A 72,089-nucleotide genomic window follows, 5' to 3' on the forward strand; every position below is an offset into this window, starting at 1 on the left:
GAGTCACGTTACACGACCGCTGTTTATAGTTCACACAGACGTTTGTGGTCCAGTCACTCCTTCTACGATTAATGATAAAAAATATTTCATTACATTCATAGACGAATATACGCATTATTGCGTAACATATTTGCTTGAGCATAAATCAGGTGTTTTCTTTGTTTTTAAAGATTTCGTTGCAAAAAGTGAGGCGCGGTTTAACTTAAAAATTGTTCATTTATACTGTGATAATGGTAGGGAATACCTATCTAATGAAATGAAAGATTATTGTGTACAAAGAGGGATTAGCTATCATTTTACGGTCCCGCGTACTCCTCAATTAAATGGCGTTGCAGAACGCATGAATAGGACAATAACTGAAAAAGCACGTGCTATGATAAACGGTGCAGGTTTAGGAAAAGAGTTTTGGGGAGAAGCAGTTTTAACTGCTACATATTTAATTAATTTAACCCCATCGAAAGCTCTTGTGGTTGATAAAACCCCATTTGAATTGTGGCATAATAAAAAGCCCAAATTAAAATATCTGAAGGTTTTTGGTTCCACAGTATACGTTCATAATAAAGTAAGAAAGTCAAAATTTGATGAAAAATCTTACAAGTGTATATTGGTAGGATTTGTACCAAACGGATATAAAGTGTGGAATGTAGAAAATGGGAAATTTGAGATAGTAAGGGATGTAATTGTTGATGAGGTTAATTACTTAGAATCTCGGCCTGTAATTAAGGGAATACATTCAAAAAGTGATTTATGTGAAACTGATGCATCTCAAGTGGTGCCGAAATCAGTAGAAATACAAAGTGAATTTAATAAATCTGATAATGAAAAATCAGATGTGTTAAAAAGAAATAAATCTGATAACGATGAATCAGATATGGTAGAGCCGAGAATAAAAGTAATAGTTGATAATGTAAGACATAAATCTGTAACTGAAACAGATGTAATAGGAGTGTTAGGACTGGAGAAAAATCGAATAGGAGAATTAAATGATAATTTAGAACCTAAAAGGAGTGACAGGATTAAACAACGAGCTCCTATTTCGTATAATGAAATAGATGTTGACAATGATTATCTTTTGTGCGCTCAGTCAGTGCTTTATAAAATTCCTACTTCATTTGAGGAAATAAAAACTAGTGAAGATAGAGTTAAATGGGAGCAAGCTATTGCTGATGAGATAAATTCACTTGAAATTAATAGAACTTGGGATTTGGTATTGAAGCCAAAGGATAAAAACATTGTTGATTATAAATGGGTATTCGTGATCAAAAATGATGAATTCGGAAATCCATTGAAATACAAAGCTCGACTAGTGGCCCGTGGTTTTAGTCAGAAATATATGGAAGATTATAATGAGACATTTGCACCTGTTGCTAGAATCTCAAGCTTTAGATTCCTTATAGCTTTTGCAAATCAGCATAATTTATTAGTTCACCACATGGATGTGAAAACAGCGTTTTTTAAATGGTATTTTGAGGGAAGAAATTTATATGCGAATTCCTGAGGGCGTTAAATGTAATAATAATAATCAGGTGTGCAAATTAAACAAAGCTTTGGATGGTCTCAAACAATCTGCTCGATGTTGGTTTGAAATGTTTGAGAAAGCTCTTGTAGAGAAAGATTTCCGAAATTCATCAGCAGATCGCTGTATTTATATATTGGATAGAGGAAATATATTAAAAAATATATATGTGGTACTATATGTGGACGATCTGGTGATAATAACTGCTGAAATTGAAACAATGAAAAATTTCAAAAATTATTTAAAAAATAAATTTTGTATGACGGATTTAAATGAAATTAAATTATTTCTTGGAATTAAAGTGGAAAGAACTAATGAGCAAATAACATTAGATCAGAGTACATATATTAAGACTGTACTTAAAAAATTTAATATGCTAGACTGTAAACCTGTTAGTACACCTCTTCCAAGTGTAATTGATTATATAGCTTTAAACTCGGATGAAGAATATAATGCACCTTGTCGTAATCTAATTGGATGTTTAATATATATAATGATTTGTACTAGACCTGATTTGAGTATTGCTGTGAATATTTTGAGTCGATACTCAAATAAAAGTAGTAGAGAACTTTGGCAAAATCTTAAAAGGGTTCTTAGATATCTAAAAGGGTCTGCTGATATTAAATTAACTTATGTTAAAAATGATTATAAAAATTTATTGTCTGGTTATGTGGATTCAGATTGGGGTGGTAGTGATCAAACAGATCGAAAGAGCACAACGGGTTATTTGTTTAAGTTGTATGAACGATGCACAATTTGTTGGAATACTAAAAGACAAGCATCGGTAGCTGCCTCGTCTACAGAAGCTGAGTATATGGCTCTTTTTGAAGCTGTGAGAGAGGCACTATGGTTAAAATCATTAGCAATTAGTATTAATATCAATGTCTCTGATCCAATAATAATATATGAAGATAACATGGGTTGCATTAATATCGCGAATAATCCGAGCAGTCACAAACGATCGAAGCATATAGACATAAAGTACCATTTTTCAAGAGAACAAGTTGAGAAAAATGTAATAAAATTTGAATTTATTTCTACAGGTAGCCAACTAGCAGACACAATGACAAAGCCATTGAATGGAATTAAATTCCTGGAATTTAGGACAGGAATGGGCCTTATATAATTAGAATGATTGATTAATTAGAATTATTTTGTTTTTGTGTGTTATATGATATATATTGTTAGTACGGTCTGGATGGGTTTTTCTGGGTTTCCCCATTCCTAAGCAACGAATGTTGGACCATTTGTATTTTGTTCCCAGAAGTAGAGTCATAATAGAACATAAGTAAGATGATCTGTACGGTAATTTTTGTTTTATGGTTATTAAATTTTTGATAGATTAAATTAGTGTTAAGAATACCGACTTATTTTTGAGGGGGCCTGTTGGATTATCTGAAATAATCTTGGCGCAAAAATAAGCCGAGTGTTGAAAGACATTGAACGTTGACTTTAACGGTTCTTAAGTTGGGACCGATAGCCTGTAGAGTTTCGCCCGGAAAAGGCCTGAGCAATAAACTCCAGGTACATCTATTTTTAGCTTTTCTTAAGTGGACCCAACAAGGGCTTTTCGGCCATGATTTTCTTTTTGGCTTTTACTTCTTCGTTAGCTCTCTAAGCGTGCTGTTCGCGTTTCGCGACTTTTTTTCTTTTATTGGATTGAGCGTTAGGCTTTGAATTTGGCGCCCCGAGAAGAAGAGCAAGCGTGTCAGCGTCACGCTGCAATACGCAGGCGCGTGCAGTGTGGGGGTGTAAAGGACGGTCCGGGACTGGGCCTGATTCATTCTGACGAGGGTCAGGGACTTCTGCGCATTGAATTGTTGCTTTTTGTGTTTGAGCTATTTGGTGTGTTTTGTTTTGATTTAACTGTATCGGTGGCGATCGGTTGACGTGCGCAAGTTGAGTCGGGCGTGTGTCCTTAGTTTGGGAAGCACTGAGTGCGATTTGGGACCGTGTGATCACGGTCATTTTTTGTTCCCACTTGGGGAACGTGTCCTGTGATCAGGAAATGCACTAGTTGCAATTTGAACTTCGTGTGATCACGATTATTTGTTCCCACTTGGGGAACGCCTCCTGTGACCAGGAATTTGTTTGTAACGAGGACCACGACGATTGGCTGCGGCGTCGGCGAGGTGTCATCCGAGTGCGGTTTGTACAGAGCTCTGGCGCGCGATAGTATAAGTTTTTGAATGATCATTCAAGTAATAGTTAATCTCTAGATCATAAGTTTGCTTTTTTTTTATATTACAATTATTTTATTTGGTATTTTCTTTTTATTTTGTGGTAATTTATTTTGTTCAAGGAACCAGGCTTTTTCCTCACTTGAAACTGGGGTTTTTTACGGCCGGTATCCTCTAAAGATTAAAATCATTATTTTCATTTATTTAATAAATTCATTTATTTTGATTCATTCTTTAAAATCTAATACTACGTGTTTTATTTACCCTCGGCGACAACAATCACACCCCGTTTCCTCTCCCTTTGTTATTGTTTTCTAATATTCGGAACACCTGCAGACGTCTTTCGTGTGTTATTAGCAAATAATAAAGTGAAAGAATATAAGTCTATTTTTATGTGTTTTATTTATATTTAACCCATTTCCAATAAACTATTTTTTAATATTTTTTGTTGTTTACGATTTATAAGCACGTATATAGAAAGGGCGGTTCGGATAAAAGGGTTGATATGTCCCTTGTATAAAGTGAAAAACGGGCACCAACGAATTACAGTTATCTTCATAAACAGGTCTAATAAATATTTATGCAAAGTTTCATCACAATCGGAGTGTATCAGTCCCCGATGTTCCCTTGTAAGTGTGACAGAATTATATTAAAATTCATTATTATATTTCAGATGAAAAACTTAATCAAGAAAATGCTATACGGTACGAGGCGGCGCGGCGGTGGCGGACTGCCTATTATTGTTAACATATACTAAAAATATATATATGTATAAATGAACATTATAAATCATTACATTTCGTTATTTCTTATTCCCTTTGTAACGACCCGCTAAGAAGACGCAGCACCTTTTTCGTTTCATTTTTATTATTATAATCAGTTTTTATGTTTAAGTTTTGTACAAAAATGTTTTATTTAATTTTTATATTCAGTATTTAGTTTGATTTGTATTATATAATTTTTGTAATAAATAATTTTCATTTATCGATAACTCAGTCTATTAAACGAGTCGATAAGCGTAGAGTCAGTAAGTGGGCCGATAAAACAAAAATAATTTTTAACAAAAAAAACATCCGACTTCGAAATACACTAAAAAGTGTAAAATAATTTCTATTTCATTTATACTAATATTCCATAGCTATTAATAATATCTACTTAATCGTTAAATAGGATACCAAATACATTTCAAAGTTTTCGGAGGCGGCGCAAAATTAAAAACTTTTCCTCTACTAGGAAGATCCTAACTCCGGCGTCGGCAACCTATGATAAATCACCCATTTGATAATTTCAAGTAAACAATATTCAACGGGAATCAACAAACTCATTCCGAATTAACTATACTGCAGTTCACGAGTGACCGCACTTAACTCGCGCAGCTAGTGACCTACTGAGGTCTAGGGAGATTTTTAATAGTGCGTGTGATTCCCCTTCACAGCTTGCTTCTTACTTTGCGTTCACATCATTTTTTTTTTGCGACAAATAATAGGAATTTCATTGTATCGTGAAACTTTACAATATCATCACCGGTTATCAGTTATCGTACGTCATATATTTCTGCCCACCATTTATATGTTCGCAAAGTATAATAAGAAGCAAGCTGTAGAGGGGAATAACACACGTTATTCAAAATCTTTCTAGACCTAGTGAGCGGCGCGAGTTAAGTATGATCTCTTGTGAACTGCAGTATAGTGCATGTACATCAGGAGTGCTGCCAATTTCTCATACAATCGTTACAATTACAAATGTTTTCAGCCAGACCTATAATTTTTCTCTTACGACTTATTAATTACCAAGTTTGCCATACCGCAATCAAATCGTTATTGGCAGCATCGTTTGTTCGGGTATTTTTAATTTTGCGCCGCCTCCGAAAACTTTGAAATGTATTTGGTATCCTATTTAACGATTAAGTAGATATTATTAATAGCTATGGAATATTGGTATAAATGAAATAGAAATTATTTTACACTTTTTAGTGCATTTCGAAGTCGGATGTTTTTTTTGTTAAAAATTTTTTTATTTCACACTTTTTAGTGGAACCAGTAGTATTTGTAGCTATTAGGTTTGTTTGGTCAATAAAAATAACATTACTTTTAAGGATAAATCAAGATATATATATTAAACGTGAAAAACTAACTTAACATTATTAACTACAAAATACAAAAAGAGAAACGTAAGCGCAGGTGCCGATCATGGCGTAAAACCCAAAGAGAACTAAAAACGAAAACTATATAGAACAGAAACTGCACACATCGATCCATACTGATCGACACGCCACCAACATGTCGCAATATCGATCTAGCTAACAGTAGCATAGTGTAAGGTGATTTTAGATTTCTGTTGCTTAGCTAATAACCATAAAACGAAAAAAAATTGACCGAATTTAAGTTGTTAATAAACAACAAATTTCATAAATTTTTGCAAGTGGGGTCATCGCGGATATACCTCCTACTAAATGTGAAAGGTTTCATCGCTATCGGTACATTCCCTGCAGCATAAACGCCGAAAGATATAAATGAAGTATTACGTATTTTGCGATAAAAGTCGTTAGGAATGCAAAAATACAAAAATTTTTTTCAAAGACCAATTAGAAGATATACTCTACAAGATGCAAAATTTTCAATCCGACTGGTCCATCCGTCTCGCGGTAATCGGTGAAAAATGTAAATCAAGCATTACGTTCTAGTAAAAAAATCGTTAGCAATGAAAAAATGCAAAATGCCTTTCTGACGGGACCAAGTGTGAGATATACTCTACAAGATGCAAGAAGTTTCGTTCCGATTGGTCTATCCGTCTCGGAGTAATCGGCGAACGTACGGCGCACGTACATGAAATAGTACGTTTTTTTGCAATAAAAAGCGTTCGGAATGAAAAAATATAAAAGGTTTTTTTAACAGGACCAATCTGGGCACATACTTTAGAAGATCCAAAAGGTTTCGTTCCGATTAGTTCATCCGTTTCGGAATAATCGGAGAACATACATTTAGAAAAAAAAGTCGTTAGGAATGAAAAAATGCAAAATGTTTTTTCAGCGGGACCAATCGGGAGACATACTCTACCAGACGCAAAAGGTTTCGTTTCGATTGGTCCATCCGTCTCAGAGTTATCGGCGAACATACATTTAGAAGAAAAAATCATTAGGAACGTAAAAACGCAAAATATTTTTTTTACAGGACCAATGGGGAGTTATACTCTATAAAACGCAAAAAGTTTCGTTCCGATTGGTCTAACCGTCTCACAGAAATCGGCGACCGTACACCGCACGTACATGAAATAGTACGTTTTTTTGCAATAAAAAGCGTTTGGAGTGAAAAAATATAAAATGTTTATATAACGGGACCAATCGGGAGACATACTCTACCAGATGCAAAAGGTTTCGTTTCGATTGGTCCATCCGTCTCGGCGTAATCGGTGAACATACATAAAAAAAAAAGAAAAAACAAAAAAAAAATATACACATCGAATTGAGTATCCTTCTCCTTTTCGAAGTCGGATAAAAATATCGATAAATTATCGACGAGCGACCACATGTGCGCCAGCGCAACCCCGAGGATCTCGCGGTGGGGTGAGAACCTAGAGTAGGGAGGCCGCGTAGATTAAGGAGTAGGGGTACTCGGCCGTCAGGTGATGGGGAATTCCAGAAATCTAGAGGAACCCTATAATGAAAAAAAGCGCCAAGTCAGCAGAATCTGACTATAAATAGAGGCGTTCCACACGGTATCAAAGCAGATCTTCTCTGACTTCGGTCAAGAGCAGGCAACAATCTGGAAGTAGAGGAAAGCTTGTGCTGAATTGCTTAGGCAACCATAGAGCGCGAGAATAGCTTTAACCTTCTCTTCCGGTGGTGACGTACGAGACTTCGGATCTGTGTACACCCTACTCACGGTACGCAACGTGTTATTCAGGTGTTTCTACTAAGCCATACTTAAGTACAAAGAACTAGCGAGGAGCGGAGCTCCTTGAAACGGCCTATATTTAACACAGCTCTGGCCAGTCCAGAAACCGATTGCGACCTGTAGGAAAAGTCCGCTCGTGTCTGAGGGTACCGTAATTGGCAAATTGTACAGAGTGTTGGCTGTATTCGAAGATTAAGCCGCGTTATTATTACTAATTAATAATTTCATATACTATTTACTAATCATATTATTTTTATTGTATTTTCCAATCTAGGGCGTATTCATTATAATTTCTTATTGTATTCCTATTCTAGCCGCACCTATTGTAATATCAACGATACTATTTTATATTATACTCAGAACTATCATATTCAATTAATATTCACTTACCTTTTTGAATAAACAAACTACTATTAGTTCTAGCACATTAATGTTTGGATTTTACTCTTTAACCGCGTATCACACGAACCTATAATCCCTAATACTTAATACGAGTCGCCTTCTAAGGGAACCGCTCTCCCTACACGTCGCGTCGGTGCAGTGACGTACCTATCATTGGGTCGTTACACCTTTTTGAAATTATTATATCATGTAGTTTTCATTCCTATAAGTTTTATGGTCGCGTACTTACGTTATGTGTATTATTTCATTGCGGAGTGGATCGACAATATGTAGTTACATTTATCGAGTTTTCACTGTATATGGTGCAAGTTTTATAATTCATTTTTCTGGCATACCATTTCAAGTATTCTATCTGTAATTTCATTGATAAAAAAATATGATTATAAATATGAATAAAAAAGTTTTATGGTTGCACACATTAGTAAGTATATGTATTGTTTCATTCTCGGACCTCTTTCTCTCTCGAGCGCACTATTCTTTTCTATGTCTGGCAGGAATCAAAATTGGCTCGAGCCGATTCATTATGCTGATGATTACAATTGTAACAGATGTGGCAACAGCGTGACAGTAGTCTTAACCCAGTAAACACGCAGGGGTCATTTCCTTAACAAATACATAATGTTCTATGTGTATATATTACAGATCATTAAAATGAAACTGTAACGTATCAGTTATATCAATAACGTATTGATTCTCTAATTGTTGCATAGAATTGTTATGTCATTTTGTCTTTACTTTGTTATGCAACATTTATGCAATTTTGTGAACGTAAATAAATGTTTCGTAAATGCTACGTAACTTTAACAACATTACTGAAACGTTATAATAAATACGTAACATTTATGAATTTTGATGAATGTAAATATGTATACTGTGAAAATTTCATAAATGCTATATAACTCTTATAACCTAATTGAAACGTTATATTAAATACGTAACATTTACGAATTTTGATGAATGTAAATAGTATACTATAAAAGTTTCACAAATGCGACATAACTCTAATAATATAATTAAACCGTTAGGTTAAATACATACCAATTATGTATTTTGGTAAATTGTAAATGTACACTCTAAAAACTTCATAAATGTTATGTAACATTAACGACATAATTGTAGCATTATTTTAAACAAGTAACATTAATATTATTTTGATGTTGTATTGATGTCAATGTATACATTTTTGTTAAAACCTTACAAAAAGAATTCGTAAGGGAAGAAAATCATACAGAAACAAGAAAATAGAAGATTTTGAGAGAGAAAAGTTGCGACATATTTGTTTATACTTTATAAGCGATAAATATTTCGACCATGACTCTTTTTATGATCTTCTTTAAAAAAGACATGATCGACATATTTATCGTTTTTAAATTATAAATAAATTGTATATCGCAACTTTTCTCTCTCAAAATCTTTTATTTTCTTGTTTCTCCATGATTTTCTTCCTTTACGAATTCTCTTTGTAAGGTTTTAACAAAAATGTATACATTGACATCAATATAGTAACTTCAAAATAATATTAATATTACACGTGTTACGAGCCGGAGGGGGCGGCTGCGTAGCCGGGGCTTAATTTAGGTAAATGGTAATTGTTAATGGCTTGACCAGTGTTGTTATTAACACTGGGAGCCTAAGGAAGTAGACGTGGAGACGAACCTACGTATGGCTAACGTAGGGAGCTCCAGGAGGTTGGCTATGGTGGACGAACCTACGTATGGCTAACGTAGGGAGCCACAGGAAAGGTGTAGAGTGGAGGACGAACCTACGTATGGCTAACGTAGGGAGCCTCAGGAGAGTGATATGCGGACGAACCTACGTATGGCTAACGTAGGGAGCCGCAGGAAGCGTTAGTATTAGGTCTCGTAACTTGATTGATGTACCTCGAGCGGTAAAGGTACACCTTAGTGGGTTTCTGGACAGTAAATATAATTGTACAATAGTATGTAAATTAAACTAGTATGAGTTTATTCTCTATTCCGGACCTTACAATTGTTGTGTGTAATTGTCGCGGTATTCAATGAATTGAACTCTAGGTTGCACGTTTGAAATGAGTTGAATAAATAAAGTTTAGTTTCGATTCCGCGAAGCAAGAATCTAATCCTTCTCGGTTTTCACGAACACGAGCAAACGGGGGCGGATTACAACGATTATAATAATGCTTAACAGCCGACAACGTACTGTATAGTTACTGTGAGTGCTTGAAAGGGACTTGAATACCCGATCTCGCAGAGTTTCCTCGTTGCAGAGATTATCCGAAAAGAACGTACTGACGTGTATCGAACTGATTCTAGACTTCAACTAGACCCGAGGTGCCCTTGTCGCCACCCTTTTTATACTCAAAAACTAGAGTAAAAAGGGTGGTGGGGACTGACTCTACGTGACCCGTAGGACCGCGCCCTTGCTTTGCGTTGGTCTCGAATTTTCTAGAAGACGGTTGGTGTCGGGTGCACACATCCGATTCCATATAAGGAAATTTCTTGAGAAGGGTTTGTAACACCATATAAGGAAATTTCCAAGACGGATACGTAACACACGTTTAAAATAATGTTACAATTATGTCGTTAATGTTACATAACATTTAAGAAGTTTTTGGAGTGTACACATTTACAATTTACCAAAATACATAATTGGTACGTATTTAACCTAACAGTTTAATTATGTTATTAGAGTTATGTCGCATTTATGAAACTTTTATAGTATACACATTTACATTCATCAAAATTCATAAATGTTACGTATTTATTATAACGTTTCAATTATGTTGTTAAAGGTATGTAGCATTTACGAAACTTTTAGAGTATGCACATTTACGTTCACCAAATTACATAAATGTTACATAACAAAGTAACAACCAAATTACATAACATTTCTATGTAACAATTACAGATTCATTACGTTATTGACATAATTGATACGTCATAACTTTGTTTTGTTCAATTATAACTGTAATTATTAAGTAAATAACGTTTACTAAAATTACTAATGTTCTTTGTGCAAAACGCGTAATTAGTAAATTTTTGTCTACATTATGCATCTGTGTACGTTATGTAAATATGCCCTTATAGGATAAGTCTGTGATTGGCTTAACCGTATTAAACACAATACGTGCAAGTGCGCAATCATTGTACAATCCCGTGCTTCTGTGCGCTAGTCTTTTATTTCCAATATGGCCAAATCTACGAAAACGGTAGTTGTGCCTGCTAAAAAATTGTGTTAAGGCGATGCGAGCGTCGAGGCCGAACTCCGAATTCCGCGTCGGTAAAACAGTCAACGTTTCATCGAAAATTAGGCTGAACAGAAACTGATTTCAGCGCTACCTCAGTTATTGCATCCAACTAACAGCATGCTATTCTACGTCACTCTTCGCATACACCTAAATGACACACGGATGCTACGATAGCTATATGTATTATGTACGATGAATCAGACCAATTTTTGCGTGTCGCCGGAGAAACCACAGTTTCTCGAGCGAGTTCGGCTCGCCTTTGATGTCGTGACAGCCGAGAATCGAAGCAGCGTCCAGGGAAAAAAGCAAGTTTAAATACCCGTGTACGTGTGAGACAATACTAACGCAATCAAAATTTAAGATTAAAACCTTCTTATTTTTGAATTTTTTAAAATGAAAATGTTACTAACGTATTTGTGAGATTTTTCTGATTAAAACAAGATCAAACATGACATAATTTGAATTATAATTATTTATTTACTTATTTATACCTAAATAAGTAAAAATAATGCAAATTATATGGTGTTTGGTCTTATTTTAATCAGACGAACCTTACAATTACATTGGTAAAAGTTTCATTTAGCAAAAATGAAAAATAAAAAAGTTATTGTTGAATTAATATTGTATTACTCAAATGTTTTTTCTTAGGCCCTTTAATTCTCGGACCTCTTTCTCTTTCGCTATTTGTCCTTTTCTACGTTCGCCAGCATTGAAGAACTCGCTCCAGCCGTGTTGTTCTTCCAACATCACATTTTCGTTACCTATTCATCTAATATTTGGGCGTAACGCAAAATCAGGAGAGTCCAGCATAATATCACATTCTATGCTGAAAAAACATACTAACTTATCTGTCTAAAAAAATTTTAATAACTCTGGCAACAGATTTATTTTCGGGGTGCTTTTCATAAGTAATCAGTATTTCACCAAATTGTTCAGAATATCAATTTTTATAACATATCAAAAAATCATTGAAATCGGGAAGGACGTATTTGTTCTTCAGTTTCACTAAAAAAAAGAATAATAATAGCAATAAAAAATAATGATAGTACGTCTTGTGACACATGGGTTGAAAATCGCTATCCTAGTCGATAGAACGATGCGTGAAAAAAAAATTTACGCGTCGGAGTTCATCGCCTCTTCGAGACTCGAACTTCCCATTCTCCACGATACATTGTATCGTCGTCGACGGTTCGGTCGACGCATACATATTCACGAATAAGCGAGCTGCGAATAAGCGCGCGGTCTAGCGCAGGAAACGAACGAACTGTGCCCTACCGAAACAACGAGGAACTAAATTTGTGGTCTGTTTTACCTTCTTGACGTCTTTCGCGAGTGAAAAATCAACGAAATCGTAGTTTTCGGTTTTTGTCTAAACGAAAGGTTGTACACCATCCCCTGAGTGCTCGTTTTGCTCTATCCGACCCAAAGAATGGCGCTCTGGTCTCTATTTGGACATTCGTTTCGCAAAAATGTTTATATTACAAATAAATTAATGCAGGTGAGTCCGATCCGCCATTTTCTTGACTGTGGACAGACACAAATTTCAATATTTTATAACTTTTTGACGATTTGGATAAAATAAGGACCAGAGCGCCATTCTGTAGGGCCTCCTGGACACGTCCCTCAAATTTTTTTGCATTCTGTTTAGAAATGACGACGAAAACCGAAAACTCGCGTCTGGGGATTTTTCTAGGGACTGTCGGCAAAGTTTTCGATGCTTGCATCGCCTTAAAAGTGTGAACAGTATCGAGATATTGGTAAGTATGAAATAAAAATTCAGTTAATAATTAATGCTAACAAGTGATAATTATTGTCTTGTGGTAAAAAATCTATGCTAAACATTGAATTCCTCTTGTGCAGTGAACAAAAGATACAGCGTACCACGTGAAACCCGCGTGCGCCTATACTAACAAAAGACAAAGGACCTAGTGTCGGCGAAAGATACACCTAGTATTGCCTCATTATTTTTATATTTTGGCATTTTTATAGTGAGTACGATTTATTTTATGTAACATTATTTTCATCATGCTTTTTTAATGTTTTTAATGTTGTTCAGAATCACCCAGCAACCCCCCGTTTCCGGGAGTTACACGAGTTACGGGACACCCTGTATAATATAATTTAAATTATTATTATAATTGTAATTTAAAACAAAAATTAGTTTTATTGTTAGAGTGCCGGACAATTGCTTCCAATCGAGTCGCCTCTCTATGTTACCATGATGTAGTTCTCGATACAGAACGCGCGGCGCTGAGGAGAGAAACTACCCATTCATTATAAGCAGTGACTATAGATAGTAGAAGACTGGACATGTCTTTGTTCTCAAAGGCTCGTGAATTTGTGCCTCGAGAACGAGCGCCATCTGCTCTATCCTAATATAAAAATGTGAAACACTTTGCACTACAACAGTCTAATACGCGTTGACGGTAACAGAAGATTGCTTCGGTACCCAGGATTGTACCCCTTTGCTTACAGCCTTCAGCTCAGCGTTGCCATATCTCAGTAAACAAAGAAAGAGAATACACGCAACGAGATAAAATGAGATAGATACATGTCAAAGGTATGCCGCAAGATATCTTACTTTGTCGAGCTATGCTCGAGTTAATTCCTAGAAAAAAAACGTTATCCTGCAAACGAGAATTCAACTGCTGGCTCCTAATAAAGCATTACGATTGAGCATGTGCTATCGTGTGTTCACTTGCCAATACTGAAATATTACGGCATACATAGTAATGAATTAAAGTGAAACACCATATATGTCATATAAAAAAATAAAAAAATGTTATAATGTGATCATCTGATATACTATCATCAAATGGTTTCAACAATTTTTTAATATGTTCTGAATCACTTTTTCCTTATACATGAGTTACGGACAGTTTTAGAAATTGAATAAAAATATTATCAATGTAAAAAAATTAATGTCTACAGAGGGATTTGAACGTGGTACAAAATCGTTAGACTGCCTTAGCACTCTGACACATTGCCTCAGGACTACTAACACTATCGAAAATATGTACTTACTTTAATTTCCTTAATTTCTATGCTCGTTTGTTGCATTTACAAATATTAAAGATTGCATAAAACACTTATTTGATAAAGAATGAAATTTCTGTATATATGTATGTATTCTTATATCTTTTCTTAAAGACGTACGGATATAATATAAAATTTACATATTAAAAAAGAAAAATTCTCCTCCCTTTTGTTTAAATACTTCATAAATTAATAATTGTCAAGCTTTCATTTTTTTAAGAGGTTACACACTAATTAAAAATAAAATTGTCTCCGTGGGATTCGAACTCGACCTTCTGGTTGTGACTTCTGCATTCATCGTCAGATTGCTCGGGACTCGCGTGAATTGATGGTGGAGAGCACCAAAGCGATAGCGCACACGGCTGGAAGCAGATATATGCTTGTGTGTGAAGTGCGAATACTAGTTGCAATACATATGGAAACAGATGTGGCAACATTGTAGTCATACTATATGTGCGTGCGTCTCTTCACCTTACCGTAATCGATAAGGTAGTTGTACCAGTGAGGTATGGTAACAGAAAAACTGCCAAAACAGGCACGACTGTTATACCGACTGTGGAAACCTCTCTTCATACTGGGGCGTGCTCGCCCCAGAAATGGCCACCCTTCGGTAACAAAGGCATGTCCAGTCTTCTACTATCTATAGTCACTGTTATGAGTCTTGTCTTAGCTAGAGAAACACGTGTGAAGAAAGAGAAATATATATATAGATACATACAGAAAATCAAACAACGTTTTATTATTTACAAAGCCTGCCAGATCATAAATACCAACATTTATAAATATTAATAATATTTGATAAAAGATTTATTCATAAATTTGTTACAAGATTTATTTATATAATAATTTAGCATATGTGGAAATAAAAAGTTCTTCTATCAAGTTTTTATTGTTATTTATATCCATATATTTATATGTGCACGATTTTTTAAACATAAATAATATAAGTTAATTCTCTTAATTACAATAAAGAAACAATCATTAGTAATTAACTCTTAAGAATTTGATCCATTCAACTGTTATTAAGAAATGAGAAATCACATTACTCTCAACGGGCCCACTCGCGTAATGATACACGACGTGCCTCGTTACTATATGCTTGCGAGAAGGTTTTACCTATACTAGGCGCGAGACGCTACCGTGTCTCTTGATAAGTAAAATTTAGACATAAAGTTATGCAACTATAGCAGAATAATTTCTTGCACTGTCACTATCACTTTTCACATTCAGGTTGCACTGTCACTATCACTTTTTACATTGAAATGTCAATGTACTGCACTTGTTATTCGTAGATTTTAACACCCTCCTCTATGACTTGAGTAAGCTCTGTTAGCCAACTGACGCGGTGCCTACGCACTTGCTCGCGACCATACTGAGGACCCGTGCGTACCCATCACTACCGTGGCCAGTGTTCTTCGTTAATAATTTGAAAACGGAGCCTTAACCAACATTTTGACAAAGGAAAAAGTTGTTTAGAATCACCTTAACAATCATCCCTCTTCGGCTCTTGACCCAACGGGGGACACACTGTATAAATATTACAGAACAGTGTGTACTAAATCCTACTACAATTACGTAATTTTATATCTCAATTTTATGTATCTATTACGTATTATATACAGGCATAATGTTGCTGAAATTTCCTTCTAAACATCACTTAAAAGTTGACATAACGGCTACAATATCTGTTATGTAAATGATACAGAACAGTGTTAACTACGTTCTGTTGTAGCTACGTAATTTCGTATATAAATTTTATGTATCTATTACGTTTTAAAAGTTGATATACTGTTACCAAATTTGTTCTGTTAATGTTATGTAAATGATACAGAACAGTGTTAACTACGTTCTGTTGTAGCTACGTAATTTCGTATATAAATTTTATGTATTTATTACATTTTAATTTTACGTATCTATTATGCATCTTATACAAGAATAACGTTACTGACATTTCCATCTAAACGTTATTTAATTGTGGATATAACGGCTACCATAACAGCGAACAGATGTTTTGCAAATGTACTGTAAAAGTTACAAAACAGTGTTTATTGGGAATACGTTGCGGCAACTATGCCTTATTTGTGGCTATATTCGCGTAGCCGTTGGTGGTGTCAAATTAGAATTTACATTTATCGACTGATTTGTGTTTTTATCGACCTTGATGACAACATGGTCAAATATACCATAAATGCCTCTGACGGAGAATCATTGAACTATTCTTATGTCTATTTTACGTCTGATGCGTGCAAATCGTAGAATCGATTTTACATCTTCCAGAAGTGATAAATTGTGAAAAATCAAATTTCAGTGATATTGTGCTAGTTCAAGGAAGGTCGGTCTGGTGTGCTATCGGTGAAAAAACCATTAAATCGTCCAATATTTGCTAAAATGCAGCTGAACGCAGCATTCGGCAACCATGTTGTTTACTTACAACAGCGTCTGTTTCAATCTTACAATTTTGAAAATACGATTTTTCTCAACGTATGGTGTTTATTAGCGTTCAAGCGGACCAGACCGACCTGTACCGAAGTCTACCCGTGTGTGCTGTACTCGCGAAAATTTTATTTATGCAATTATCAAGACGAAAAATCGATTCTACGAAATTGAATGTCTCTCTCACGCATGGCGTATATGTGCATGCTTTCCGTTGATTGTGTGAGTGCACGTATACAGGTCATGGCACAAGGAGTCGGTGCCCTTAACACTAAACCTACCAGAGCGGTCAATTGACCGCTTTTGAGAATTTAATCAAAATTGTTAAATTCCAGGTTTTCATTTTTCTTAAACTTACTGCATGAGTTTTTCTATAATATATAGCTACTTAATTTTTCAATATCTATCTCTCTTCTTCTTTCGTTTTTCCTGATATTCATATGTACTATACCGTTATCTACTGTGAGCGGTCTTTTGACCGCTGGAAAATATATTAAATTTTATAAAGTTATCTGTATTGAAATCTCAAAGTTACTACTAATTTTAAGTTTTCCAAGAAAATGCAATCCGATTGAGTTTTAGGAACACGCCATATGCTTATGTACAGTTTGTTTTATGCTGGGTACAGAGCGCTGGGTGGTGGTAACCTACGAGGCAAAATAACGAACTTTCTAATTCGGTCACTGGCTCTGTACGCGGCATTACATGTATTTGCGACGTAATTAGTTCTATTTGTAATAATAATAGGCTACAAACTTTGGGTAATAAATAAATAAATAAAAATTATTAGTAGTAATTTTTATATTTTATTATTAGTGTGGATTATTTAAACTCAAACTAAAAAATTTATCTCTAAAATGTCAAGACAAAGGAAGTTCTTGGAAGAAATAAATAATATAAGCGAGCTGTTGTCTGAAATCGATGAAGAAGATAAGTCTGAGAATGAAGACGGTATATTTGAGAATGATAATGATCTATCGGACACTGACTTTGAGCTATCCGACACGGATAATCAGGAAGAGAACATTGTGAATACGCGTAGGCGACAAAAAAGAATGAGATTCTTATCTAGCTCCGAAGACGAATGTGAAGAGAACGATCAGAATAGTGAAACTTCAATTGATGGAACTGTTTGGCGAAAAATTCAAGAAGGTTCTAAACCTGGAAGATCTCCGCCTCATACTATTTTCAGAGAAATATCAGGGCCAACGGGATATGCGAAACGCAATGTTATGAAGGGCAAAGTAAGGAGTGCATTTTCGTTGATACTTGAATATCGTATTATGAATCATATAAAAATGTGCACTGAATCAGAAGCACGGCGAGTTTTAGGATCCGAATGGAGTCTGACTTCAGCGGATTTAGATAATTTTATTGCACTTTTATATGCACGTGGAACATATGAAACTGTTACGTCGCGAGCGAGTTTTCGGCGCGCGACGTACAAAATATAAAAAGTTGACGTGAAGGCTTATTGGTTAATTCAGTTAATGATTCCAATACGCGGATGAGAACGGTATTAGCGCTGCCCCAATCGTGCTCGACGATGTTAGATCGGTAACGATTGGAACAATTTAAAAAGAATCGATAAATTTAAAGTAAGATTCTGGATTTATTTATTGAGTCCGTCAATGCTCTGTTCCCATACGGGCCCCTCATGTGAATTCGTGCAAGAAGGTAGGCGTGTTAGTAAAGGAAATGTAAAGGGTGTTTGAACGCAAATTATTAGAAGTTGAGTATAGGTAACATGTGTATAATTCCGAGTAAGATAATTACAACAAAATGGTTTGATTAACAAAATGTGCGAGCTGTATGAAATATATGGATAAAGAAAATTATAATATGTTAGAACGGATATTAAATCAGAACGAAAATGTATAATATAAATGTGATGAACTTCTAACAGAAACTGACAGGAAAACGATATTATTATTATTAGAAATCGTGATTCGAACTTCGGTGTTTTATCTTATTTTATTTTGATTAATTAACGATCAGAGAAGAAGACGGTCCCAGTGGGATACTTCCAAGACTAACAGTCTCGTGGGCCGTCTTCGCGCGCGTGTAATTGGAAATTTTTAATAATTCTTTCGATACCTTGAACTTTGTGCTGAAAACGGAACGATATAGTGGGATACTTCCACGACTAGCAGTCTCGTAGATCGCCGTTTTGCCCTCACTCGACACCAGATTTGCTGTGTTAACAAAGATATAGAATGAGCCACTCACCAATTGTATGTGAAATATTTATGTATATAGATATATTAGCTTTCTGATAGTCGCTGGTGATAGTCTGGAATTTGGAAAACCGAAGAAAGGATGAGAACTAAATCCACACGCACTACGCGTTCGCGTTTGAGCCTTCGTTACGGCGTTACGGATACGAATTACGAAACAATATTCAAGAACAACGCGGTGCGGAAAAAGGAAATATAATTAATTAGCGGTCGATTTAAAAATGAAAGAGAAAAAGATAGGAATTGAAAAGTATGAAAAGATTTTACGTATTCGTTTGAGTGCTTGACACAAGAACCGCGAATCGAAACACTCTCGACACTCTGCCTCGTTACACGGAGGAACTTTGCCGAGCAATCTAATTACACGATCCCGTAGACAACTATGTCGCTTCGCGAACACGGGCTCTCCGTCACGTACCTTACGATTATTCGACGAAGAGTGATTTGCCTCAGTCAAGCGATCGTGTCTCAGGGTTCGACCCGCGATCATGGGCCCAAAGTGGGGACATCATTTGGCAAATCAGGGTACGTGTCGAAGGGTAAGGCCCGCACGCATTGGTTTTATCTAGGCGCGTTTCCCGAGTTCTCATCCCTCCTTGACCTTCCTTCCGACTCTGTCTATCGTTGACTATCTTTCTTTTTACCCCTACAGCGCTTCATGAATTTCGTGCGTCGCAATTTCTATACCTTCTAGAATCTTCGAAATAGCTTCTATTTGATTTTATTCGTTTCTCAATTAATTAATGAAGCTTTTATGAACGAAACCCTGGTGTCGATTAACGTTTTATTTATGTTATTTGTTATAATATTCGTATAGATAATAGTATTTGGTCTTTTTAATTCATTCGACGTATTTCATAATCGATGTTCGATTTATTACACGCATTTTCCGGCTTCCGTGACGAGGAAAACAATCGATGTTTTACCTTTAATTAATTAATTACGAGAGTATTCCATTCGCATTTTAACGCAAGTTCACGCATATTGAATATGGTAATTATTGAGATTAGGTTACACCTCACCGATTTTGATGAAATTTAAATATATTATAAAATTTAACATTTTGAACAACTTTTTCCTATACATATAACCGCCGCTCGGTCTTACAAGTAAAGGTCTCAAATGAATTAATGCAGTTGCAGACTGAGACATATACCATCCGAAAGCAGTGAGTGTAACTAAGATTTGAGCAAAATTTTAGGTGAAATGGGCGAAGGGTTTAGGAATGATGGGCCTTTGAAGTTAACATGGGCTTCTATAGCAAATGTCACAAAACGTTTATTTTACCTGTTTTTTCATGCTCAACGATTTAAAAACACGGCAGACGAGTCAAAAATCTTCAAGTTGCAATGCAAATTGTTATTTTGAAACTGGTGCACTACTTAATACAATCAATGTGTAATTCAGAGAACAGGCAGTGTTTCATACAGATACTCATGTCACAATGAGCGCACCTGACGAAAGCAATAGAATTGCAATCAGCTTTGAAGCACTTGTCGTTTACAATGCCATCGAAACAGAAGTCGTACGGCGCGATCCATGTTCCGGGTTCCTCATCCAGGTATCCTGATTTGTGGAATGCAAATCGAATCATGTTCCTGAAGCGAGGAGCGCTGAACTGGTAAATCGTGAATGCCTGCAGCTGCAAGAAGCGGTCACGATGCCAAATGTTTACGTCAGTTGAAGTGATTGCCGTGTCTGTTATGAATCGCACAAAGGCTTTGTATGGACGGAAGAAGTGCACATCCAAAGGCTGGATCATGCCTGTGCATCCACCAGGAATCAGTCGCTTAACCAGTTCAACACCTTCTGGTACAAGCTGTGACGACAGATTGTCACAACTCGGATGGATGTCACAAACTCGTCAGCTTGCTGCTCTAAACGTGCATCTTTCTCTTTCCAGTTCTTTGACACGCGGTGAGTGATGGCTCTGCTCAGAATACGATTACGCTTTTTGAACCTTTTGAGCCAGCCGACTGATGCTTTAAACTCAAATGTGTTTTCCGGATCGAGTTCGCTCTTCACTTCACAGACGAAGTGTCTGATCATGGATAATGGCACAATGCTCTGCCATTTCTTTAAATTTGTCCAGAACGATCGCATTGATCTTCTTCATAGAAGGCTTTGCAAGACTCTACTCAAAGTTGTACAGGACACTTGCAGTCTTTATCTGCCGGAACTGATTCATGATCGTCGACATCGATCTCCTTTTTTCGAAGATCTCTCCACCTTCGCCTGTAATCCAGAACTGAAAAGCATGCATCTTGTCCAGAGTCTTTTGCTTTTTTGCAGGTGAAGGCATGAACTCTGATGCTGACGATGAACCAGCAGTCGATGCCTCTGATTGGAGAGACGTCTGCGAAGAGAAAGGGACATCGCCGCTCTCCTCCTCCTCTTCCTCATCCCCAAAATCCATCTCAACATCAGGATTGTCATCGCCAGCGAATCCTAATGTCGTTTTCTCTTCGACTATTTCCATGTCCTGTTCCAGAATGCGAGAGACATGCATGAAAAGCGTCCGCTCCTCACAGTTCATTTTTCGCGACGTCACTCCGAACTTGGCAATGAGCGCAGTCACGACCACTGCAGCATCCATCTCTGAACTCAAGTAAGAAAAAGGAGAAAAAAATATTGTGAATATAACGTTAAATTAAATTTCGGGAAACGTGATCAACACGAAGCACAAACAAAAAGCCCAACATAAAACAAAAAGCCACCTATCCTGTTCCTATCCTTATGCCAAACATAGAAACAAACGAGTCAGGCTTTTCTTGTGTATGGCTAGACGGAATGAGAGAATCCCAACGGACCATGGACTTTTTTTTTGGTTAGACAGCGAGAAAATACATTTGCGTACGCGAGGGACCTGTCAGGTTAGGAGGGGTCTCAGGAAGTGTGAGACTCGAAGGTACATACCAACCCAAGTTTCCTCAAGTTGGATCGTTACAGTACCCTAATACCCACTAAAAACGCGCTCCGCATCGGCCACAGACACCTCCGGCAACCCCAGAGGTCTTTAATGGAGAGCATCTGTGTAGCCACGATGTTGTTTACACATCGACCGACCCCAGCGTACCTCCGTTTAAGCGCAGGCTATTTTCTGACCGACAGTGATTTGATTTAGCCACAACAGGTCTAGAATGCGTTGGTGGACATTCTATAGCCATTGTGCGTACACACTGCCGGAATTGTGCCTTATCCTAGCAGAATCCTTGGTTTTTCCCTACTCGTATATTTCGCAGGAGATGAGTGGAATTGGACTGAGCCGCTTGGTCACCAGAGGCCGCAACACACATTTGGGCGAGCTAAGCCTCTCGATGGGCGGATTTCAAGCCTAGGAGAGGTCGCGAGAACGGAGGAGTACTCTCATGATTGCGAGCGAAAGGAAGGCTTGGGTTGCCTGGACATCAACGGCCGCTTCACACATTTGGGTGAGCTAAGCCTCTTGATGGGCAAGTACCAGGCATAGGAGAGGACGCGGAAGAGCATTACCGACGTATAGCAATGCCCATGAATACGCGTACCGAACCGGCCTGGATCGCCTGGTCATCTGCAGCCGCAACACAGTTTTTAGGTCGATGGGCGAATTCCAGGTTAGGGAGAGTCCGCGTTGGGTAACCCGTATTCGAAGGAAGGCTCATATGAGCTCGCGTCAGGTAAGGCCGGGTCGCCTGGACATCAGAGGCAGCAGCACAGGGTCGAGTGAGCTGTCCTCTTGATGGGCGAGTTCCAGATTAAGGAGAGGATGCGAAGTGTAACGCGTAAACGGAGAAGTGCTCGTGCGAGCCCGCGCAGGGGTTTGCCCGGATCGCCTGGACACCATCGACCGCAACACATATTTGGGTGAGCTAAGTCTCTCGATGAGCGAGTCCGGGCATGGGAGAGGACGCGAGAACTACTGCGAGCGAAGGGATGCTCGTGCGAGAGCACGCGGCAGCGCTGAAATCCGGTCGTCCGGAACCGTTCGCCTGACCACCCCCTTGTACCCTAGTCCCGTCAGTAGGGGTAGAGCGGCGAGTACCCGTGAAGGTAGGGATGGTCGACTTGGGATTTTTCATTCCGACAAATTCAGGGTTACCCCCAAATCGGCCGAAACTATTATCCCCATGATCTAAACGGACCATGGACTAGTTTGAACCAGCAGTAAGCCATGAGAAGGAAGGTATCTCTCTCGTTTCGCTTCAACAAGCCTATACTAGTTAAGTCTCGACATGGGTGGCCTCAAGCAGATAGATGAGAAGGAAAACACAAAACACATAAGAGAGGAAGAGAGAGAAAGAGCATCGCATAACTAACCTTTTGGTCACAGAAGTCAGAGAAGAGAGGAGAGAGAGAGGAAAAAGATGAGAAGTGATCAGGAGAAGAGGAAAGAGAGAAGTGACAGCAAAATGAGGATGCAGAGCGGGCGCAGGCATCAGCAGGCAGGTCTGCACTCATATCGGTAGCTACGATCAAACCCGTCCTGCTCGTCTCCCTCTCACCCATTGCACCTGGGATTTCACCAGGATCCTTCTCTCTCTCCCCTCTTTCCAAAATGGTGCTACATGACCTGCTTCTACATTAGTCCATTTGAGACCTTTACTTGTTAGTTTTCGAGATATTTTCGAAAAACTGTCGAAACTAACACATTGAATTCTGGCCATCCGTGAGCGTCCGTGACAACGTACGCATTAGTATGGGATCGCCACTTTTCTACTGTTTCTGCAGGCAACAGCACGGCGACCAATGACCAATATATACCCTGTGTACTTCTGCATTCATGATTTCAACCTAACCCAATCTACTCTACCTAATCAGTGAATTAAGTTAGGTTAGGGTAAAGTGATTTTCTGGTCGCCGTTGGGCGACCAGACACACGCGCTGCGATTCAAAATCATGAAAATTAGTTAAATTTAATTTTTAAGCCCACCCGGAATATATGTATACATGATGTTCTGCTGCTGCGATGCTGCTGCCTGCAAAAACAGTAGAAAAGCGGCGATCCCATACTAATGCGTACGTTGCCACGGACTCACACGGATGGCCAGGATTCAATGTGCTAATTTCAACAGTTTTTCGAAAATGTCTCGAAAACTAAGGCTGAGCGGCGGTTATATGTATAGGGAAAAGTTGTTTAAAATATATAATTTTACAACATATTTAAATTTCATTAAAATCGGTGAGGTGTAACCTAATCTCAATAATTACCTTGAATATATATATATATATACGTTAACATATTCTAGGAATTTATTCCAGAATATTTCTTGTAAACGCTTGGCAGTTTTTGTTGCCTATTCGTGGCAATACGCGTTTATGATCCCTGTCGATCGTTGTCTCGAACGTTCCTGAACGTTCGTCGACGTTTTCGAATTCCCAGTGGTTGTCACGCAAGCCTCGCTTTCCATTCTTATTCAGATCGTTTCATATCATTCAAACAAATCACTTTCATTCTTTATTGCACTCATTCTCCCGTGGAAGGACCGGCTGACGCATGCTGCACAGGTATGAGAGATTTTCTTTATTCTGCGCAGTTAAGCTGGGATACCTCCAAGTGCGTCGCACTGCTTAACCGCGCGGCGAAGGATGTTATGATACCTCTCCTTGACCTTGTAAAGTCGCGAAGTTCTCCCTCTCACTGAGTTCTCCGCGTACCTTTTGTATGATTGAATCTAAGTTGTTAGTTAGGTATAGGTTCTTACTTACCTTTCGTTGGGCGAGGATACCTGTAGAGATGGGTCGTCCTGGTGATTGGAGACAGTAGGGTAGATGTTCGAGAGAAGATCACACACTTCCGAGCACAACAAATGTTTATTGGTTTTACGTACAATTCTTAACTTGCGCGCGTTTTACAAATGACGATTTGCTCTGTCGGGTCTCTGAGTCCCGTAGCAGAGTCGTATTTTGCGGATTTCTGTACGTGTGTTAGAACTAAATCCGGATTCGCGTTAACGGACTGGCCGATTCTGAACGAATTTTACGGAAGTGATCTGGTCACGATGACTTTTGAGTCTGCACTAACTTATACTGGTTCTGCGCGATAATTTATCTGATCTGTGTCTACACTATAATTGATTGTGAACTGTTCCTGAACAAAATTTGATCTCGTCTGTTTATGCACTATAATTGACCTGATCGCGGGCGGCTTGGTCGCGTTATTATATATTGATTAATGAGGTTGACTTTTGATTTGGCAATTCGGGTGAACCACCTCGTCCGGATCGTCAGCGTTCTCGCTGTACGACGACCCGGCTGAGTTGCTCACTCAGAATTTTTGCGAAGCGATGAATTTGAATGGTGCAATAGAAGTTCAAAGAATTTGTATAGCGAAATATAAGTTTAAAGAATTTGTATAGCGAAATATAAGTTTAAAGAATTTGGGTGGCGAAATAGAAGTTTTAAAGAATGCGTCACAGGACGTGACAACCTTAACGGTTACAAATTTCTATACATTTCCAAACATAGTTCCAACGGCAATCGTCCCAAGGAAGATTAGTTTGTATTATTTGAAAGAGCCAAATATAGCCTTCTTTGTGTTCCTCGCCTGGGATACTTCCAAGTGCGTCGCACCGACGAGGCACACAAATTAGGTACATTAGCTGGTAAACTATTGAAAATAAAATAAAAGAAAAAGGAAAATGGATCTTAGCCACGGTCGGATTATTAAAAATAATCTGGACGTAACAAAACAAGAAACTTGAGCGTTTCATATTTATGGAATAAGAAATGGGGTCTTGCATTTTTTTCACAAACAGTGAGCAAAAATCGTTTCACAGAAATTATGTGATTTATTCGTTTTGATAGAAGAAGCGAGCGGAGCCAGCGTTTGCAGACTCACAAATTTGCTCTCATCTCGAAGGTATGGGATACATTTATAGAAAATAGTCAAAACTGCTACCAACCAGGTGCAAATATTACTGTTGATGAACAGCTATTTCAGACAAAAGCAAAATGCAGATTTACACAGTATATGCCCAACAAACCCGATAAGTTCGGAATCAAATTCTGGTTGGCATCGGACGTTGAGAGTACATAAATATGTTGTGAATGGATTTTCATATTTGGGAAAAGATGAGATGAGACCATCAGCAATACCATTTAGTGAATTTGTTTATGTCAAACTCACTGAACCATTTACAGGGTGCGGAAGAAATATAACCACCGATAATTTTTTTACGAGTACATCTTTAACAACAAAACTTCTATCAAAAAGAACTACCTTAGTAGGAACTATTCGAGCAAACAAGAGGGAATTACCCAAACCTGCGAAACAGAAGAAAGACAATATGGCACGTTTTTCAACGCATCTTTACAAATCAAATAATTGTACGCTGACAATTTATAAAAGCAAACCCAAAAAAAACGTTCTCTTACTAATTGTAAGTTCGAAACATAAATTTGTAAAAATTGAAAAAACAGGTAAATATATAACTGAAACTACTGCTTTTTATAATAACACTAAATTTGGCGTGGATATGACGGATCAAATGGCTAGAAAGTACAGTACAAAATCTAAATCTCGTAGATGGCCTGTCCAAGTATTTTTTAACATTCTTGATTTAGCTGCGATAAATGCTTGGATTTTATATAAGCAATCAACCGGAGAAAGGATATCGCGACAAGAATTTTTATTTCAGTTGGCAGAGGAACTTGCCACCGAATACCGAGATCTACAGGAACAAGAAACAAAATGTATGGAGAGAACTTCAGCAGATTCCACTACAATTTCTGAAAGACGAAAGACATGTCAAATTGGATTTTGCAAAAAAAATAAAACTATAAACATCTGTTTTATATGTAAAAAATATATTTGTGGAAAATGTTCACGGGAGAGACCTTCCATCTGTAAAAGGTGCAACGAGGAATAAATCTCATTTTAATTTCAATAACGATATCTATGTAAATTACTGAAGTAAAATATAAACTACTAGATCTACCTGAATCTGGCACCCGACATTGAAAAAATCAATTTTTTCCAATTGCATTATATTTTCCTTCGTTTGTACCCGTTTGTACCACTTTCCTTTCCGTTTGTACCCTAAGGGGTGAAAAGATATAACGGGGTGAAAATAGCCTAGCACTCCACTTTAACATTTCTTATTTCTTTCAACGCCAATTAAAAAAGAAACGTTTGTACCCGTTTGTACCACCTTCTCTTTCGTTTGTACCCCAAGGGGTTCGTTTATACCGCTTTTTGAAAAAACCCCCAAGTGGTAACTTCGCCATTTTTGAAGATTTTTCAAATCTTTTTACGGGTGCTGTTTCCTAATCGTTTGTACTCGTTTGTACCACCTTCACTTTCGTTTGTACCCCAAGGGGTTTGTTTGTACCGCTTTTTGAAAAAACCCCCAAGTGGTAACTTCGCCATTTTTATATATTTTTTATATTAATAACATAAAGACTATAAATATTGCGTAACTAGTATTACTAACTTCAAATCTACGATCTACAGTATTTCATCGTCTATGCGTTGGTCGGAAATTCTATAGTAGCTCGTTGAAAGAAAGGAACTATTTGTGATGATTGAGATCTCTTATGTGCTGAGTAACAGAAAACAACGCAAACCCGTTTTCACCCCCATAATATGAACGATGGCAGATAAAAAAAAACACGTGTTGAATATTTTTATAAAACCTATATTTCCCCAAAGTTTCATAAAAACAGGCGTGTTACATTTCGATATGTTCCATTGTATGTGCTGTTGAGTCGCGAAAATAATTCTTTGTTGGAAACAGTAATGTTTTTCTCGGTAATTATTTAGATTATGGACGGCAACTCCGAGTTCGATGATTTTTAAATATGTTGTAGAAATCAACATTTTAAACAACTTTTTCCTATACATATAACCGCCGCTCGGCCTTAGTGTCACGTCTGGAAAATTTTACAAATTTGCCCACCTCACGTTCCCTTATCAAGCCTTCGGGTTGTGGGAGTCTCCTCATGTAAGGGGCGTCAGGGAAACAAATCACTTCTACATCATTTTAATTTTCTCCTCGACTCTGTGCTTTCCCATCAAGCCTTCGGGTTGTGAGAGACTTCTTCATGTGGGAAATGCACAGGGAAGAGTTTGAGCTTATAATTATTCTATTTTGTCTTTTCTATCCTTTATTCTTTTTTTACATTTCTAAATTCTTTTCTTTAGTTATTACCCCTCCTTGAAACTATCGTCATGCTCAACTGCGTAGTAACAGATTTCGAAATAGACAAAAACTCGGGTTCGACCGAGGAGAGGTATCATAAACAGCGTTCGCTGCACAGTTAGCCAGTGCTTCGCATTGTAGGAGTTTCCTCAGGTTAACTGCGCAAAAGCGTAAAGATCAAATTATCTCTTAGATTTCAATCGATATCCTCCTCTTTTTCACGCGTGGGCGCCAGTCGGTCCCAAATCCGATCGTATGCATGAAATGAGTGCTGGAATGGAAACGCGAAATGAACTATCAATTTGAATATTTGGTTGAAAGATAGAATGAGGAATGAGAACCCTCGCAAGCATGCGTTAGCAAGCGTTCGAAGACTGTTTAGGGGCTGTAACCATATATTATGTTACATACATATACATATAGTCGGGTCAGTAGGGGCATACCCCTTAAACGACAACGATTCCCACTCGCCCGAGATGCGTGCGCATCGATCCCCACGCGGTATCGATCCTAGGATCGATCGAAGGAGGTCGATGCAGGATCGATGATCTGGCACTCTACGTTCGATAGCGCTAGCGTTAAGACGCGAAATACGAGGGTCCGTTGGGCGAGAAACGGTACACGAAGACGAGTCAAACCGACTTACAAGGAGACCTCACAGCAGTTGGGTCATCGATTTTGATATAACTTTTTCTGATGAATCTTGATGAAAAATAAGTTGACCCGTGTTCGGCCGTTTTCGTCAATACTCAATATTTAAAGAGATATTTAATATTTTAATTCTCTGATATCCTTAAATATTAAATTGGTAAAGCGGTTATCAACAGCTGTCTTAGGGAAACGGGTAAAGTAACCAGCACACACCTTCCTGGATATTTGTCTAGCTGACTCCCGGCTAACTCACACGAATCGCCACGGACTCACAAATAAAGCGATTACGCTCCCATATGATAGCGACCACGCTGCAATCTCTATCTCCTTTGAAATTGGGAATGATTCTATCCTTCTTGGATGTACTAATCCGCTACCCCAGCGATTCAATTATAAAGCCACCGATTGGGAAGCCTTCACTGAGAGGTTGGGCTCTAACTATTCCGCTTCAATCCCGGACAATCGTAACCTGTCAATTCCTGAAATTGACAGTGAACTGCTCGCCATTAATAACTGCATTATTAACACCATTCAGGAGACAGTTCCTTGTTTCCCAACCAGCCGTGCCCCTAATTTAATTAAATATATGAATAGTAAAGTCTCTAAATTACAGCGTAAGAAGAAGAAAATTGTTTCGTCTCTCCACAAATTGCACATCTCTGACCCTACATCGCGCAATCCACTAACTAGGTTCCTTAAATCCCTGCTAGCCTCAATTAAGAGAGAGATTCATCTCGAGCTTCAGAAAAACTCAGAAAGATACTGGAGCAAAATTCTCAAGGCCATTGACCACAGGAGCTCGGACTCGTTCTTTCCGAAGATTAACTCATTATTCCGACCCAAGCAACCGTTGACTGTTGGTGACCTACATGTTGACAAAGATAACTTGCGACTTATAGAGCGAAGCAGTTGTTGCACAAATAGTGTCCCGGAGACTGACAATAAACATATTTTCTCATCATCCCAGGACAAATTAAATATACTCGGGGCTCACTTTGAGGCTGTAAATTCGCCCAGGTACCTTAATCTCAACACCCCTCTCAAGGAAATCGTAGATTCGGTTGCTAGTACTTTCAAATCCGAAGCTGCTACTCATAAGTTGCAAGAAGCCACCTACACCTCCTTCTCTGATACTAATAGTGCCTGCTCTCCCCTCTTGGACGATGAGGGGCCGCACCCCTTCTGTAACCCGTTCTCCCTTGGTGATATTTTAAAAAAGCTTCCAAACAAAACTTCACATGGGTTGGACAACATTCCGCCTATCGTTCTTAAACATTTACCTGGTAACCTCATTTTGGCCCTTACTATCATTTTCAATAACTGCCTCAACCACAATTACTTTCCCTCCGCCTGGAAATGTGCAAAAGTTGTTCCTATCCTCAAAAAAGGCAAGGACTCTAGTGACCCTGCCAGTTATCGCCCTATCAGCCTCACGCCGGCTATTAGTAAAGTTTACGAAGCACATATCAACTCATTAATAGCCTCTTACTGCAAAGTGCTCAACATCATACCGGATTGTCAGTTCGGATTCAGACACCAGCACTCCACGACGCATGCTATCCATAAATTAGTCTCGGACCTTAACACTAAGGTCGGTAATAGCAGCTTCGTGGGGGCCGCTCTTCTTGATCTTGAAAAGGCATTCGATTCTGTATGGATCGATGGCTTGATCTTTAAACTTATTAGGAAGGGTTTTCCTCGATGGCTCGTCCATATTATCTGGGACATGATTACAAACAAGTCTTTCCGTACTACGGACGGTATTCTGCTATCATCTGCAGCTTACTTCATTCACGAAGGACTTCAGCAAGGAACTGTCAATTCTCCTATACTCTTCTCCATCTTTATTAGCGACCTTCCCAAGCTTTTCGATCTTAATCAGCCCGGCTTCCCGTATCTTCTTCTTTTTGCGGATGATGCGATCGTTTATTTTGCATCAAATAAGGCTTCCGCGGTTCAGACTACCCTCGAACTTATGGTCAATAAAATTAATTCGTATTTCGCTACCTGGAACTTGCGTCTGAACCCAAGTAAATGTGAGACCATTCTGTTTAGGAAGCCTGTTGATCGCCTCTCATCCAACAATAAAAGAGGGCTTAATTGTTTCTGTATAAAAACTACTGTTCCGGACTCCGACGCGCCTATTTCCGTTCCTCACAGAAGCTCGGTTAAGTATCTGGGCTACCATCTAGACTATCTCCTACGGGGCAACACGCACGTCGAGCATCAACTAATTAAAGCTCGTGCTGCTTTCCGAGCAAATGGAAGGATATTCCATAATGCGCATCTTTCCAGCAAAATTAAAATTATCTTATACCAATTGTTAGTACGCCCAATCATCTCCTACGCAGCCCCCATCTGGTGGAACTGCAATCATACGACCATGGAAAAGGTCCGTGCATTCGAACGTAGGTGTCTAAGAGCCTGTCTAAGACTATATCGGTCACAGCGCTCTAATTTCCAGCGCTTCATAAGCAACGCGTATATATATAATAAGGCAGATATCCCTAGAATTGATAATTTTATTTTAAAACTTACTAGAAACTATTTTAGTAAACTTCCTGAGATTCAGAACCCGATAGTTCAACAGCTGGCTGAAATTGAGCCTCCTTACGCTCTCCGGCAATTATCCACAGGCTACGTCACACCGCAAGCTTTCACCTATTGCGATAACAATGGTCTAATCCAAAACGCGGATAACGTGCCTATTCTCTATCACTGGCGGCGTAATAGAGCCGACAAGCGGATCGCGCTCGAAGTAACCGATATCAGACCTGGTGGTACCAATTTTAAATTCTCAGCGGCCGTCCCCCACCGAGACAAGATGGATTTCTCCCGAGCGAATTTCAAAAAATACTGGTGGCTATCAGTAAATAGTGCACATTTACCTGTTCTTATCTCGCGTATGAACCGCGCGCGAGGAGTTAGCTGATCCTGATAGGTGCTGTGCCCCTTGTATATACCCCCCCCCTTTTTTCTCTCTCCTCTCTTTTCTTCTTTCCCTAGTCTTTAAGCACCCCATGTACATATTCATCCCCCCTTTATTTCGTTTTAAGTTAGGCTAAGTACGCTAGACTGATCCGTGGGGTTTTTTCCCCTTCTGTAATTTTTTTTCCCTTTCGCGTTAAGCGGTTCCTCGCAGTTATTCCTTTGGAGTATATCGTCATATACTCGGGCAATACATTAGTTTATAAGTTGACATGTGATCGCTATTACTTAATGTTAGCCTCCGAGTCCCGTCTTGTAACGGGCAAGCAGGCTGTTACTCACCAAAGATCGTATTGAATTTTTTTTTCGTTTAGTTTTTGTATTCGTGTAGCCTTAGGACAGATATATGTACAATTGTTAACAAAAACAATAAAACGATTTAAAAAAAAACGGGTAAAGTAAGTAATAGGCTCGTTGAACTATGCCGTCGCGAGTTCAAATCCCGGTAGGGGGTAGTTCATTTTTTCTCTCCATTTTTTTTGTTTTTTTTGTTCTGTTTTCTTGTTTTTTGTTTTTAATTTATTATAATTTTGTCATATGTATTATTTACAATTTATGGGATGATACATATCGTAGAAACACGAAAAACATAAGTGTTTTCGACAATATGAACATTTAATAAAAGCTGATGCATTGCAAGAGCACTTTGCTTTTCTTACACTATCCGGAAAACATACTTGGTTAACATTAAAAAAAAACCGATTTATCGGATATTAAAGTTACAAAATTTGACTGAAGTTTTACGATGTGTACCACCCCGTAAATTGTAAATAATACATATGACAAAATTATAATAAATTAAAAACAAAAAACAAGGAAACAGGACAAAAAAAGCAGAAACTAAAAAAATGTAGAAAAAAAATGAGTTAGCCTCAAAGGATTTGAACTCATGACGGCGTAGTTCAACAAGCCTACTACTTTATCCGTTTCCCTAACACCGCTCTCGATAAACGTCTTATCAATTTAAAACTTAATAATATCAGAGAATTAAAATATTAAATATCTCTTTAAATATTGAGTATTGACGAAAACGTCCAAACACGGGTCAACTTATTCTTCATTAAGATTCACCAGAAAAAGTTATATCAAAATCGATGACCCAACCGCTGTGTGGTCTCCTTGTTAGTACAATCGTCAAACTGCCGATCTACTGTCTTCGTGTATGCGCCTCAAACCGAGGAGTCGCGTGCACAAGCTGAGCCGCGGCACTGCTTCAAGGGATGCCCGTTCGCGAATAACGAAAGTTTCGTCGTAGTAGTCAATTTAAAGAATGAATTACATCTAAATTCTTAAGTACACCTTTTTCGGTTCACATCAACACCAGTGAAATAGTTATTCAGTGAAGCGGTGCTGCGACTCAGTTTGTGACTCCTGGGTTTGTGGCACATATGATTCGTGCTTCGCGTTTTATATATTCAATAAAATCCTTTTAAATATTCACATAATAAATTCAATATCAACGTCAAGTCACTGTTCGTTAGTAACGGAGAAATCGTCAAGGTCACGTACTCGTTCCCTGCCGAGACCTCTTAGTTGTTCTAAACAATAGTGCCCAGACACTTCAAACAAACATAGTCTCGCCCAACGTAACAAATAACATCATTAATTGCGTTCAAATTGATAATTTCGATTCTTGTCAGTCAAATCTCAAGGGTTACCATATATTGTATGTGAGGAAAGCACGGTACTGAACGAACCACTGAATCTGGAAAAATCCAAGAGACCACGGAAGTGCCTCTGGACAATTCCTAGATAACACGGAACGTAAATACTTTGTGCCCATCAGCGACGTGAGACTCTATCCCGCAAGGGCAAGACCTCCCGTCGTTCTGATAACTTCATATATATATATATATCAATTGATTGAATTCCATCTATTCTCACAAGAACTGAGATTATTTCAATAGATCGTTCGGCAAAGCATTATACCACGAGCCAGGAGTGGCGTCCGCGTTTTGTAAAGTTACCAACATTCGGGTATAAGCGTTATACCACGAGCCAGGAGTGGCGTCCGCGTTTTGTAAAGTTATCAACATTCGGGTATAAGCGTTATACCACGAGCCAGGAGTGGCGTCCGCGTTTTGTAAAGTTATCTACATTCGGGTGTAAGCGTTATACTACGAGCCAGGAGTGGCGTCCGCGTTTTCTAAATCAAAAACACAAATACCGATCGCTAACGTTCCTCGATGTAAAAAAAAAAATCATCTCGAAAATACATAAGCAGACTTTTACCAGATATCTCTCACTGTTTCTTATCAGACAACCTAAAAATTCCCCGTTACCAAACGAGTAGAAAGTAAGAAAAAGTAGACAAAAAGTACGGTTACAGGGCGAAGGGTCGAACGGGGCAATAATAGTCTTTGTATCGAATTCCGAGAATTTGCCTGAAACCAAGACCCAACGGTAATTTTCAAATAGCAAGAACGTTCTCGAACTAACAACGTTGCTAATGTAATAACGAATATTCGACTTAATAATCAAAGACGATGAATATATTGAATAATTGAAGATTGCATTCAAACACCGAATGTTTTACAACGTGCGTACCAGCGAAATTCGTGTTGCGAGTCCATTACCTACGAACAAATAATTACGAAAACGCCGATTGTTAATCAGGGAATCTCGTGATCGCCGATCGATTATTTAAACATAACAGCATAATGGATATAACTCATATTCATAACTATTCGCATTTTTATTGTCTAACAGTTCTGATTTAACTATTAGTTAAACTATTAGTTGTTAATCGATTAGTTTATATCTGATATTGGAATTGTAAGCGAGAATGGAATATTCCAGAAATTCTACGGCGTAGAAACACCGAAAAGCCGTTAGACAGAGATGGAACACCAAGAGAGAGAGAGAAAGAACATAGTCTAGAGGAATTTAGCTAGCACGCGTCTTCAACCAATAGCGACGCGCGCGATGCTGTCGTCACGCGCTATGATTTGCTGGAATGTCCCCACGCAGGACATCGTCCTCGCGACGGGCCTTTCCGGCCAGGATCGCGATCGATTTTGATCACTCTTCGTCGAACAATCGAGTAAGTCGTGACGGGAGCCCGTGCGTCTAGAGATAGAGTTGTAATAGTACTTCGCGTAATTTAGCTGCGTGGCAAGTCCTACGTATTAGGCAGAGTGTCGCGAGGGTGAAATTCGGAATACTTTGCAAAGACTCACAATCAGTGACGCGCACGTAAAGCCTTTTCATACTATTAAAATCCTATCTTTTCTCTTTCTTTTTTTTTAATCCGTTTGATCGCGTATTTTTCCGTATTAAATTCATTCGCGTTTAATAATTCTATTTTTCCGAAAACTCGTAATCATCTTGTCTATTGTCTCATGTAATCTCTTATTCGCAATAAAAGGACAATCGGGTGCGCGACAAGTGTTAGTGCGACATCAGCCTCATCATCTCTCTCTTCGTGTTCCAGATTAACAGCGATTTTTCAACGATCATCCAGCGATTTCAAAGTGAATTATATCGTATGTTATACTCTACATTTTCACGGTAAGCCTGTCAAATTTTAATTCTTCGAGCACGGCATTTGAAACACAGTTTCAACAAGGCAAAACGGGCGATATATTAAGCCTACGGGTTATGAGAGTCTCCCCATTTTAGATCGTCTCGATTTTCGCGTTCAGATACCGATTTATAATTAATACGTTATATTAATATTCCGAATTTTGATTTATTGCAACTTTGTGAATATTTTATCAGGAGCGACCTGTAAAGCCCTTTCGGGGGTTGTGAGAGCCTCTCCATTTAGGTCGTTACCTTGCGGCCAGTTATAGTGTATATATTTTATAGTTATATAGTTATAGTATAATTCATTAAAGTTAAGGTATAAGCTATAATAAAGTAAAGTTAAAGTATAATTAATAGTTTACAATGCCGCGAAAACCAAAAGTGGACCATAGTGAAATTTTTGAGGCTGTAAAAGACTTAAACTTTTTTAGTGATGACGGCAAATTGCATTGTTTATCAGACAAAGTGTGGGATGTTGCGTGTTGCCGTTTCAATGGTGTATTATCCAAAAAATATTCATACCTATTTATATCCCAAAATAGATCTGGAATTCTAAATAAACTACAAGTTCTGTGTAACGTGAATATTGATACGTACAATAATGCAAACAATAGTTTAGAAAATGAAAGTGACATTTTAAATTTTTCAAATTGGTCCAGTGACAATTTGGATAATGTTATGCCTGAATTGCGGACTAATATTACAATTAATAAAGATGAATGGACAAAAATTGCTCCAGAATGTACTTTCTATAAAAATCGTGAATATCTTGTTCTAAAAGACGGTTGGACAGATATTATAAGCCGACAAATATGGTCAGATTTAAAACTGCCATGTTGTTTTAGTTTTAAATCTGCTAAATGTAATGAAAATAACAACAGTTTATTTTTAAAAATACAAAGCAGATGCACGGAGTGCAATAACAATTTAAATCTGTACAATGTAAACGGACCAGATGAAGTCGGACTCTTATTGCACGTTTCTACGTACGATTCGAGAGACATTGTACATAATAAGAGAAGGTAATTACGGGGGTCTCGACGTAGAAGTGTGGTAAAAGAACTGCAAGGAAAAAGTGCCTACGCGTGGATCAGAGAAGAAGCGGACAAGGAGATGGAATTTGGAGACGTGATGTCTTCGCATATTTACAAGCCACAAGTTTTATGGAAAGCCAAGTACCTAGAGGCAGATAAAGAATTAGGAAATAATAAACTTTGTGATCCACTTTACAATTTCTTAAAAATGAAAGAAGAGAACTTAGAAGTAATACGTACAGTAAAACAAATTGGTATTAATGATATATTTATAATCTATTGGAGCCCAGAACAGGTTTATTTGTACAAACAAATTGTTAAGCAAAAACGTTATATATGTAGTCCTGTATGTATAGATGCTACAGGGTCAATCGTTAGAAAAATAAAAAAAACAGATGGTTCCAGTTAAACAATATTTTTATATCAAGCAGTTATTCCATTCGAAAATCAAGTTCTTCCCTTATTTCAAATGATTTCCGAAAGACATGATACTAATATTATAACGTTTCCAGTTCCGTCCAATATTATAATAGATTATTCTCTTGCGTTACTCAATGACGTAGTTTTAGCGTTTAATAATTTAGATTTAACAACATACGTGGATAATTGCCTTAATTATTTACAAACTGATAATATCGCATTCAAGTCAAAAAGCGTAATTAAAATAGATATTGCTCATTTTATTAAAATGATGTGTCGATGGAAATGTTTCTATCATAAACCGAAACGAGTAAATGATTTTTATGTGCGTTGTATTGGCTTATTAACATCATGTGAAAATATAAATTCGTTTCGGTCTATTTCTGAAGATATAGTTACAGTAGCCATCTCCCAAATAGAACATAACACAATCTCAATTTCACAGCAGAGATTAATTAATTTAATTAAAACGCATAAAACATACGTCAACTATGACAATATAGACGATAACGATAACAGTAAATGTAATATAACGATAGATTCTGATACGAGTTACAGTAATAATCTAAATAATTTTTTGAAATTCCTTGAGGTGGAAAATGAATCTTCATTTATTAACGATTCTATCTCTGATAGACTAAACCCGTACTGGTGTCCTGATATTCTTCCAAACTTTCGTCAAATCTGCAAGCATTTTCCTCTTTGGACATCATTGATATCGATTCCAAATGTTGCATCAACCTCAGCGTATGTAGAGAAGTATTTCAGGGAATTAAAACAATTAACACTAAAAGACACAAAAAATATTCGTGTAGACAAATTTATATTACATCATATTCAATCAATAGCAGGACACATGAAAATTTTAAATGCCATACAATTAAATAAAACTAAAACTAAGCAACATAGTAAAATACCCTTCACTAGTAGCCTAAACAAAATTGAAGAAACTGATAAAATCCTCGAAAATTGTTCATTACTTTCTTTCAATTCTCAGCAGACAAATAATAGTTCGACAGATATTTTAATACCTTTAGATAATAATAATTTAAATCAAAATACAACAGCCGATAAACTAACAATAAGTAATATAAAAGAGCTAAATAATGCAACAGACGATAGTAATAAAGAAAATATAGATTTTACTAATTGTGATAATACGTACGAGACACAACAAAGCAAAATTTTAAATGAAATTGAAAACTGGAAAGGAAAAGTAAATGAACCAGCCAAAAAACGAGGAAAGTATTTATCTATTTGTCCAGATATTAAAGATATACATACAAAACCTAAATTAAGTAAGCATTTATCTATGCTGCAGAATGGTATTTTACTAGGGCCACAATTAATTGAATTTAAACATTGTATATCAATCAAAAATACGTGTGCATTTGATTCTTTTGCACAAGCACTGTTAGTAGCATATCGAGATTGGTGTTCGTATAATACATATATTAACAAGTCGAAAAATACTATGTTTATATCTATAAAAAATTTATCTGTACTTAGTATTTGTAACAAAATGTATAAAGAACGAGCCATAATACATAGTAGCATATTTAAATCGGAATTAAATTATATGGACTGTGCGTGTAACATTAGTAGTTTAATCAGCAAACATTTACAGTAAAACCTGGATATATGCAACAAAAGTTTGTCTGGATATATGCAACATCGCTATCCCCTCCACTTGGGAGGATCCCCCTAAGCCGAACCGAGCCGCTCGGCGAGGAAACCGTGTAATATGATCCGACCGTAATATCGGTGTGACTAATACTAATTGAACGATAAAACTTTTTTATTTTTAACTTTTTCTTAATGAAACTTTTACTAACGCATTTGTGAGATTTTTCTTATTAAAATGGCACCAAACACGATATGATTTGGCTACATATGTATAAGGCAGGCCGTACACCAAAGATACATCAAACACGCAACATGCAACATGCAACACGTCGCATGTTGTGTACGAACGTAGAATAGGTAACGCGGCACGGTACAAACGATTTGTACGGACGCAGAATCGACACCAAGACTGGATATATGCAACGTTTAAATGCCCAGAATCGACACCGCGCTTGGATATATGCAACGTTTAAATGCCCAGAATCGACACCTCGCTTGGATATATGCAACGTTTGAAACCCGAGTCGACGCCGCAACCGGTTTTCATTTCCAATCCTCCTTTGCTTTTCGCCAACTTTTAACATCAATTTTAGCAAGTAATTATAATTCAAACTATATCGTGTTTGGTATCATTTTATTCAGAAAAATTTCACCAATGCGTTAGTAATAGTTTCAGTAAAAAAAAGTCAAAAATAAAAAAGTTTTATAGTTGAATTAGTATTAGTCACACCGATACGTTTCGGCTCTTTCCTTTGATCATCGGACCTCTCTCTTTCCACCACTGTCTGTCCTTTTCTACGTTCACGCTTGGCTGCTCGTCGCGTGTAACCCGAGATTCGACACCTCGACTGGATATATGCAACGCCTGGGTCCCAATGTTTGTTGCATATATCCAAGTTTTACTGTACCGTAACATGATCTGGGATCAGATATCGGTGAGGCAACACTAATGCAAGTACCTAACTTTGTTATTTTTCATTTTTTTTTTATAAAACATTTTCCATGATATTTCTGAGATTTTTCTAATTGCAATGATACCAAACACGATATAATTCGAACCATATTTACCGTGTAGACTCGTTATAAGCAAAACGTTCGAGATCGGACTTTTGCTTATAACGTGTAGTTCCACTATTGTTTGATGTTTACCGACTGCTTCGAACGTCTGACATATTGTCCGTTCACGACAAGTTGGCGAGTCAAGGTCATGCTCTCACTCTATTCCACCTCTCTAGCTACCACACGCATGTTCCTTATTGGCTGAGGCCGGTGACAAAGGTTGACGACGAACATGTTGGGACAGAGTGAAATAGAATAATTTCACAGCATTGGCGTAACCACCCAATTAAAGTGTCAGCTATAAAAAGATACACTTTCTATCTATTGCCGCTAGAGATCGGCAATTGGGAGGCTACGTCAATGCTGCAAAGTTATCATTCTATTTCACTTTGTCCAGATATGCTCGTCGTCGTCCTTTGTCACTGGCCGCAGCCAATAACGACATAGCGCACGGGAGCAGGAGAGGTGGAACAGAGTGAGAAAGTAAACAATCTACCTCGCCAACTTGTCGTGAACGGACAATAGAACGGTTTGTTTTCGCTACGTCCTCTTTTTCACTCAAGGTCCTTTTCTACGTTCGAAGCAGTCGGCAAATATCAAACAATGGTGGAACTACACGTTATAAGCAAAAGCCCGGTCCCGAGCGTTTTGCTTATAACGAGTCTATACTGTATCATTAAGCAAAATCCTGAGAGCACTAGTAATAAGTACTTAAAGTCAAAGTATATTTACGTAATATTACAGAAAAATAGATTTGGCATTTAGGATAAAATTTTAAAGTTTTTTAATTTTGAGATTAATTCAACAATTATCGAATCAGATCAAGATATTAGTTTCAATAAAACTAATAATGATCTTATCACTTTCAACTTAAATTTATCTTACAAACTTTGGTTAAAAATAGCTCCTGAAGAAGTATTCTATGCGGATAATGTTTTAAAAGAAAAAAGGTATAATGTTTTATTACGTAAGGTATGGACTGATGAGTTATATGTAGAAATATATGCCTTAACGAAACTGCCATGTCCTTTAACTTTTAAACGTTGCAAAATATCTGGAACTGGTATTTTTTTAACTGTACATATCAGGTCAATGTCCAGAATGTGATTGCATTTTCAAAGGTTGTGTTATTAACAAACCTTTAACGCAAACTGATATAACAATGTGTAATTGAAAATTTCGATGATTCAATTACACATACGAAAAAACGACAATTGAAAGGTGAAAGGAGAATTAAAGTTTCCAAAGAAATGGTCGACGCAAATATTTTGTCATGTAGTAGAAAGGAAGCCGACAAACTTATGAGTTTTGGTGACGACGAGCCAGCTCATCTACCAAATCTTAACGTTTTACGTAAAGCTAAAGAACAAAAGCGCAATATAGATTTAGGAATATCTGTTACCGATCCAATAGAAAATATAAAGCAAATGAAGTATGGTATTCATGCGGGACATATTCATTCAATTGGATTAGATCCATTCTTTGTCCACTACTGGACACAAGAACAAATGGCAATATATCTTCAACATTCAAATTTTATTTGTGTTGATGCGACGGGATCGTTAGTCAAAAAATTAAAGTTACCAACAAATGATTTATCTTCGCACATATATTTATACCAAATAATGGTAGAAACAACAGCAGCAAAATGCCCGTATTTCAAATGTTAAGTACAATCCAAAATACGAATGCAATCATGTATTGGTTTAACGAAGTCATTAGAATAGGATGTACTCATAAACCAAATTTTCCGTATCCAAATCAGATAGTTTGCGACTTTGACAAAGCACTAATGGGTGCTGTAGCAAAATCGTTTGGAAGATGTACGAGTTTAAAAGATTATCTGCAACAATGTTTTTGTTATCTTACTGAATTACCTCATAGTTTACCGTCATGCCTCATTCGTTGAGATATGTCGCATTATATACATTTAATTTCCCGGTGGAACGAATTTAAGAATTTACATCCACGAGTAAAAACATTTTATGTTAATTATGGGATACTTAACAAAAGTAATTGATTTTAAGGAATTTGAAAATATCATTAGAGCTGTTATAATACTTTGTAATAGCGAAGGCTGTGGATTAAATCAAAATGAATCAGATAGTTTAGCTGAACAAGCTTTAAAATACTTGCATAATATAATTAAAGGTAATACAGATCTAAATAATATAATAGAACACGAAAACATTGATAAAGATATTTCAGCAGCAGAGGTATTACTCTTTAATGACAATAATGATCCTCGAAGTTTTGAAAAAAATACTATTTATAATTGGGTAAACGTTTTGATCGAAGATTGCAAAAAAAAAATTACTTATGCTCCTCAAGGTGAGGCAATTAATTCATACTTTGCTCCTGCTATCACCTCTAAAATAAAAAATCTATTACATTATTTTCCACTGTATACAAATACTATGATAAATGCGTTTAAACTCGAAAAAATACATATAAGTTCAGCTGCCGTAGAATCAGAATTTAATGATCTGAAGAATCGTATATTAAGAAATGAATGTCGACCGATGCGTATTGATAAATTTTTAAGTATACATTTGAAATCATTTTCAGAGAAAGCAAAATTAGCTGTAGCAAAAAAAGAACTTGATTTGAATAAAGAACAAGTAATTTTGAAAGTAGAAGAAAAAGAAAACGGTTGTGAGACTAACATTAATAACATATCAAACATTTCATTTCAAGTTGAGAATTTTAATTTAAATAAAAATACTTCTAACGAAAATAAGGAAAATATGAACGATACGAAAAGTATATCCAATTTAGAAACGTCGAATTCTTCATTTGATGAATCTTGTGATTTGTTGTTCGAGCAAAATTGGCGAAACAAAAATGCTGCAAAAAAAATTAAACGTACCTATCTCAGTGTTCGACCGGATTGGAATATTACGGAACTTAATAAAAAAAAAATTGGTATAAGTATGCTCGAAAATGGAAACTTATGTCCCTCAATTGCAAAAAAAAATTTTAAATATATTGTAGAAAATACATGTGGATTCGACAGCATTTTTCAAATTTTAGCTTCTGCTAGTACACACAATTCGTTCTGTTGGAGTTCATATTGAAGGGATTTGGAGAGATTTATTGGTTCCTCTTGACCATGTTGTTGCCATCTGATTATCAGTCTTTGGGTGGCGCACATGGAGTTTTTCACTCACCGGAAATAGACGGTCTTAGACGTCATAAATTCTCTTTTAGGGTTGCAAGTGGCCGTTCTGCTTGCCACTTGAACTGTTTACGATGAGGACCCAAGTTCAGGTCAATTCTCAGAATTTTCTTGAGGCCTAACTTTCGCCCACCTAGACGATGCTCATGTTCCCCTTCTATATTGGAAATTCACTAAGGGCGGTTGGAAGGGAGGGCACGAGCTCGGAGCAAATTTTAGAGAAGACGGACACTTCGTTTTCGTACCTTGTACAAAACGGATATCAGTCAGACACTCACGACAGATTGTATTTAATTCAAACACACACACACAGTTACACGTACACACATATAGACACTGCAATAGAAATGAACATTAATAGTGCATAAATGTGTGCAATCATTTTTCTCCCAACCTTCTTGATTGGGTGAACCTTCTCAAAATCAGACGGCACTTGGTGCAATATATCAAAGATTGTTCAGCAGTCCCTAACATTGGTCCTTCGAGCCGGATAGTGCAGCCCGAATATTAGTGACAGTCAGTGATCCATCAACTTGGGACTATTCGTCAAGACGAGAAAGTAGACACAGTGAAAATTGCAGTGGTGTGTTCGAACGATACATGTGATGTGTGTTAAGAGGTGCTAAGAAGTGTCGAGAACTCAGTCACGTAATAAGACGTGTTACGTTGTGGAGAACTTCACGACGCCAGTAGCAGCATTCAGGTTGCCGATACTCATCGTTGAAGATTCAGTCAAGGCTCAACGAGAACAGAAGCTGAGGATAGTTCTGGACGATCAGATCAGAATTCTGGACAATTAGGTGCAGCAGGCGTCGTCCAATTACAGTCCTCAAGTAGTAAGCTCATAAACTTTCCTTATTCTATCTGCGTCATTTACTATTAGAATGGAGTCAGAAATGAAAGCTTTGATTTCTGAACGTGGCCAAATAAAGTCGGCATTAACGCGGTTTAAGAATTTCTTTAAAGAATCTGGGTCGTCTACACCTGTTAGAGCGCTCCAAAAAAGATTAGAGGCGAACACGGGTTTGCATTAGAAATTTAATACTATCCAATCAAAGATAGAGTTATTAGTAATGGGAACAGATGCAGAAGCAACACATATTGCAGAAAGAGAGAATTTTGAGAATTCATATTTTACTTTGATCGCACGAGTCGAGGAATATATTGAGGGAGCCTCCGGTGTACGATCTCAACCATTGGAGGCCGTTGCAGGCGGTTCAGTTACGTCATGTACAGTATCTGATATACAACCTGCTGTGAAGCTACCTACTATTCAGTTGCCGTCATTTGACGGAGATTATAATGATTGGGTCAGGTTTCGGGATACATTTATGTCTTTGATTGATTCAAATGATTCATTGACGAAGGTGCAGAAATTTTATTATTTAAATTCTGCTCTCAAGGGTTCAGCAGCTCGTGTGATTAGATCATTGGGAGTATCAGAAGCTAATTATAAATTGGCATGGGATGTACTTAAAGCGAGGTATGAGAACACGAGTGCTTTAAAGCGGCATCATGTTAATGCGTTGTTGGATTTACCAACGCCACAAAAGAATTCTCAGGCATCTGTGCGCGAATTTATTGATGATGCAACAAATCATTTGATAGCTTTGCGTGCATTGAAGGTTAGTGTAGATGCTTGGGACCCCCTGATTGTTCCGATCTTGTCCAGGAAATTGGACATAGCTTCTTCAAGGGAATGGGAAAAACGTGTAGCCTCAGTTTCGGGTGATACTACGTTTAAAATGTTCGCGGAATTTTTAGAGGAGAGATCAACTTATTTAGAAAGTGTTGCGGTCAATAATCAGGTAACGGGAAGTCGGGTAGAAACACAGCTACAAGGTTCGACCGTTCGTAAATCGCCGCGATTAACGTCGCATATAGTTAGTAAAACACCAAATTGTTCATGTTGTCAATCAGAGCACGCATTGGCTAATTGTGACAAATTCAAAAAGATGAGTGTTAGAGAAAGAACGAAGCATGTACAGGAATCGCAACATTGTTTTAATTGTTTGCAGCCAGGGCACAGAGTTCAAGGTTGCACGCGCAATCACTGCAAAATTTGTAAAAGGAAACATCATCCCTTATTGCATCGCGATGATCTCCATTCAGTACAGTTAGGTACAAGTAAAAAATCAGATGTAACAAAATTAGACGCGGCGACTTCAGAAGTGACGAAATCGGAAGTCACAAACCCGGAAGTAGTGTTATCATGCATATCAGATCAGAACGGGTCTTCACAGAATACAATTCTCGCCACGGCTGTAGTATCCGTTCAAGACAATAATGGGTACAACCATGAATGTCGGATACTTTTGGATTCGGGATCACAGGCTAATTTCATTACGGATGCATTCTGTAAGAGGTTAGGATTAAAACTATGTCCATTCGAAGCAGAGATAGCACTGTTAGGATCATTTGTCAAGTTGATTAAGGGAAGGTCCGAAATAAAGATACGTTCAAGGCACAATAATTTTCAAATTAGCGTTCCGTGTTATTCAGTTAAGAAAATTACAGATGACATGCCTAATTTTCCGATTCAGAGGGGCGCGATTTTGATACCCTCAAATATAACTTTAGCTGATTCAAAATTTGAGGAAAGTCGACAGATAGATATGCTTGTGGGTTCAGGAATATTTTGGAAATTACTATGTGTAGGACAACAAAGAGCGGGTCCCAGCTTAACATGGCAAAAGACTCATTTCGGATGGGTTCTCGGAGGAATTTTGACCTGGCCAACCAATAATACCCACACGACCAACAGATGTCATTTAGTGACGAACTGTGATTTACACGCGCAATTAGAGAGGTTCTGGAAGGTCGAAGAGCTAGATTCCGAGTTTAAGAATACTATGAATGAATGTGAGATACATTTTAAAGAAAGTACGCGGAGAGATTCTACCGGACGATATATAGTTAAGATACCATTTTTAGAAACTATAAACAATTTAGGAGATTCTCGTGAACAGGCGGAAAAGCGTTTGCGCGCATTGGAGAGACGGTTTGTGAAACAGCCAGAATTACGCGATCATTATATCAGCTTCTTGAGAGAATACGAAGAGTTAGAACATATGACTCAAATCAATGAGTCAAACGATGATAGGCCTGCATATTTCTTGCTGCACCATGCAGTCTCTAAGGAGACTAGCACAACTACAAAAATACGTGTTGTGTTCGATGGCTCGGCAAAATCTACCACAGGTCTGTCATTGAATGATGTACAGAGGATAGGGCCAGTTGTCCAAAACGATTTAGTGACCATCCTTATTAGGTTCAGAACACACCGGTGTGTGTTGTCTGCTGACATCACTAAGATGTATAGGCAGATTTTAGTCGACTCAACGCATCGGAGATATGTATATGAGTTAATGTATTAATGTATATGAGTTAAATACTGTTACTTACGGAACTGCATCTGCTCCGTTTTTATCAACGCGTGTTTTGCGTCAGGTCGGGTTAGATAACTTAGAAAGGTACCCGAATGCAAGTAGGGTTATCATGGACGACTTCTATGTCGATGATTTATTGACAGGCGCGGAAACACCATCAGAAATACGACAATTAAAAAATGAATTGTCTAAGATACTAGGTCAGTCAGGTTTTCCATTGCGGAAGTGGGCCACAAATTGTCAATTTATTCTGGAAGAAGATTCAAATTTGGAAGTAAATAAGGAACTCGCGGCTGAAAAGGACCCAAAAACTCTTGGGTTAATATGGGCAACAAAGGCAGACACCTTACAGTGGTCAGTCTCACAGTCAGATACGAAACGCGTCACGAAACGTATTATATTGTCAGAAATTGCAAGGATCTTTGACCCATTAGGCTTAGTAGGACCTGTTATTATACAGGCAAAGATATTAATGCAACGATTATGGCAACTTCAGACAGGATGGGATGAATCAGTGTCCCAAGAATTGTACTTAGAATGGTTACGATATCGTTTAGAATTAGAGCAATTAGTCAATATCAGAGTCCCACGATGCACTATAGTAAGTAAATACAATAGAATAGAATTACACGGGTTTTCAGATGCCTCTCAGGAGGCATACGGGGCATGTGTTTACCTGCGGTCAGAAATAAACCCAGGCACGTGGGAGGTTCGACTATTATGTGCAAAATCCAGAGTTGCACCTCTGCGATCAGTGTCGATACCTAGATTAGAATTGTGCGGAGCATTAATTTTGGTCCGACTAATTAAGAAAGTGAAGGAATCACTTCCACTGACGATATCGGTTGAAAGGTATTGGACAGATTCAACCATTGTAATAGCTTGGATAAGTAGTCCACCTAATAAATGGAAGACCTTTGTTGCAAATAGAGTTGCAGAAATTCAGAGTATCACGTTAATTGATAATTGGAGTCATATTAGCTCATTAGACAATCCAGCAGATATTATATCTAGAGGAATGACTCCTAGTGCATTGGTGACGAGCACCCTGTGGTGGTCAGGGCCCACCTGGCTATCTCGGGATGCACGTCACTGGCCGGTCTCAGGTAGTGGCACAACAGAGGTACCTGAGGCTCGAGTTGTAAAGGTTTCACTTGCTGTTTCAGACCTAAGTAAGTATTCCATGTTTGGAAAATATTCAGAGTATTCCAAGCTATTGCGGGTGGTTGCATTCTGTCTGAGATTTATTGATAGGATACGGAATAATGCATCATTGACTGGAGAAGCAACTCAAAACAGATTATCATGTTTAGAGATAAATCGTGCAAGAGTAACGATAATCAAATTAGTTCAGGAAGAAACATTCCACGATGAATTGATAGAATTGAAGAAGGGTGAAATGGTCTCAAAAAGGAGTTGTCTTTACTCACTTAGTCCATTCCTGGATGAGGGGGGATTAATCAGGGTGGGCGGCAGACATGTGAACGCACCCGTTAAGTATGATAAGAGGCATCCAATTGTTTTGCCTGCTAAACACTCGTTCTCAGACCTCGTAATTCGATACGAACATATTAGATTATTACATGCCGGTTGTCAGCAGGTGTTGGCGTCACTGCGAGAATCAGTCTGACTCATAAATGCGCGAAATAATGTTAGACGGATAGTAAGATCGTGCGTCAGGTGCTTTCGGGTTAAGCCAAGCACTATAGAAACCTCAATGGGTCAGTTACCTGCTTCCAGGGTGACTCCGGCGCGACCGTTTATGACCTGCGGAGTTGATTATGCGGGTCCCTTTTTGACAAAGGAACGAACTAGAAGTAAGATATCTGTGAAGGCCTATATATGTATTTTTGTATGCTTCGCTACAAAGGCAGCGCATATAGAGCTGGCAACAGATCTGAACACCGAGGCATTCCTCAATTGTTTCCGTCGGTTTATAGCTCGACGCGGTAGATGTAAATGTATAGTTTCCGATAATGGTACTAACTTTGTTGAAGCAATAAATGAATTAAGGGAGTTGAAGATCCTACTTAAGAATAAGGATCACAACTCAGACGTTTCACGGTTTTGTTAAATGAAGGGATAGAATGGAAATTAATTCCTCCACATGCACCTCACTTTGGTGGGCTTTGGGAGAGTGCCGTAAAGTCCGCAAAATATCATATTAAAAGAGTAATAGGTGACCAAAGGTTAACCTTTGAAGAGCTTTATACATTTTTGACGCAGGTAGAATCTTGTTTAAATTCCCGTCCAATTAGTCCTTTATCTATGGATCCGCACGACACAAATCCGTTGACTCCAGGTCATTTTTTGATCGGCGACGCCCTGTGTGCATTGCCAGACACTGATTTGAGGGACGTTGCTGTGAATCGCCTGAATCGCTACCAGTTAATTCAGCAGATGTTTCAGCATTTCTGGCAGCGATGGCATAAGGAATACCTCCATCAAATGCAACAAAAATGGAAATGGCGTACTACCTCGCAGCAGCAACCAGCTGAAGGAACATTGGTCATCATCAAGGAAGACAATTCTCCCCCCTTACGATGGTGTCTTGGCCGAGTTGTGCAGACACATAAAGGAAGGGATGGAGTGATACGCGTGGTCACTGTCAGGACCGCGGATGCTACATATAAACGACCAATAACGAAAATATGTATATTGCCTATAGAGGACAATTTAAAACAGAACCATGGACCAACTTAGAGGATAATTAGATATAACGAACAAATTAGTTAGTTCATATTTGTACGCAGTAGCTTAGCATATTTCATGAGTTCTATGTACTATTTTGATATATTAGTTGTAATGTTAACCAATGCATATTTGATTTTGTGAATTTTTAATTTTAACTTAGTTTTTTGTGAAACAGATTAATTAGAACACGTTTATAGATTCATAAGAAATAGGTTGAACGAATACCCGTTCAAGGTGGGCGGAATGTTGGAGTTCATATTGAAGGGATTTGGAGAGATTTATTGGTTCCTCTTGACCATGTTGTTGCCATCTGATTATCAGTCTTTGGGTGGCGGGTGCCGGAAATAGACGGTCTTAGACGTCATAAATTCTCTTTTAGGGTTGCAAGTGGCCGTTCTGCTTGCCACTTGAACTGTTTACGATGAGGACCCAAGTTCAGGTCAATTCTCAGAATTTTCTTGAGGCCTAACTTTCGCCCACCTAGACGATGCTCATGTTCCCCTTCTATATTGGAAATTCACTAAGGGCGGTTGGAAGGGAGGGCACGAGCTCGGAGCAAATTTTAGAGAAGACGGACACTTCGATTTCGTACCTTGTACAAAACGGATATCAGTCAGACACTCACGACAGATTGTATTTAATTCAAACACACACACACAGTTACACGTACACACATATAGACACTGCAATAGAAATAAACATTAATAGTGCATAAATGTGTGCAATCATTTTTCTCCCAACCTTCTTGATTGGGTGATCCTTCTCAAAATCAGACGGCACTTGGTGCAATATATCAAGGATTGTTCAGCAGTCCCTAACACGTTCCGTCAAGTAATCGAATCGAGTTCTACAAAAGCCTTCGAAGTTTTAAAATTGTTCTTAAAAACTGGTTCAAGTAAAATAACTTATAGAAAAAGAGCAGAATTATTATGTGAAATCAAACATTTTGTATGCGAAAATCTACCTGGCGTCATAGTTATCGATGCAGTTTCAAACATATCTTATTTTTGCGAACAATTATTTAAGGAAGACTTTAGTTACTATTTGAAAATAACTTGCATAAAATGTGAGAATGTCACTGAACGTAAAGGAACCATTTTACCAATAAATATTGATATATTAAATAAAATAATTTTTAACAAAAAAAAAAAATCCGACTTCAAAATGCACTAAAAAGTATAAAATAATTTCCATTTCATTTATATCTGTATTCCACAGCTATTAATAATATCTACTTAATCGTTACATAGGATACCAAATACATTTTAAACTTTTCGGAGGCGGCGCAAAATTAAAAACTTTTCCTCTACTAGGGAGATCCTGGTTCAGATGTCGGCAACCTATGACAAATGACCCATTTGATAATTTCAAGTAAACAATATTCAACGGGAATCAATATACCCATTGCGAATTAACTATACTGCAGTTCACGAGTGACCGCAGTTAACTCACGCAGCTAGTGACCTACTGAGGTCTAGGGAGATTTTTAATAGTGCGTGTGATTCCCCTTTACAGCTTGCTTCTTACTTTGCGTTCACATCATTTTTTTTTGGCGACAAATAATAGGAATTTCATTGTATCGTGAAACTTTACAATATCATCACCGGTTATCAGTTATCGTACGTCATATATTTCTGCCCACCATTTATATGATCGCAAAGTATAATAAGAAGCAAGCTATAGAGGGGAATAACACACGTTATTAAAAATCTCTCTAGACCTAGTGAGCGGCGCGAGTTAAGTATGGTCTCTTGTGAACTGCAGTATAGTGCATGTACATCAGGAGTGCTGCCAATTTCTCATACAATCATTACAATTACAAATGTTTTCAGCCGGACCTATAATTTTTCTCTTACGACTTATTAATTACCAAGTTTGCCATACCACAATCAAATCGTTATTAGCAGCACCGTTTGTTCGGGTATTTTTAATTTTACGCCGCCTCCGAAAAGTTTAAAATGTATTTGGTATCCTATGTAACGATTAAGTAGATATTATTAATAGCTGTGGAATACAGATATAAATGAAATGGAAATTATTTTACACTTTTTAGTGCATTTTGAAGTCGGATTTCTTTTTTTGTTAAAAATTATTTTATTTCACAATTTTTAGTGGAATTCAGAAAAACGAACAATATTTGTAGGATGCCGTGCAGTTATATGTCAATGAGAATGGTTTAGTAAGGATCAATTACTGTTAGTTAATAAAAATAAAACAGCAGAACACGGAATAACATGTTTTTTAAATCACTTTATTAAGAGAAAAAAAAAAATTTGGTTTTAATAGAAACATAACTTGACAATATTACCCCGGCCCCCCCTTCCCCTTCCCCTTTCGCCTGTTCCCCTCCCCCACCCTACCCTGACCCCCCCGGTAACCCCTCAGGCGCCGTGATCTCCCTGCCGCCACTCCTCTTTCTGTAACGTATAAAAATTGAAATTATTAGATATATATTTTTTTCATTAAAATATTATTATTATAAATATTTTCCCTAATATTGAACAGCAGAGATGTTCTGATAAGGGCAATATTGAATTCCTCTGTACGAGGCAATAATTCATAATATTAAAAAGAATCTGTAATACATACTTCGCGGTGGCTTCGCCTCCTCGCCGGATTCCATCTCTTGCACCTGAGGGAGGGGCTCCTCCCTCGGTCGGTGATCCTCTTGTTGCTGAGGGAGGAGCTCCTCCCTCAGTTGCTGCAACTGCTGTTGCTGTTGCTGCTGCAGCTGAACATCCCTGAACATTATTGATAGAGAAAACAAAGAAATATATATATATCAATCAAAATTTGGACAAAGGGACAGAATGGGGGTCGTTACAGGGGATGGGACTCGTGGCACTTACGTCCTTACAGTCTCGCGGGGGAGTACGCGAGGAGGATAAGCGTGGGAGGGGAGATCTCAGGTCTGGACGGTTCGCTGGAAGTTCGTATACGTTACGCGCGAGGATTCTTTTAGACGGGAATATTAGGGGTTGGACAAAAGGGGGTTTCGTAAAATGTAACGGAGGATAACTGGCGCGATACGCGGACACGCGAGTTCGCAATCGAAAGGTCGCCGTTGCCGTGCACTCACTCTTTACAAATTAATATCGGAAGGGCTTACTTGAAACTCCACACACAATACTTCACACTCTCACAGGTTGTTTTAATATTCTCTGAATCGCTCTCTATATTCGCTCGTTAGGTAGCCTAGGCTCAATGACGGTTCGTCGTCGCTGCCGCGACGACGGGTCCGTCGCGGGATGATTTTTGGGGAGAGGATGGGGAATAGGAAGGGGGCCTTTTCTGGCAACGGAATAGATTGGTTATCGATTATCGATCTGCCGGTGTTCGGGTTCGATGGGGCTGGCGGATCTCCGGCCGTGGCGGGTGGACTGAGGTCTTCGGGCTCGGCGACAGATGGCTCCAGGTGGACGTTTGTATCAGCTGCTGGGCCGCTTCGTCTCTTTTTCCGAAGTCCCGCGTTGCTTTTCCTCTCCTGGAGGGTGGGAGGTTTGTCGCCGGCCTCGTAGCTCCTTCTTGCGGGTGATCCCTGTTGTCTCTTTTCCGTCGCCTCCATCGGCCCGACACCGGCGGGCAGGGAAAAGGGGTGGGGTGTTAGAAGGGTTAAGGGTCATTTCTAGGTGGGATTTGAGGTGGGAGAAGCGCAGCGATTGTAACGGGGGGGCACAGGTGTCACCACGTTACAATATATATATATATATACTGCAGGCATGTTTCTGAAATATTCACAACATACATTTTGCACAGCTTCTTTTACTTTTTTCATGTACTCTTTAATTGCCATTATTAAAGTTATAAAAATAATACTTACAATTGTTATCAGATTCTCCCATTTTTTTATTCCGCAAATGTTCTGACTTATGTTCTGAAACAAAAATATTTGTTTAGTAATATTTGTAAAAAAAAAAAAAAATAAAAATATATAAGCAACAACAGTTACATTAATATTAGTTAATGACTAGAGGTAGAATGTTATCGATAACAGTGACATAGTGTTTATATTGTATAGAACGAAAGTCACACGAACGGCGACAGGACCGTGTATATCGAAACACATCTATACTTTTTAAAGTGTATCAGGATAACTAACACTCAATATGTACTTCTTGTATAGTTTTATTATTATATTCACTGAATACGAGCACGGAAACTATTTTTCATTAGTGACGAAAATTTTTGATTGTTTGAATTGCGAAATATGTAATAAAATACAATCAACTACGTATGTTTAAACATCGACAAAAGCGATGAAAATGACATTCGAAATGTATCAGTACTCAAATAATATTTTTTTTTAAATTAAAGTTGTAGAAGAAATTCTAATTAGTTTTAAAATGAAGTTGTAGAAGAAATTATAATTATATGAATGTGCGATTTCATACCAAGTTCACTGTCGACCAGTATAAATTAATAAAATTATTCGTTTGTTCCCCCATTTAATTTCGTACATTGTTTAACACCCGAACAACGGTTCTAATAGCAATAAATGTTTCCTACATTCGTATTCAGGGCACATTCAACCGATAAAAAAAGCAATATTGAATATTATTGATAATGATAATAAAAGAAAGGAAATATCTATCCATATTTGTTAACATATTTGTATTACTTTTTTATTCATTATAATATTTGTAATAAATATTTGTTAACAATTCAAAATCTAAAGTTAAATAATGAAAATAATAAGTTATTCTTTGATGTAATAAAACTAGGTATTTTTTGTTCAAAGTGACTATAATAATACAGCAACTAAATGAACCGTACCACCAGCCATTAAGAAATATTAATATACATAATTAGATACAACGTAGACGGAAATGAAATATTGCACGTATCGTACTTACCACTTGATCGAATCGCTGTTCGTATGAAACTGAGCAGGAATCTCTGACTTCCAAAGGAAGAGAATTGGTGGGGCACATTCCAGGATCGCACATATTATTCTCTATGTTTACATTCCTTTCGGTATGTGCGTAGTAGTTTATATTGAACGTAAATATTCGTAAATATTCTATTCGCCAGAAATGCGCAAAAACTAAACGGCGTATAGTCAATGATAGAAATATTCATACCCTCTTAATGTTGAATAGTATTCGGTTCGAAGAATAATGTAGTAATTATAAAATTGTACACTGGGCATTAAACAATCTTCATTTGAACCCCATGAAGAATTGTTGGCAATATTGTAAAGTATAATGTAATTGAAAAAAAACCTGTAAACAAAAAAATTAGCTTCGCGAAGCAAATAGGAGAACGTGAGATATATAAAATCATAACGATATGAATATACGAATCAGTGCCAAGATGCATAAAAAGACGCGTGGAAATGTAATTGAATATTAAGTAATGCAAATTTTAATAAAATTGCAAGTATTTGTGAATTTATGTTATATTAGATCCATTTAACATTGCCGTGAGCTTTGTACGTATATCGCATTGAGCTATTTTCAACTTATCGCACAATGTAACGGAAATCTACTATAAGTTAGCCCATTATTGCGATCGACCTCACAATACAAACATACATAGGTACAGCCCATAGACAGATCGCGTAGTCAGTTGAAACGAAAACCTGGCAACGTTAGGTGTTCAATTGATTGATACAGTGACTATAGATAGTAGAAGACTGGACATGCCTTTGTTACCGAAGGGTCGTCATTTCTGGGGCGAGCACGCCCCAGTATGAAGAGAGGTTTCCACAGTCGGTATAACAGTCGTGCCTGTTTTGGCAGTTCTTCTGATACCATACCTCACTGGTACAACTACCTTATCGATTACGGTAAGGTGAAGAGACGCACGCACATATAGTATGACTGCAATGTTGCCACATCTGTTTCCATATGTATTGCAACTAGTATTCGCACTTCACACACAAGCATATATCTGCTTCCATCCGTGTGCGCTATCGCTTCGGTGCTTTCCACCGTCAATTCATATATTCTGACTCAATTACAAATGAATATTACTGATGTATTAGGATAGGTTAGGTTATATATTTAAATCCGGCCGCTGTTAAGCGGCCGGCAACACTTTCGTGACAATAATAAATTAATTACAAAAATAACTGTAAGTGCCTTTAGACCAAATTGATCAATGAACATATCAATTAATAGATCAATAGATAATTAAGTTACAAGTAATTAAAATTTCCGATAATCGCGACTTTTCATTTAAGAACGTGACTAGTTCTGTTCTTAAAATTATAAAATTTTAATTACTTGTAACTTCTAAGTGCATAGACCGATTTCGATGAAATTTTCAGCATACACATAACTTATTTAAATCTACGAAAGACATTTTAAATTTTCATTATGGGCTCACATAAGAATGTACAAAAATTACCGTTCTCTATTTTTTTCACGATTTCACCAAATTGTAACTTTTTGAAGCAACAAAAGCAACAAAAATCTTAGTAAATTAATTTTTATAGCTTCTCAAAAAACCTGAAGTCATTTGGTCCAATTTTAAATGAGGTATTCTGTTTTAAACGGTGTATGAATACCTACTTTTTTTGCCCACTGTATGTTCTGACCGTTCAACGGAACACAGGCGCGAGGATTTGTAAAAACAGTTTATTACACTTCCTCGACGAAAAGCTATTTTGAAGTCAAGATGTTTTCCTAGTCCAGGTAATGGTCTTTTATTATTTTATACAATAGAGTCAGAATTTAATTTTCGGTTCGTCCTTAATAGGTCCGGTCATGTCATAAACTGAGTTAATGCTTGGCACAAATGATTTTCTTTGGTCTATTGATTGGTATGTTCATTGATCAATTTGGTCTAAAGGCACTGTTCACCCCCTTATCCGGCTATACCCTTTATTAACCAATTCTAAGAAATGAACAAAAGCAATTAAAAATAGGTATTATACATTATGTGTCTGAAAAAAGGCGATATTTATTAACGAAATTACTACTTTCTACTTTTTTCACGAGTTACTACTATAATGAATTATACCTATACCTATGCGTCTATAGCAACAAGAGCGACGGCCGCTTGCTTACTGTTTCTGTAAACGGAGGGGGAGCACCTTTTCTATAAATTCAGTGCAACATTTTTCAATATTATGAACAGAAAGCGAGGTGTTTCTAAACAATCACTAACAGTTACAGCTATCCGGAACAGTCACTGCAGATACACAAGTTTCTGCATTCACCGATACATGTTGCCCGCCGAAGTTTATGTGTATTCGTTCCTAAGGGTCGAGTGTCATCGCGTTCCGTGTTTTCAGTCTAAAGAACGTAAGCAAGCGGTGCGAACGGGTAGATTTCTGATTTTTAACCGCTTACATTCTGTTTCAAAAATGACATCTCGTGATACGCGCACATCATATAAGAAATGTGTTTATCGCGGTTGTGGTGTTACGTCACGTAGCAAAACAACCGAAATGTTATATTCATTTCCAGTTAAAGACAATAATCGATTAATAGAGTGGATCGTGAATAGTGGTAATGATGATTTCGCGGAGTTAACTGATGGACAGTTAAAACGGCGGTACATTTGTACAAGACATTTTGCCGAAGAAGACAAGGTAGTGAACATAAAGTTGAAGAAGGATGCCGTACCGGTATTATACGATTTACGTGAAAATAATGAACAGCCTGCGCCTACGCGTAACAGTCGTAAGTATTCACGCGAATTGCTTTCTACAAGAAAGCAAAAATAAATTAATCAGCTGAAATTAGCAACGCAGAAATTGCGTAAACTGCTAGCGAGCAAAAATAAACAAATAGTAGTATTAAAACGTAAATTAGAGTCGTACAAAATGACGGAGTCAGATTTCGATCGAAACATAAAGGACAAAGTTTCCAACAAAGTAAAGACGTTTATGTTAATGCAATTGTATCCGCATCCTGTATTTTCTGCGGACGAGCAACAGATTTGTTTATCGATGCATTATTCGTCACCGAGTTTATTCCGAAAACTTCGTGACAATTTCGGTTTCCATTTACCATGTCCTAGGACAATTAGTAGATGGTTTGGAAGCATCGAAATGTGGCCAGGCATTTGTACGACCTTTTTTACACAGTTACGTAAAAAGGTATCGTGGATGGATGATTCAGAACGAAATTGCGTGTTACTGTTCGACGAAATGACAATAAAGAAGTCCTTCGATTTTCACTCCAAAAAACAAAAAATTGTAGGTTTCCAAGATTATGGTGCCTTTGGATCTGAGATGAAACCAGGGACGCAAGCTTTAGTTTTCATGGTTCGCGGTTTATTTTATAATTGGAAGCAACCGGTTGCTTATTTCATAAGTAACAGCAACATGTCAACTATAAACTTGTTGAATGTGCTTGAGGCGGTAATTGCTGCTGTCTGTAGCACTGGTTTACGTGTACGTGCAATTGTTTGCGATCAAGGCTCTGGTAACAGATCGGTAGTAGATCGCAAAGTATCTCTTGATAAACCATATATAATACATGAAGGAAATAAAATTTATTTTCTTCATGATTATTTGCATATATTTAAAAATATTCGTAACAATTTATTACAATATAATCTTAAAATCAACGATTCTGTAGTTTCATGGTCAGATATATCATCGCTATGGGACCTGGAACGAAACAAAGGCACTAGGGCAGTCGTAAAATTGTCAGAGAAGCATATTCGACCGAATGTATTCGAGCGAATGAATTGTAGGCTCGCTTTACAAGTGTTTAGTCGAACAGTTTCAGCAGCTTTGTTAACGGCCAGCACACAAGGGCAAATCCAAAGCGATACTGTTGCGAATACTGCATGTTTTGTTCGACTGTTGAATGATTTATTCGATAATTTAAACAGTCGAACCGCACATGATGCTAATCCGCAAAAGTGTGCCTTATCAAATAGAAATCCTCAAATAGAAGAAAATTTGATAAGACAGGCAACAGCATGTGCAAATTGGTTTGTGATTCAAAAGGGTCGGCAGGTACGTCCTCCGTGCTTCAGAGGCTTGCAGCTATCAATTAACGCGACGATACAATTATGGCGTGACATTCGCGATGAAGGTGCGTCACATTTAATGACGTCGCGATTACAACAAGATCCAATAGAAAATTTATTTTCTATGATCAGGCATAATGCGGGCAATTATGAACAAAATCCGTCCGCGAAAACATTTAGATTGAATTTGCAGAAAAATATGATGTTAAATTTAATGAAGCCATCGCAATCTGCAAATTGTTTAGATGACGAAGATTGTAATCTTTTCGCTTTGCCACAATCTTCGGAAAATGTTGCGTCAACTAGTACCGAAAATTCGTCACTTTCTGTTAATTGTGACAGCAGTGACTCCAGAATCATCACAGATTCTGGAGTCTCCCGTCAAAGCCTAGAAGCAGAGGATACAAGTGATACTATCATCGCTGATATCTTGCAAGAAGTATCTGAAACTGCCCACACCTTAGAGTCATGTGCTATTGAATATTTTGCAGGATATGTCGCTAGGAAAAATATTAGAAAAACCAACTGCGACATATGCAAGGCAGAATTATTAGATAGTACAACAGTTCTTTCACGAAATGAACAGATTTTAATATTTCTTCGTGCCTATAAGACAAATAATGATTCAGATTTTGGAAGTCTTATAGCGCCTAGTAAGAAATTTTCTTTTGCATTTCGTATATTTAATGCTATTTTTGATAAAATGTATCCTACTTTACGGGCTGAAGAGGGCATTCTTGATAAAATATTTCCGTATTTTGTACAAGGTGTTAACAATTCACCTCAGCTTTGTGGTTGGTTTGACAGTAGTACGTGCAACGAACATCGAAAAAAAATAGCATATTTTATGATGAAAGTAAAAATTCATAAAGATACGATATGGCTCGGTCAAGAATTGCGACGCCCTAAAACTTCATTTCACAAGCCAACTGCAAAGGTACGGAAATTGCAAAATATGTGAAAGACTGTTTTCATTTTCAGAATGTCTGCCTTTCTACTTATCTATCACAATAAATACAGTCAGAGGCGATCTAACGTGAGCTGACAATTTATAATTTTTCGTAGACTATGATTTTGTATTTACTTTTAGTATAGTTGGTAGTTTGGATAAGCATGTGACAAACTAGTATAAAGTAGTTTAGTTTATATATAATAGACACAATAACAAATACAGTCAGAGGCGACTTAACGTGAGCTGACAATTTATAATTTTTCGTAGAATGTGATTTTGTATTTACTTTTAGTATAGTTGGTAGTTTGGATAAGCATGTGACAAACTAGTATAAAGTAGTTTAGTTTATATATAATAGACACAATAACAAATACAGTCAGAGGCGACTTAACGTGAGCTGACAATTTATAAAGTGGTACAATAGGGCTCCAGGCGAAGATCTACTATAAAAAAATCTACCGCGCCATTAGTGGAACCTCAAAGGTGGTGTGGAAGTCCACTATTAATTATTATTCAATTGTAAAAAATTAATACGTTCTTTAACCATAGTGAATTTGCTAAGAATGAATTGCCAGGTTTCTTGGGTACAATATACTGCTGAAAAGAGTAACAGTTTATGGCATCCTAAAGTGTTTCCGGCTGTCTCTTCTTCTGCCATGTGGTGAACAAAATCGGCTCGCGTCCTTGCATACCCCCCGCGAACCCTACCTTCGATGCCTGTCCCGTGCTTTTGAAGGTTTTATAACAGAAAACAGACCCCTAATATTCCGGAAAGTCGCAGATTGTGTCCAGCGGTGGGCAAATTTCATTTTATCCGAGTGTACATATACAGTGACCGAAAGAAAATATTCATCCATGCAAAAATTCTATAGAACAATAAATGCAAGCTGTAATTATTTCAGATATTTTAACGTAAAAGAATCTTCATTTCATATAAAATAGTGTCATATTGAAGTCCAGGATGTTGAGGTGTATGAACACTTTTTTCGGTCATTGTATAGTTCCTTCATACATGTACATAAATTATGGAAAAAAATATTATCAATATTTTCTTTTTTTAGATTTGAAATGATTTCTGATCATCTTGCTGAAATAGAAAATATGTACATCGATTAAGTTGGAGACTCTTCAAGGGCCCATAAATAACCTCCCTCTACGCACCAAACATTCGTGACAGCCACCACTTTCCTCAACTTTCTAGCCAATCAAAATCGCATTTTACATACCCCTGTACCCAAAGGAACCAATACCGTGTTTCCTCAAGTCGACGTTTTACCAAAATTTTAGTTTCTAGTTACAAGACATTCAACTATCACATCAACAGTATCTACGAAGCGATCTATAGAAAGTAAGGATTAAACTTGTATTAAGTTTAACAAATGTGTCAGTTTAACAAAGTGAAAAAAACTGTGAATCTAGGATTCTAATAATCCTTTATTAATATATAACTTTCTTAACAGAAATTAACCATGGGAATGTACAATTCAAAAGTTGAGGAAGCAAGTGCGGAGCCGGCGATTGCGGAGCCGGCGATTGAGGGGCCGGCGATTGAGGGGCCGGCGATTGAGGGGCCGGCGATTGAGGGGCCGGCGAATCTTCAGCCGGTGAATCTTCAGCCGGTGATTGCGGGGCCGCTGAATCTTGAGGTTTCAGTTGTGGAGCCAGTGGAGGCCCGTGTAAAGGTACATTATTATTACATATACAAAGTGTCATGTACAATTACATGACATCCTCCATACAACTGAGTAATGAGTGTACGTGCTATGTACTTTTCTCGATATACTTTTATACATTTCGTTTGTGTGTAAATTATGTGTTATGAATGTTTTTCATAATAAACCTTTCTGTGCCTTGTGTATATGTATTTTATTAATCTTGTAATTTTATATGAATTTTAGAAAATAACAGAAGCAGCTCGCCGCCAGGCGAATAGAAAATTGCGGAAAATGAAAACGGCATTACGACAACAGAGGAAAGATGCACCTCCGTCCGCCCCCCTCTACGCATCTCCGCCGGCAGCCGTCTACGCACCTACGCCGGCCTCGATGTACGTATCTCCGCCGGCACCCGTCTACGCACCTGTGCCGGCCTCCATGTACACATCTCCGCCGGCACCCGTCTACGCACCTACGCCGGCCACAATGTACGCATCTACGCACCCAATTTATGGGATGCCGCTGCACCGAATGTACTTCAATAATTAATATTAAAAAAAAATGTTTCTAAAATACACTTTTTTTCTTTTAAATACCTGTCCCACATTATATTTTAAAAATACAATTATTATTTATCATTACTGCATGCATAAATTGCATTTTCTGTTCACTTCGTACGAACGTCTTACTTTTCTGAAATTAAAATCATTTTTTCAACAGAAAAATCATGTCCGCATCTAGAAATTGAGTGGAGCTCGATAAAGTAAAAGATCTCGCGGCATTGCTTTGACATGTATTTGTCTCACGATCAGTTTATTTCGTTGCGCGTATTCTCTTTCTTTGTCTACTGAGATATGACAACGCTGTGCTGAAGGCTGTAAGCAAAGGGGTACAATCCTGGATATCGAAGCAATCTTCCGTTACCATCAACGCGTGTTACACTTCTCTAGTGCGAAGTGTTTCACATTTTTATATTAGGATAGAGCAGATGGCGCTCGTTCTCGAGGCACAAATTCACGAGCCTTTGAGAACAAAGGCATGTCCAGTCTTCTACTATCTATAGTCACTGATTGATACCTACGGTAATAATTAATTGAATATTTTCAAAAGTGCTGCAAAGGGAGTCGTTTCTACTTCTATTATTTTATTATATTTTGTATATAATCCAAAATCAACCGCGTCTGCTTGGAGCGACCAAAAATTGTTTGTAAGAACAAACCAAACGCGTCTGCGTAGAGCGACCAATAATTGTTTTTAAAAAGTAAAACAACCGCGTCTGCGTAGAGCGACCAACAATTGTTTTTAAAAAGTAAAACAACCGCGTCTGCGTAGAGCGACCAATAATTGTTTGTAAAAACAAAACAACCGCGTCTGCGTGGAGCGACCAATAATTGTTTATAAAAATAAAACAACCGCGTCTGCGTGGAGCGACCAATAATTGTTTGTAAAAACAAATCAACCGCGTCTGCTTGGAGCGACCAAAAATTGTTTGTAAAAACAAAACAACCGCGTCTGCGTGGAGCGACCAATAATTGTTTATAAAAATAAAACAACCGTGTCTGCTTGGAGCGACCAATAATTGTTTGTAAAATAATAAACCAACCGCGTCTGCTTGGAGCAATGGGTAGACCTACAAAAAATGCATTCCGTATGAGGAAGTATCGTGCGAATGAATCTAACGAAGTCACGCAATTACGTCTTTCTAAAGAACGTGAAAGAAACGCAAAGGCACGGCGTGAAGAAACTATCGACGATCGCCGTTCGCGATTGTCTGTAAAACGAAAATACGCTTGTTCGAAAGTATCGCGCGAAACGATTGACGAAAGAGAACGTCGGCTAAGCAGAATTTATAATCGTTTAAAAAACGAATCTGCGGAGGAACGATCACGTCGTATCGAATTAATCCGCAGGCGTTTAAAAAATGAATCTGCGGAGGAACGATCACGTCGTATCGAATTAATCCGCAGGCGTTTAGCGAACGAATCTGCGTATGAAAGATCATGCCGTTTCGCATTAATACGGAGGCGTTTAGCGAACGAATCTGCGGAGGAACGATCACGCCGTTTCGCATTAATCCGCAGGCGTTTAGCGAACGAATCTGCGGAGGAACGATCACGCCGTTTCGCATTAATCCGCAGGCGTTTAGCGAACGAATCTGCGGAGGAACGATCACGCCGTTTCGCATTAATCCGCAGGCGTTTAGCGAACGAATCTGCGGAGAAACGATCACGCCGTTTCGCATTAATCCGCAGGCGTTTAGCGAACGAATCTGCGGAGCAACGATCACGCCGTATCGCATTAATCCGCACGCGTTTAGCGAACGAATCTGCCGCGGAACGATCACGCCGTTTCCGATTAATCCGCAGACGTTTAGCGAACGAATCTGCTGCGGAACGATCACGCCGTTTCCGATTAATCCACAGACGTTTAGCGAACGAATCACCTGCGGAACAATCACGTCGTATCGGATTAATCCGCTACAGTTTAGCGAACGAATCCAATGAGGAACGTACGCAACGTCTAATGGTTATGAGAAATCGCATGCGAAAAGTACTACTAAGCGAACGTGTCGAATCAAGGAATACACGTTTAAGAAATATGCGTGAACTAGCTAAGAAACGGCGAAAAGAACGTCTCCTTCAGGAAGACTACTTTAAATCGGCTATTAATATTTTTGCTAATGCACCGTGTGCAGTGTGTTACAAGACTTTATATCCGCAGCAACGTTATGCTTTACACACACACAGCCTTTCTCTAGTCTAATTCCTGCAAATCTATTGGAATCAGAGAAGATAACAACATGTTCTCGTTGCCTAAATCATCTTAAAAAACATAAAGTTCCATCACAGGCATTCTGGAATAAAATGGAACTCATGCCTGTACCTATGGAGATAACAGATTTATCGGAAATCGAGAAACAAATGTTGTGCAGAATAGTACCGTTTCTTAAAATCATGAAAATTCAGAATCGCTTCAGTCAGGATTGGTGCAAAGGTCAGGTAGTCCTATTTGCCCGCGATGTGTTCGAAGTAGCCGAGCAACTTCCACTTAGATTAAACGAAACCGGCGTAATGATTGTAGTGGAAAGCCTCGAAAATTTGGAGCGACAAAAACAATTTGAAATAGACGTTGGCAAACTTCGTGTAGCTTTACAATGGCTATTACAAAATAATGCTTTATACAAAGATGTACGACCATGTTTTTCTAATATTACCAATAACATTTCGGAAATAGCTGATGTTGTTGAAGAGCCTTGTATTGTAAGAAACGGAAAGGAAGTTGCAGAAAGAAATAACGAATCAAACAGTAGATTTACGAATGTTGAACAGAATGTAGCTATTTTACGAGGCTCGTGCCATCAAGCTAGCGATCGGTTCAGTATTGAATCTCGCGGTAGGCAATGTACTGACATAGCTGCAGTTGCTTGTGTTGCGTTTCATTTGCTCGACCCTAGTACGTGGTGTACTAGTGATGTTGATTATGTACTTTTAGTAGGAGACAAATATTACCGTGATTGCATTGATGCGCGAAGTAATCCTGACCCCAGAGAAGTCAATGTCGACTATTTAGCCGTTACCGAATTATTGCCACTCATATCATTCAATAACAACAGAGTCAATATTAACATTGGGTATGAAATGGCTGTAAATGGTCATATTGATATTGATAACGGTGATGAAGGATTTCCAAATTTAAGAAATGGTTTGATTAGGTTTTTTCAACAGTATATGTACGGAATTCTTACTGCAAATTATACATCAGTAGCCGTATCATGCAACAACCAGTCGGAAACCACCTACTATTGGTTGTTTGATTCCCATGCAAGAGGTCCAAAAGGATATAAAGCACCATTACGGGGGGCCTCATGCTGTATGAAATTTACTACTATTGATGCTTTACAGGCCACATTGCGTCGTAATTTGTATGCGAAAGATGGCAACAGCAATGTATTAAATATCTATTCATTAACACCAATAACAATTCTATCCGGAAGAAATCGATCTCCACTGGTGGAAAGAATGCAACATCTGTCAGTTGGAACCCGTCGAACAGAACCCGACGAAACACAAATTATATTCGAAACAAGCATGTTACGTTCGGTTGACGAAGGTGTTCCCAACATCGACAGTGTCGTCTCAGTCAGTAATACTAATAATAACGAAGACAATGACCCGATAGAACTGGCGAATATACATAGAAAAACAGCGCCTCCTTTGAACCTAGAGAGAGAGAGAAGGATGGAAGAACTGTGTTGGTTCTTCCTGTTCCCGGATGGAAAAAATGGATTTGGAGAGCATCGAGACATCCCAATAACACCACTGGATTACTTCCAAGCTCGTGTTCTTAGCAGTGACAAACGATTCCAACGAACAGATTATTTGTTCTTCGCATTATCTGTGGTTGAATACTACCGCGCAAAAGCTAGCATTTCAGTATCATGTAAAATGCGCCAAGGGGAGCATACTCCACAGGGATTAGTAGATAATATACATCTCACGATGAGAAACATAAGAGGATCGGCATCATACTGGAAACGCTGCTGTTCGGAATTAATCGCCATGGTCCGAAGTCTTGGACCGCCCACATGGTTTGCTACATTCTCTTGCAATGATCTGAACTAGCCAGATATGTTGAAAGCATTATTACTAGCCGATGGTCGCCCAATTACCGAAATCGAAAACCTAACTTTTGCAGATCGACTAAAGTTGGTTCAGAGATACCCTGTAGTTATCGCAAGACAATTCACGCTGCGTGTGAACGCGTTAATGCAATATTTGAGAAACTCAGATTGCCTAGGTGACGTTGTTATCGATTTTTGGCATAGAATAGAATTTCAAAACAGGGGAAGTCCACATTTGCACATGCTTCTTTGGTGTGGAAACGTACCTGATTTCCTTACCAACGAGAGCCGCCACGTTATTGAGAAAGTTGTATCTTGTTCATTAGAGGATGAAAATCAAGGTATGAGGGACATAGTTCAAAAAGTCCAAATTCATAAACATTCTGCTACATGTTACAAAGATCGTAATAATCGTTGTTGTCGTTTCGGATTCCCCAGACCTATAAGTGAAAGAACGATGTGCTTAGGTCCAGATGACACACTTGCGAACAATGGACGTTTCTGCGTACTTAAGAGAACAGGAAATGAAACCATGGTGAACAATTACAACCCAACTCTTTTAAAGCTGTGGGAAGCAAACATGGATATTCAACCGTGCGGAAATGTTACAGCTGTCGCATATTATATTGCTAAATACGCAAGTAAATGCGAGCCGCAGGACACAGGAAATATTATTAAAGAAGCAATTTTACGCGCGAAACGCCGGAGCGGCACCGTCCGCGATCAACTATTTTTGGTATCTATGGCAATTCTATCTCAACGTATGGTTTGTGCGACAGAATGTGCATATCGGTTATGCCATCTGCCCCTTAAAATGAGCTCGAGGAAAGCTGTATTTATAAACAGCTGTCGGCCTGAACAGAGATATAGAATTCTCCGATTCGAAGAAAATGAAACATCATTTTTCAATAACATATTCGATCGTTACGTAAAGAGACCAGACAATCTAGAGGATTTAAGCTTAGCTGAATTTGCTGTCCGATATGAAACAGTTTCAAGTGGATTGTGGACAGAAGAGGATGGAGAAGCAGAACTTAGAAATGACGATGAAGAAATATCGAGGTCGAGGTTTATAAAATTAAAGGACAATACCCGAATGCGAATAAGAAAAAAACCAGCTGTACTTCGCCACCGATATTATACCTTAAACAGTGATAGAGAAGGATATTTCTATAACTTAATAGTGTGTCACATTCCATTTCGTGACAAAAGAACACTTATGTCCGAAAACGAAACCTCGGAACAATGTTTTCTTCGACGGCAACGCGAGTTGAAACCTATGTTCGGTAACGCATCCGTCGAACAATTTACTCACGCAGAGCAAATTATTGAAGCGGCGCTCGCCCAGGCTGTTGCTTTGAATGTTGTACACGAAGAAGAAACTAATAATGAACATTTAGGAGAACCAGTCAGAATTCATGCCGACGAAACTGTATATTATGATCAAGGTGATTTATATGAAGATCAACAGCAAGAAGAAACACGTGCAATGCCCGAAGATGTATTCCTTAATAGCATTCGAAGTCTGAATATTCAACAGAAAGACTTATTGAAATCAGTTTCCGAAGTAATTGAGAAAGATATTAAACAAAATGATGATGATGAAAATACCGAACAAATGTTGCTGTTTATTACCGGAGGAGCTGGTAGCGGTAAGTCGTTTATTTTAAAATTACTTGTTGAACATGTTAAACGCTACTATAATCCTACAATTGATACGATGATAAAACCAACTTTCATTGAAGTAGCTTCTTTGACTGGCGTCGCCGCCCATCAAATATTCGGAAAAACTTTGCATTCCTTGTTCTCGTTACCTATTGAAAAAGGTACTGCAATGACCTATCGACGACTAACAGGACAAAGGCTCGAACAGGAGAGACGAAAGTGGCGTCATACAAAGTGGTTGATTATCGACGAGATATCAATGGTGTCCTATGAGAATTTGCGAATAATTCATTTAAGATTGCAAGAATTCAAAACAAATGATGAACTATTTGGTGGTGTAAATGTACTTCTCTTTGGCGATATCATTCAGTTGCCACCAGTAAAAGGACACTGGTGTTTTGTACAGCCACATTGGTGTACTGCAGAAATTAATTTATGGCACCAATTTTCATTCTGCGAACTGACCATTAATATGCGACAAAGAGATGACGTTGAGTTTATCGATTTATTGAATAACCTTCGGTTTGGAGAAGTGACAACTTCTCAACTGGAAATACTATGCGAACGAAGAAGAATTCCCCTAACCGGAGAGTTCGAGGATGGTGCAGCAGTAAGAATATTCCCAACGATAAAATTAGGGTAAATATTTAGAATAAGGGAGCCACCTCCGATTTGGATCACCTTGAAATATGTTGTCAAGGGCGTTATTCTGAATAACTTTTTCCTATATATATATTAGTCGGACTCTTTTAGTTTTCGAGATATTTGAGAAAATAGTTATCTTAAGGCTACATAAATTTTCGACAAGCATTTTGCGTTCAATAGAGTCCCTTGTGTGTATATATACATATATCTTATTTATGTTTCTTACTAAAGTCGTTGACTCAATGTCCAAAGTTATCAGTGAACTTGACATTTAGCATTAGACTGTACTACTAATGCCGACAGTACTTGAACTTTATCGGCTCATACCTCGAAAAGTACTCAACCGAAAGAAGCTCATGGAAGTGTTTTGAAAAGCTCTCGATGTCAGCTACAAGAATATTAAATAAAAAGTGGGTGTTTCCATTTAAAATTTTTAACTTGACCTGGATAGCTCCTCCATACTTACGCTCAAGGTCAAGTGCGTACCACCGTTTGATGCATCTATTGACACCCTACAATTTATGTATTAAATATTTTTTCCTAAAATGTCTTGTTTTCGAGATATTTCACCGGTCCCGGACTTTTTCCTCACCCTGTATACTATCCGTTCATTAATCCCCACATGTGTTTTCGAAGTACTTAAGTTCGTCCCAAATGGGTTTGGGATTATTGTCGTCGTGGGGGCGGAAGTGTTTGGGGGGCTTCGCCCCCCAAAACAATAGAGGGGATCCTAGTTGCAATTTATTCACTCTTGGAAATATTGATAGTAAAGCGCGTTATTCTTTCAAATACAGGTAGCCCTCCTACAACACGGCATCCTATAACACGGTTTCGCTCTAACACGATAGGATAAATTGCGGGAACCCTCGTATAGCACTGTAACCTATAGCACTGTTTCGCTCTAACACGATAAGAAAATTGAGAAAATCTTTGTACAATACTGTACTTCTACAGCACTGGATAACATGATTTTTGTTTAACATATTTAAAAACTAAATTGCTTAATGATAATAACGGGAAGGAATAATGAACTATAGTGCCTTTACATGATAATATATAAATGAATTATAATTAACTCATTTATAACTCTGTTCCGATGTTATAGCGGAATGCGTCATGCACAGTTTATACGCCATCCGCGGCGAGACTTGTCGTCTCATTGTAAGTAGTGATGACGAAGAATTTTAGTAAATTAATGATACATTAAATGAAAATAATATTTTTTGGTTTTTTTTCATTTTGTGTTATAATTTTAATAAAAATTAAGTTGCTTATATAGAATCAAAAAAAAAATGTTTGGTTTTAATAAGTTTTCGGAACGTAACCCCCCTTTTTGTATTTGCTCTGGGTCTCATATAACACGATTTCACACAACAGGGCGTTTTCTAGGAACCTATCTACCGTGTTATAGGAGGGCTACCTGTATCTCGAAAACTAAAAGAGTCCGACTATTATATGTATAGGAAAAAGTTGTTCAGAATGACGACCTTGACAACATATTTCAAGGTGATCGAAATCGGAGGTGGCTCCCTTATTCTAAATATTTATCATATTTAGAATAAGGGAGCCACCTCCGATTTGGATCTTTAATTTTATAATAAATATAAATATTTAAATTTAGACGAGTCCCGTGAGGCAGCTACATATGGAAAAAAGCCGCCAGCAAATGTCATACCTGCAAATGTAAATAATTGTGGCGGACTATTACATACAATAACGTTAACTGAAGGATCTCGAATCATGCTGCGACGAAATATATCAATTTCTGATGGTTTGATAAACGGCGCAATGGGAATAGTAAAGAAATTTACATGGCCGGCACTTCGAAGAGATCAACTGGAACGGGGAGAGTTGCCAGACTCAGTACTTATAAAATTTGACGACGAATCGATTGGAAATAGATTCAAAGATACCGACGGTTACATTCCAATATCTCCAGTTGTAGCAACGTTTCAAGCGACGAAAGGTTATGGAGACGTTGAGCGCAGAATGTTACCACTTATTCTAAGTTGGGCAGTAACGGTGCACAAATTACAAGGGACTACATTAAACAAAGCAGTAATTGATCTTGGCAAAAAGAATTTTGCAAAAGGCCAAATTTACGTTGCACTTAGTCGTGTTAAAAGCTTAGCTGGTCTAGTTTTATCTGATTTAGCACCAAACAAAGTCCTTGTTAAACCTCATGATGAGAGAGCACTCGCAGAAATGCAAAGATTACGACAGTTACTTTTGCAAAGAAACAGTCCAAATCGGCTGCCACCTTCCGATACGTGAAGAAGAAAGCCAAGCCTTTTTATTATTTTTTATTTACTATTATATTTATTAGCAACCAATTGCAATAAAAACCGTTCAGAATGAAAAAATGCAAAATGTTTTTATAACGGGACCGATGGGAAAACATATCCTACAAGACACAAAAGATTTCATTCCGATTGGTCCATCCGCCTCGGAGTAATCGGCGAACGTGCACCGCACGTACATGAAATAGCACGTTTTTTTGCAATAAAAAGCGTTCGGAATGAAAAAATGCAAAATGTTTTTATAACGGGACCAATGGGAAAACATATCCTACAAGACGCAAAAGATTTCATTCCGATTGGTCCATCCGTCTCGGAGTAATCAGCGAACGTACATTTAGAAAAAAAAGTCGTTAGGAATAAAAAAATGCAAAATATTTTTTTTACGGGACCAATCGGAAGACATATCCTACAAGACGCAAAAAGTTTCATTCCGATTGATCCATCCGCCTCGGAGTAATCGGCGAACGTACACCGCACGTACATGAAATAGCACGTTTTTTTGCAGTAAAAAGCGTTCGGAATGAAAAAATGCAAAATGTTTTTTTAACGGGACCAATCGGAAGACATACTCTACCAGATGCAAAAGGTTTCGTTCCGATTGGTCCATCCGTCTCGACGTAATCGGTGAACAAAGCCAGAAAAAAAAAAATATATATATATATATATACTCATCGAATTGAGTATCCTCCTCCTTTTCGAAGTCGGATAAAAATTCAGTTTGCGAGGCTTTTTTCGATCCAGACATGGATCGAAGCATGCAAGTTAACAGAGACTTGGATAAAATACTGCGGGTTTATCATCACATATATGGCGATATGTAAAAGCAGAAGAAAGTGCAATCAACACTGTTAAATAAAATACTTTAAAAAATAATAAACATGTTTATGCTATTATAATTTAATAATATACGTATGAAAGGTATATTTCAAAATTTTAATCGTATATTTTCTTTAACTAAGAACCAATTCCTATATTTCAAGTATTCGAATAGTACGAATTCAAATAATGCGAACAATTTCTGGAATTTATTACTCGCACTAATCGAGACCTAACTGTACATATATAATAACTATTGTTATTGCAAACTCCTACTCTTTAGCACTACTCTGCAAGGAATGCACCGATCGCGATAAAACTTTTCACATCCCGTAGATCTTTCCACGATGACCCCATTTGCAGAAATTTATGTAACTTCTTATTGTTAATAACTATTGTTATTGCAAAAAACCTATTCTTTAGCGATACTCTGCTCGGAATGTATCGATCGCGATGAAATCTTCCACATCTAATTGAAGATATTTTCGCGATGATCCCAATTGAAAAATTTGTGGAATTTGTTGCTGTTAATAACTATTGTTATTGTAATTATCCAATAAGAACGGCAAACCATCTCATGGCATCCTACAAATACTGCCCGTTCCACTAAAAAGTGTGAAATAAAATAATTTGTAACAAAAACAAAATCCGACATCCGAAATACACTAAAAAGTATAAAATAATTTCTATTTCATTTATACCAATATTCTATAGCTATTAATAATATCTACTTAATCGTTAACTAGGATACCAAATACATTTCAAAGTTTTCGGAGGCGGCACAAAATAAAAAATTTTTCTTCTACTCGGAAGATCCTAGTTTTAGGGATTGGCAACCGATGACACACCGGTTAACGAATGACCCATTTGATAATTTGAAGTTAACAGTGCGAATTAACTACATGTACATCAAAAGTGCTGTCAACTTCTAATACAATCGTTACAATTATAAATGTTTTCAGCCGTACCTATAACGTTCCGTTTCTTACGACATATTATTTATCAAGTTTGCCATACCGCCATCAACTCGTTATTGACAGGAGCGCATATTCGGGTATTTTTAATTTTGGGCCCCCTCCGAAAAGTTGAAATGTATTTAGTATCGTATTTGACGATTAAGTAGATTTTATTAATAGCTATGGAATACCGGTATAAATGAAATAGAAATTATTTTACACTTTTTAGTGCATTTCGAAGTCGGATTTTTTTTGTTAAAAATTATTTTATAATTTCTAATTACTTGCAAGTTTGTGAATTATCGAATAACGAATAACGAACCATAACGAGCTAATAAAGAAATAGAATAATTACGAACTAACAATAAAGCAAGAAAGCAAGAAAGAACGGAACAAGGTGCGTAGTTGATACACGAATGTTGGTAGATCTGACTGCTAACTGCGCATTTTAATTTTACGTCGCAGATTTCTCACTTTCGGTGGCGAGTGTAATCGGAAGGAAACAAAGTTTTGCAATAGGACGCTTGTATTCGCTGGACGATGTTTTCACGCTGACGACTCGGATGAGGTTGTCATCTCCTGGATGGCACTTGACAATGCGGCCAAGTTCCCATCGACAGTGCGGGAGATTTGGGTTGCGAAGCAGGACAAGTTGACCGGCTTGGGCGAAATTTTGCGTCGTCTTCCATTTTAGGCGTTGGTCCAACGTATGCAGGTAATCATTGCTCCATGCCTTCCAGAATGTTTCGGTCAGTTTTTGCAGTAGTTGCCAACGAGATAATCGGTTGTCTCTTAATACTAGAACGCTCGGTTCAGGTGGGGTTACCAGTGGTGCTCCGATTAAAAAATGGCCTGGGGTTAATGTTCGGTAATCATCAATACAGTCGGATACGGGTCCTAGCGGTCGTGAATTAAGGCAAGCCTCGACTCGACATA

The 72,089-nt window shown here is 37.8% G+C and overlaps 4 protein-coding genes across 4 annotated transcripts; all 4 read left to right on the forward strand.

The window, feature by feature from the left end:
• The first annotated feature begins 17,543 nt into the window (after nucleotides 1-17,543).
• On the forward strand, nucleotides 17,544-20,163 carry LOC114881875. Its single transcript, XM_029198759.2, has 2 exons — nucleotides 17,544-17,930; nucleotides 20,125-20,163. The coding sequence occupies exons 1-2, from the start codon at nucleotides 17,544-17,546 to the stop codon at nucleotides 20,161-20,163; spliced, it is 426 nt and encodes a 141-aa protein (XP_029054592.2).
• A 23,436-nt stretch (nucleotides 20,164-43,599) lies between these two features.
• On the forward strand, nucleotides 43,600-45,903 carry LOC123988131. The gene has a single exon (XM_046287123.1). It carries the CDS (start codon nucleotides 43,600-43,602, stop codon nucleotides 45,901-45,903), a length of 2,304 nt encoding a protein of 767 aa, XP_046143079.1.
• A 121-nt stretch (nucleotides 45,904-46,024) lies between these two features.
• LOC123988133 lies at nucleotides 46,025-48,618 on the forward strand. Its single transcript, XM_046287139.1, has 2 exons — nucleotides 46,025-47,467; nucleotides 48,142-48,618. The coding sequence occupies exons 1-2, from the start codon at nucleotides 46,025-46,027 to the stop codon at nucleotides 48,616-48,618; spliced, it is 1,920 nt and encodes a 639-aa protein (XP_046143095.1).
• An 11,058-nt stretch (nucleotides 48,619-59,676) lies between these two features.
• Nucleotides 59,677-60,699, forward strand: LOC123988159 (LIM domain-binding protein 3-like). The gene is made up of 2 exons (XM_046287209.1): nucleotides 59,677-60,177; nucleotides 60,394-60,699. Exons 1-2 carry the CDS (start codon nucleotides 59,965-59,967, stop codon nucleotides 60,697-60,699), a joined length of 519 nt encoding a protein of 172 aa, XP_046143165.1. The 5' UTR covers nucleotides 59,677-59,964.
• The last annotated feature ends 11,390 nt before the right edge of the window (nucleotides 60,700-72,089 follow it).

The sequence above is a fragment of the Osmia bicornis genome, chromosome 1 (assembly GCF_907164935.1).
Source record: "Osmia bicornis bicornis chromosome 1, iOsmBic2.1, whole genome shotgun sequence".
Taxonomy (NCBI): domain Eukaryota; kingdom Metazoa; phylum Arthropoda; class Insecta; order Hymenoptera; family Megachilidae; genus Osmia; species Osmia bicornis.

Bases quoted from the DNA above. Each gene is read 5' to 3' on its own strand.
- LOC114881875 (XM_029198759.2), top strand. From the start codon at position 17,544: ATGTCAAGACAAAGGAAGTTCTTGGAAGAAATAAATAATATAAGCGAG. The intron at 17,931-20,124 runs GTAAGGAGTGCA...GCAAAATTTTAG, and splicing joins GCAATGTTATGAAGGGCAAA to GTGAAATGGGCGAAGGGTTT.
- LOC123988131 (XM_046287123.1), top strand. From the start codon at position 43,600: ATGGGAACAGATGCAGAAGCAACACATATTGCAGAAAGAGAGAATTTT.
- LOC123988133 (XM_046287139.1), top strand. From the start codon at position 46,025: ATGGACGACTTCTATGTCGATGATTTATTGACAGGCGCGGAAACACCA. The intron at 47,468-48,141 runs GTAATTCGATAC...TTTTTGACGCAG, and splicing joins AACACTCGTTCTCAGACCTC to GTAGAATCTTGTTTAAATTC.
- LOC123988159 (XM_046287209.1), top strand. From the start codon at position 59,965: ATGGGAATGTACAATTCAAAAGTTGAGGAAGCAAGTGCGGAGCCGGCG. The intron at 60,178-60,393 runs GTACATTATTAT...TATGAATTTTAG, and splicing joins CAGTGGAGGCCCGTGTAAAG to AAAATAACAGAAGCAGCTCG.